This window comes from Mytilus edulis, chromosome 4 (assembly GCF_963676685.1).
Source record: "Mytilus edulis chromosome 4, xbMytEdul2.2, whole genome shotgun sequence".
In the NCBI taxonomy this organism is placed as follows: domain Eukaryota; kingdom Metazoa; phylum Mollusca; class Bivalvia; order Mytilida; family Mytilidae; genus Mytilus; species Mytilus edulis.
This window is the reverse complement of record NC_092347.1, coordinates 29064707-29136795: the sequence shown is the minus strand read 5'-3', so window position 1 is coordinate 29136795 and position 72089 is coordinate 29064707. Positions and strand designations below refer to the sequence as shown.

At 31.1% G+C, this 72089-nt stretch overlaps 2 protein-coding genes across 5 annotated transcripts in view; one reads left to right on the top strand and one right to left on the bottom strand.

The window, feature by feature from the left end:
* LOC139519361 (treslin-like) overlaps nt 1-22528 on the bottom strand; it is a 32994-nt gene extending 10466 nt beyond the window's left edge. Inside the window, exons 1-13 of the mRNA XM_071311370.1 lie at nt 21725-22528; nt 20643-20937; nt 17995-18046; nt 17066-17345; nt 15576-15825; nt 14535-14646; nt 13931-14073; nt 10974-11165; nt 10280-10431; nt 9711-9811; nt 7953-8046; nt 6855-6937; nt 5145-5366 (exon numbers count right to left, since the gene is read on the bottom strand). Of these exons, the coding sequence (XP_071167471.1) occupies nt 5145-5366; nt 6855-6937; nt 7953-8046; nt 9711-9811; nt 10280-10431; nt 10974-11165; nt 13931-14073; nt 14535-14646; nt 15576-15825; nt 17066-17345; nt 17995-18046; nt 20643-20937; nt 21725-22417 (2669 nt within the window). The 5' untranslated portion in view covers nt 22418-22528. The remainder of the gene's footprint in view (nt 1-5144; nt 5367-6854; nt 6938-7952; nt 8047-9710; nt 9812-10279; nt 10432-10973; nt 11166-13930; nt 14074-14534; nt 14647-15575; nt 15826-17065; nt 17346-17994; nt 18047-20642; nt 20938-21724) is intronic.
* An 8299-nt stretch (nt 22529-30827) lies between these two features.
* LOC139519360 (ceramide glucosyltransferase-B-like) lies at nt 30828-67568 on the top strand. Of its 4 annotated transcripts, none has more exons than XM_071311366.1 (12): nt 30828-30954; nt 49891-50118; nt 53503-53702; nt 54998-55110; nt 56718-56859; nt 57375-57477; nt 58385-58486; nt 59109-59224; nt 60056-60243; nt 60978-61064; nt 61684-61876; nt 62744-67568. In XM_071311366.1, exons 2-12 carry the CDS (start codon nt 50055-50057, stop codon nt 62930-62932), a joined length of 1497 nt encoding a protein of 498 aa, XP_071167467.1. In that variant the 5' UTR covers nt 30828-30954; nt 49891-50054; the 3' UTR covers nt 62933-67568. The 4 variants fall into 4 exon arrangements, with proteins under 4 accessions (XP_071167467.1, XP_071167469.1, XP_071167470.1 ...); XM_071311368.1 differs by lacking the exon at nt 30828-30954 and adding an exon at nt 45424-45538; XM_071311369.1 differs by lacking the exon at nt 30828-30954 and adding an exon at nt 47209-47377.
* The last annotated feature ends 4521 nt before the right edge of the window (nt 67569-72089 follow it).

Below are 72089 nucleotides of genomic sequence, written 5' to 3'. Positions count from 1 at the left end.
ACCTAACTTACACCAAAACATTAACCTGATCAGTGAACCCTGAAATTTGGGTCAAACCCTTATTTGGCAAATATTTCTTATAAGTAGTGTTGTCAACGGTTAACCGGTTAATCGGTCGAACGACCAAATACCGAATACCAAAAACGCTAACCGGTTAACCAGACTTTTTTCTATTTCGATAGATCCTGTTGAAAATCAAATCATTTAAAAATAGTTATGTTTTATTTAACAATTGTCGTCGTGGTAATTAGTTTGACAGATCAATTGTCCAGTATATTGATTGCTATTGTTAATCCTAAAAACATAAAATTAATTAGAGTTCGAGGCAGGATCTCGAAGAAACATAATTAGTAAACATGTTTTTTTAACAGTAACTTAAAATCAGTAATGAGATTTAATTTTACTAATTACTTCATTATTTCGTTTTCGATCTAATATTGCGTAAACTGAATTTAAAGTAAGACTAACCGTTGCACTACGGAGGTTGCACATTTAAATTTAAAGTAAGACTAATCCTTGCACTACGGAGGTTGCACATTTAAATGTGCAACCTCCGTAGTGCAAGGGTTACTCTTACTTTAAATTCAAAAATTGTGAAATGCAAACCAATGTGAATGTACTCAATGTTTACGTGAAAGTACGAGTAACATGCTTAAAGAAAAAAGCAAACACAGTGAAGAAACAGGTCGTACAGCATGTACAATGACCTATAGTTGTTAATTTCTGTGTCATTTTGGTCTCTTGTGAAGAATTGTCTCATTGGCAATCATACCACATCTTTTTTTTTTATAATTAATCATTTCAAATTGAAACACACCCCATAATTTTCGGAGACAACAAGAGAAATTCTACGAGATTAAGATTTTTTTTTGGGATTTTTTTTAATCTGAAGTTGGTACAAACGCTACAGTTGATACGGTGTATTTGATTATTAAAAGTCAAACTTCGTCAGGAATCCTCACAGACAAGCCTTATAATGCTAAAGGAAAAACTTCAATTCTAAAAGCGTTTTTATGACTTTGATGAAAGGTTGTCAAATTGACACTCATACCACATCTTATATCTATGTGACTGTAGGGTTCTATTGATAATGCTTTAAAATTCCAACTTAAATTACCGGTTAACCGGTTAATCGGTCGAACGATTATCCGAATAACCGGTTAGGCAAAAGTGTACGATTTGACAACACTACTTATAAGGTCTATAAAATTCCTGACCACAATGGCCATGAGTTTGTAGTTCAGTGGTTGTTATTGGTTCATGTCTTTCATATTTGTTTTTCGTAAACTGTTTTGTCTTAATTACGTCTTTAGTTTTCTCAATTGAATTGTTTCCTAATTTTTTTTTTATATTATCTTGCAGAAATAAGTTTCACACGCAATAAACTACATGCTAAGTCATATACCCTTTAACTCAAAGTACTTATATGATGACAATGATATGTCAAAATGAAAAAAATAAACACTTTTTAGTTATTGTAATTCCTCCAGGCAAAACTTAACCTGTAAATTTAGTTCAATAAATGTTCCCCTACATGTTCATTGTAAACATTGCAAGAATGCATGGTTCAAACATTTTATAAAAACAATAAACTTTATGACCAAATGTCATGTATCTTGTTATCGAAATGGACAACCAGGAAGCAGAAAAAATTTATAGCTATCATCAATGTCAGTTGACTCAGCAATGGCAGTTATAAGATGTTGTAAATAAAGATTTCAAGGACCATCTTATTAGAGACCCTAATAAAATAAATTATCATCGTTTAGTGAGAAAACCTTATTATCAAATTATTGTCACTTGTATTATCAAAATCATATAAGTGTGATATAACAACTACCTTTTTGTTGAAAAATTTCAAAATTTTAATAAACATCTTTTATGTTTAGATTTAACAAATTTAAGCAAAGGTAAAATATGCTATTTCAAATATTTAAGCAAAGGTAAAATATGCTATTTCAAATTGATACTTGATGTCAAAAAGGGGTAAAAAGTAAGTTTTTGTGAGAGAAAAAAAATCACAATTTTGAGAGATAGAAAAATGATTGAAGACCTAACTTTTTAAAAAAATTGTGATTTAACATCTGATCAGCTTCTATTTCGAATAGCCAGAAGTAAAACAACCATGTCAAAAATAGACATTTAAGGAGACCCTTTACACATATAAGGAAACTACATTGAGGTCACTGCTACTGCATTACACACAGTAAATTTGTCATGTCAAAATCACACTTTAACTGTCATTAAGATAATAAACTTTTTAGAATTTATTTGCATAGTTTTCCTAACAAGAGGTAGGATATTTTTTTTCTCTTATTCTTTAAATACACAATTTATCCCTTTCCTGACCTGTTGATTAGTTTATTTAATCAATGTGTGGTTCATTTGATCTCAGTTCTTCACTGATCAAAATTCGATTATGACCTCAAATTTTCTTCCTTTCCTCTGAACTTCATATTGTGACTTTTAAAAAAAAGTGACCATGTCTGGTGACATCACAAAGAAAGAATACATCTTTTTGCAGATCATTTCAAAAGAAGGATTATAATTGTCTAAATATTGTCTAAAAATCCTAAAAGAAACAGATTCCACCACCAAATCTCGTGTAATACGATATTCATCCACTTTCAACGGTTAAATTTTAAATATTTACAATGCTCAGCAATCATTGTGTATTAAATTTGATAATTTAACTGTCTCGAGGGGATATTTTTATATACACAACAAGGTAAGCAAATTTTGTTGATAATCTTTATTGAAAATATAATGCTTCATCAATATAATTCAATAATGTACAGTACATGTGAATCACTCTTTGAGGATTTCCCTTACATCCAGAATAGCATGACTCAAATGACATACAACAGAAAGCCACAGTACTTTTCTAAGCATGTGAAAACTTAACATTGATCAATGTCAGTTAAACCCTTTCACATGGATTTGTCCATCTCACAATCATTATATATGCCAAATCTAGTTAAACTTTTATTTGTAGTATAGTCCAATGGACATACTGTGAAAGTACTTTAATTCGTGGATATTAATTTTCGTGGTTTAAGCAAGTTTTATATGTTCGTGGGTTTTTAAATTCGTGGATTTCAGTTTTCTAAAAAAAAATTAATTAAAGCCTTATGAACGAAGGTTACAAATAGTCTGGATTGAAGGAAATTGCAAAGAAAACATTGACCCGTGTTAATCGTAGTGAAAACACTAATTAACCCAAGATAAAGTGATCATCAGATTAAGGACCATCAAAGGTGTTAATTAGGCCATAAACATGTCACCTAAATAAATCAGTATCATAAACAAATGCTATAAACGTATCTTGAATTGTCAAATAATTCTTATCAAAATCAAGCCCAGCATTAAACTACTATTTCTCATATGTACGAGAATTATGAGGATATAAAATGAACACTTTATCATACTAACATATCAATATCGGAAATCTGACTTTCATCGGAAAAAAATAATTTTATGAGAATTAAAAGATCAAAAGTTATGTTCTGTGACTGCTATTAAAGTATTCTCTGATTCGAGGTTATGCAATATATTCTCTAGACCATATCAGTAGTCAAACCTTCATGGGGATCTTTCCATGTCTTCATTGTGACAATGGTTGTTTTATTTCGTTGGACACTTAAATTCGTGGATAAAGTCATCCACAAAAACCACGAAAATTGGTACCCCACGAATAAAAGTACTTTCACAGTAATCATGAAAACTTAATATTGACCATACACAAAAGAGATCTTCATCTCAATAGAAATATATTGGATATTCTATTTTTTTTCAATGGTTCCAGTTTTCATGGATGGATGAAAAAAATAATTTTAGAGGCTATCTTATTATGTGGTTTTGACCAATTGTGCATGCTTAAGAGTCAATAGTTATCAAAGGTACCAGGCTTATTATTTGATAGTTTCAAATGGTCCAGTTGTAATGAATGCTTTAAACTGAACATTATTATTAAATACTTGAAGAAACAGCTGTGCTATGAGCGCATGATACGTCCGTCGTCTTGTGTGGAAGTTTTATGCAATAATCATAAATAGTTTCTGAGAAAGTTTTAAGCAATAACTATATATTGTTTTTGAGATACAGCGACACATGTGAAACCCCCCTCTTTTTTTTTACAAAAAAATAAATATCACTAGAATAAAATTTTGAACCAAAACCAAAAAGTATACAGATCTTCAGATTAATATAACAAAGCAGTGTGTAAATTTGAAGCAAAAATCATAAATTGTTATTGAGATATGGCGCAACATGTAAAAAAAACTCCCCCTTTTTTACAAAATACTCAATAACTCAAAAATAAAATTTTGAATCATCACCAAAAAGTATACAGATCTTAAGATTAATGTAACAAAGAAGTGTGTAAAGTTTTAAGCAATAATCATAAATTCGTTTTTTGGAATACGGCGCGACATGTTAAAAAAAAACTCCCCCTTTTTTACAAAATACTCAATAACTCAAAAATGAAATTTTGAATCATCACCAAAAAAGTATACAGATCTTAAGCTTAATATAACTAAGAAGTGTGTAAAGTTTTAAGCAATAATCAAAAATCGTTTTTGAGATACGGTGCGACATGTGAAAAAAACAGACCCCTGTTTTAGTTGCAAGTGCCATAACTCAACAGTTTTAATCTTATTTTCACCAAAAAGTATAAAGATCATTTGACCATCATAAGAAACTATATTAAGTTTCATGAAATTTGGATAAGTCGTTCTCAAGTTACTGTGCGACATGTTTACGCCGGACAGATAGACAGACGGACTCTGGACATTTGTATACCATAATACATCCGTCAAAATTTTGATGGGCGTATAAAAATGACTAAGTTCCTAAGTTTGAAAAATGAGAAACAATTCCTCAAACAGTTCAATAGCATTTGCACCAGCAGATGCTAAATTAATCTTCTGTTTTAATATGTAATTAGCTTCTTAAGTTTAGTTATCCTGAAGATAAGGAATGTATCTATTATGGAATGCTGTCTGAAAAAGGTTGTTTAATTAGGCAATTACTGAATTATTTCATTACTCAATTTGTAAATTATAACTGCAACCTTTGTAAAAGTTGATTGTCAAAGACCTTTTATCATAATGTCCATCCAAAATAAAAAAAATAAAAATTCCTACCTGCTACTTTTTCTTTCAGCTCTATCAATGAGTACATCTGATACATTTGACGGTGGTTGTGACAGGCTCACATCTCCTCCACAGCTCTGTAATGATTGGTTGAATACTGATGAGTCTCCAGCACTCTGATCAGGTGACAGTATGGACTCCAGCTCAGCAGGATAAGGCTGCATCAACTCATCATAAATACTACCCAACATCTGGGGTAAGTTGTGAATAAAACTAAAAAAATTGAAACTGTATATTTATCTATTCCTATGAAATGCCAGTTTAGCAAATTACTGTGGATACATTCATTTTTTCCTGGATTGCGGAAAACTTGCATTTTCATGGCTTTTTGAAATTCATAGTTTTGTCAATAGTCTTTGTACATGGCAACTAAACTTGTATATTAATTTGTCGAAATTGCCTTTAAATTTATTGTTCCAATGAAACGCACTAAAATTGTTATCAAACAAATAATAATGATCCACAGTATCTTATCACTTTAAACCATCATTTAATTACAAACAGTGATTTTTAGCAGTATAATCTTACTGTTGATTGATGTTAAGACTATTGCCATATTGGTCAAAATAGTTGAATGCAATTTAAACCCAATCATCATACATTTGTAAATACAAGGTTACTATGTTTTCTTATACTCTTTTTTATTTAATCAAGTATTTTTTAAAACACATCTTATATTTCAAACTTGTTTTATAAGAATGTCAAAAACAGAATTCTAATGGTTAATGAAATATTTTCCTTCTTTAGGTTCTTCACACAAAAGTACAACAATTAATAAGCAGTAGTTTTTAAAAAGCAAGATTTCAAACTGAAAACAAGAGGCCGTCACAACGACAGCAAACCGGATTTATTAATATTTATTTGTGTCTTGGAAATATCACAAGAACCATTACTGATGAATGGTGAAAGTGAAAATCGTCAATATCAAATTTGACCTCCAATTTGTCATCAGTATCAACATATTAAAATTTGAAAAGCTTAGATTGAATGGTTCATGAGTAAATGCAACAACGTGAGGGAAACGCCATTTTACAATCTTTCAAGAACCATAACTCCTGAACGGTAAAAGTCAAAATCGTCATTATTGATCTTGACCTCTATTTTGCCATCAGTAACAACATATAAAAATTTCAAAAGCTTTGGTTGAATGGTTCATGAGAAAATGCACGGACACGACTGGAAACACCATTTTTCAATCTTTCAAGAACCATAACTCCTGAACGGTAAAAGTCAAAATCGTCATTATTAAACTTGACCTCCATTTTGTCATCAGTAACAACATATTAAAATTTGGGAAGCTTTGGTAGAACAGTTCATGCAAAAATGCACGGACACGACTGGAAACTTCATTTTTCAATCTTTCAAGAACCCTAACTCCTGAACGGTAAAAGTCAAAATCACCATTATTGAACTAGACCTTCATTTAGTTGTCAGTAACAACATATTAAAATTTTAAAAGCTTTGGTTGAAAGGTTCATGAGTTAATGCACAGACTACATTTGATTGCCGCCCGCCCGCCCGACTGCCCGCCGTACATCCCCAAATCAATAACCGACACTTTTGTCACAAAAATCCGGTTAAAAAGGAGAACATTTTTATAAACCTTGTTATTGAGTTTCTGAGCCATTAATGATAACCTGCATTCAATATCTTGAGTTCAGAGTGCTGAACATAAAATTTACCTGAATATATATGACTTACTTTTCCACCAAACTATTTTTCATAAACTCTGACAGCAACTTTGGTTCTGTTATAAAACTAATGGTTCTTAGCAATGTTACTATCTACAAAATAAACAGACAAATGGTTCTTAGCAATGTTACTATCTAAAAAATAAACAAACTAATGGTTCTTAGCAATGTTACTATCTACAAAATAAACAGACAAATGGACCTGAATACTTTAATAGACTCGCTTATGTGAAAAAGAAAAATCCTTATAAAAAAATGAAAAAAAATGATACACCAAACAATTTCAGATGACAACAAAAACAATTTAACTTTTTGTTTTCTATTCAATATTCATAGTATGTGTATAATAAAATCTTTAAATAAGACATGTATAAGATGTTTCTCATACAAATAATAGATAGCCAAAGGAAACACATGGTGCTCTTGTTAAAGTAATTTGAACTCAAAGGATCAAGGTTCTTACTGGAATATTTTTAGGCAAGTCTTGAAACTAATTGATTTTTTAAGTGCACATGTATACTATACAAATCCTTGATAATATACAAACCAATCCACAAACCACACATTGTTGACTATCATGCTGTGAATGAATCAGGAATTACAAAATTTGGTATGGTGAAACTATAATTGTGCCATACAAGACAACACGCAAGTGTGGAGCACAACTACACTCGATATCATCCAATTTCTGTGTTAACTATAGGACATTTCACATTGACAAAATTTTGTAATAGTTGGACATACAGACAAAAAAGGTAGACCAAAATTAATGAACTAATACTCAAAAGTGACACATAATTAAAACTTACTTTCAGTTTGTAATAAAATGCCTATTAAATTTGAATGTCTGGTTATTTTGTATATTAAAAATTCTTGCAAAAATATACATGTAGATAATATACTGTAAATTCAGAAATTATTGCAATGTTTTGATTATTGAATTAAACAGGATTTTTCTCAATATCGCAAAAATTAAAATTGAGAATTTTAGTTTAACATGAAAAAATAGCAATAATAAATGCATGGAATAATTTCTGAGTTTACAGTACTGGAAAGCTTTGATAAAAAAGACATATTTTTCTAATTTCGATTGTTAGCACCAACATACCTCATCCACTTTATCTTCTAAGACAGATGCATTCTGATCACCTCCATGTATCATCGACTGAACCTCTAATCTTAGCACTATCTGTAGTTGATATCTATATAGAAACAGATATATAATGTTTACTATTTCATGGTCAGCATAAAAGTGTTTTCAATGTTGAGTGTGAATTTAATTTAAATAGTTGTGTATAATTTATCTTAGCAAGTGTTACTGTTAAGGTTCAAGATATCCTCACTAAATATTGTTGCAGATCCTGTAATACCAATTCTTGATAGCAATATAATACTGCTAATTGTCCTTACCTATGCATATGACACCCTGCTCAGTCGCTCTGTAATTCTCAAATCTGGACTTTGAGATGAGAGCAGGCATTTTCAGCAACCTCAAAATGTTAGAGAAGTTATCAAGTATCACAATGTTGGAGGAGATATTATCAAGCTTGCTTTCTTTAGCTTCAAGCATAAAACTATTTTAGGGATGGGAAAACAACCAGTAAAAGAACGATAAACAGATAATCAGGTTTCCTTCGTATAGATATGGTAAAATATCAGCCACTCGACACAATGAGAAGCTTTTGTTATCGTTTGCTGAGCTAACTCGCAAAAAAAAAACGATAATCACTACACATTCACTTTCTTATGTTCTGCGGGAAATATTACGTTGCTTTACAATAAATTCTGTTATTTGCTAATGTTGAATAGTAATATAATACTATACATTCTATTTTGTACTACAATAAACTCAATGTTCGGCCAGCAAAGTCTTGATTTTATCAAGTTTCTTCTTGTACTGCATCCTCTGTTATTTTTCTTGTCCTAGATATGCATGAATAATCAAGCATTGATGCCAAGCTAACAAAATTAAGCCTAGTGATACTTTATAGATCATGTAGTTTATAATAGTAGAGATACTTAACTTCTCCTGTCTTGAGCAATATTTAAATAAAATTAAGAGTTCTACAAGAGTACACAATACATATAACAAGATGTAAATACTTTGAATTTTTCTATGTATTGAAAACATCTTTTTTGATAGTTGTCTCATTGGCACTCATACCACATCCATTTTTTTAATATTATGAAATGTGCAAACCATTGGAGGTTTTACAAGTTCTAAGACTAGTGAGAAACATGTTGTATGTTTGCTTTTTTTCTCTTAATATTATTTTTTTTAACTTGTATTGTAAATGAGGGCCTCAGGGAAGATTAGTAAGGCCAAAAAAAAATTATGTCTGTTTAAGGTAACCTGACCGACCCTATTTTGAGCACCGACCCGAAGCCATTTTATTTCCTTTGTAAAGTGAAAAATAAACTGAACTTGTGTTAAAAGTGATATAGTGTTGCCTGATATATCCCAATGTTCATAATCATGAATATGATAGCTGTTTTAAGGAAACTTATGACTCGTGTGATGAAATAAACATTTTGCCGCGATTTTTTTCCAATCAATAACAAAGGGAAATAATCAAATCTTTAAAATTAGGGGTAAACTCATCCAATGATAAACTCGGACCATGACAAGACTAAACCGCACACTCAAAATTATGTCACAAAAAATAAAATGAAAAAATAAAATAAAATGAAAATACCGACCTACCTACCCTATTTTTTTAAAGTATGTAACCTTAAACAGACATATACTTTTTTTTGGTCTAATTGTAACTAACTGTGTTTATCCTTTTTAAATAAATATTTATTATTATTATAATCCAACGAACACCACTAAACATTTCAGAAATATTCCTCAATAAATTCTTACTCCCTGATCTTCATCTGTATGTCATCTTCATTTAGATGTTTCTCTCGTAAACTTTCCGGGGATAAAATTATTCCTGATTTTAACAACTGCTCACAAGCCTCCTAAAAATAATAAATTCCTGTATCTATGGATCATAACATAGAAATGTTAACATCGAACCATCGTCACTATTTTGCATGAGGTCTATCTTTCAAATAATAAAGTCAGGTATGAAAGCTATTCCAGCATAAATTTTATGACAAGGGCAAGAGCTCTTGTTGGAATCAATTCTTGTATTGCTTGTAGTATATTTGAAACAGACTTTAATTTAAAATTGTCCAACAAACTATAAAATTGAGGTCAAGCCTGACATACATGTTCACCTATTAAACAATCATTTCATAAACCAATTATAGTTCAACTATTGTTGATAGCATCTGAGCTATATAAAACAAGAAAACTTTACATTGACAGATGTATTATTTAAATGAAGAAGTGATGGATTGCAATGAAGCTGTTTATGCAATAAATTCCCATAAAAATAATGTAATACCCTTAAAAAAACGCTTTTATAAAAGAATGTGAACTACCTGCGGGTTGTCTTTTCCTGATTCTCTCATATAATATAAAGTTATTGTAACTAATGGTTGTACTGCTGCGTATAATGAACTGCTATCTTCATTCACATTTCTATCATACATTGTGCACAAGTATTGTTTTAGCTCATTTTCATCTTTAAAATCTACAAGTAGAAATGTTTCTATTGTGTTATTGTGCTATGATACATTTTGTATGAATTCTTGTCTTTAATTTTTGCTAATGTGCTTTGTTTATATGCTGTTATGTGCTTCTTTGTGACATATTTGTTTGTTTTAAAGTGATTAATATTATGACACAATGTTTACTGCTGTAACCCTATTTTTTGACACAGACTTTTCTATAGAGCATGATTTAAGTACATATCAGTTAAATGATAAAAATTCATTTAAAATTCTGATAAGATGAAAAAATATAGCTTAGAAATTAAAGTGGTTGTTGTTGGTTGCTGTTTTGTCACATAATTTTGTTTATTTGTTTCGTTTCAGCTTATTTTGGTCATCCCAGGACCTTTTAAGCCAAATTAAGGTATAAGTTTTGCTCATTGCTGAAAGTAGAACTGTGACTGGTAAGGGTTCACATGTTTGTCCTTTGGTTGATAGTTGTCTCATAGGCAATCAAACCATATCTACTATTTTCTATATTTGTGTCAGGTTACATAGCCTATTGTTTACATATAATGCTTACCAACATTGGTCGGTGTATCAATAACTGGTTTACTTTTAACTGTTAGCCCTTCTGTTTGTTTAATGGGTTCTTCTTCTTTTTCTTTAACAGCCTGTTTACTACGTGTAAGAATCATTTGTCCTCGTGATGGTACAGAATCCTTCCTTTTATCATCTTTCAATAGATTATCATCTGAGTGGATATTAAATTTATCTACAAAAATTATTGATTTCAAATGTTGTAATGTCTAAGATAAATGTAATCAATTGAATTTCACTTGAATTAAAACAATCATGTCCGTCAACAAAATAAATTAAATATGCTTCATTATTCTTCCCTTCAAATTCTCAACTGGTTGACATCAACATGCAGCTTTCAGAGCTCCAGATAAGCTGCGTATTTGCTCGATCATGCAATAAAAATAACAAGAGTGCACACGCTGAAATGTCTCGCCTTCTATACTAATCATTGATATTATGTTGATAGTCCTAAGTATAAAGCTAACCTTTATTACAACTGTCACATAAACTTAACATTAACCAAGATAACTAAACAAAGACCAATGAACCTTGAAAAAGAGGTCCAGGTCAGATGAACCATGCCAGGCAGACAGGTACAGCTAACAATGCTTCTATACAACATATATAGTTGACACATTACTTATAGTTTAAGAAAAATAGACCAAAACACAAAAACTTAACACTGTCCAATGAACCGTGAAAATGAGGTCCCGGTTAAATTAAACCTGCTCAACTGACATAAAGATCATAAAATATTTCCATACACCAAATATAGTTGACCTATGGCATATAGCATTAGATAAAAAGACCAAAACTCAAAAACTTAACTTTGACCACTCAACCATGAAAATGAGGTCAAGGTCACATGGCATCTGCCCGATAGACATGTACACTTAAAAAATCATTCCATACACCAAATATAGTAGACCTATTGCATATGGTATGAGAAAAACAGACCAAAACACAAAAATTTAACTATAACCACTGAACCATGAAAATGAGGTCAAGGTCAGATGACACCTGCCAGTTGAACATGTACACCGTACAGTCCTTCCATACACCAAATATACTAGCCCTATTGCTTATAGTATCTGAGATATGGACTTGACCACCAAAACTTAACCTTGTTCACTGATCCATGAAATGAGGTCGAGGTCAAGTGAAAACTGTCTGACAGACACAAGGACCTTGCAAGGTACGCACATATCAAATATAGTTATCCTATTACTTATAATAAGAGAGAATTCAACATTACAAAAAATTTGAACTTTTTTTTCAAGTGGTCACTGAACCATGAAAATGAGGTCAAGCTTTAAGGACATTGGACATGTGACTGACAGAAACTTCGTAACATGAAGCATCTATATACAAAGTATGAAACATCCAGGTCTTCCACCTTCTAAAATATTAAGCTTTTAAGAAGTGAGCTAACGCCGCCTCCGCCGCATCACTATCCCTATGTCGAGCTTTCTGCAACAAAAGTTGCAGGCTCGACAATAAAAAACCCAATGCAATTGCCCATTGCCATGATTGCAGGGTTCAATAACCCAATTATTTCAAAGGAAAACCCAATTATATGCCCAAACCATGAGTTCTCAACCCTTTAATTGGCTACTGTATGCGTTATTTACCCTTATCTGTTTACAGTTGTCGCGTAAATCTATGTTTATAATATTTATAATTGGAAATTTCCTTTCGTTCTAATAATAGATCCCTGCATCAAGTAGCTGAAATTAGTCCCTGTTGGAGTTTTCCGTTGCTCAATAGGTACACATGTTTTTGAAAACATTTCGGTCTTCTCTGCGTTTATTCAATTAGCGTGTGTCATTTAGTCATATTTTTTTTGCATTGCTCGAGATTTATCATAACATACATTGAATTAAAACGAAAGTGAATGTCCGGTAAAAATATTAAACAGAAGCATGTTTTCTGCTTCTTTTGAAAAGCTGAGGGAAAGTTATGATAACAAGACTCAGCCAGTGTTTTAGGAAGCATCCATCGAAAGCATGGGCGTGTGTGCGTACCTTCTAACGAGAACATTGCTAATAAACACGGGGTTTCGTCAAAAACGAAATCAGTTGGAAAAAGTGAAAAGCCAAATCAATTATGACATGATAAAGCATGAGAAACCAAAAGTTCTAATTAAAGACAACTAAACCCAGATTTATATAAATTGAATAAACCAAAATCATTCAAGTATAATTAGAGTATTTTTTTATTATTTTTTTTATTTTACGGTTAATTAATGGATACACACACAGGCACTGGTCTCAGAATTTATTATATAAAGGTGTAAGACGAGTGCCTGTGAATACACATATCCGTTTTTGTGAGAAAATACAAAACTGGCAGAAGGTTTAGAACGGGACACAAATTAAACCTACAATTGCTCCTCAGTGAATAAACCAAATAAAGCAGCTAGCAAATAACCCTAACCCTAACACTAAACCAAATAAAACAGCTAAACAAAGAAAGAAACATATTTAAGATGGAAAAAAATCTGGGGTTGATATTGCCTAGATATTCAATATTGTGTTGATGAAAAAAACCAATACATTCAGGAGCTTGGTGGTGAAAAACCCAATTTGATATTAACATGAGGGGTGAATTGGAATTGATAGTGCAATGAAAAAACTTTATCACCCAATTATATAAGAAAATGGTGGGGAAAAAAAACAATTTGTGAATTCTTATCTGGAGCTCTGAGCTTTGTTTTAAAAATCACATTTTCAATTATTTTACAACAGTTGGCACAACATTATACTGTGGATTTATTATCATTTGTTGGATACCAATTTTCATGGATTTCGTGGGAAGAGATGAACCGCGAAATTAAATGTTCAACGAATACCAAATTTTCTATAGGCTCGTATGCATATTTCTCCAAAACTTCGAAATTTGGTACTCACAATAATAAATCAATCCACAGTATAAGAGTGTCTAATAGATTTTAATTACCATTGTCTTGTGTGATATCAAGTCCTGTACGTTGTGGTGTATGGTCAATAAGTTTTGGTGGACGACTCTCTATATGGTAGTTTTTCTGTAACTGTCTCAAAGTTTTAACTTCACTGTCAGATAGAAACTCTAACTGGGAAATTCTGAAATGTGTAATAAATTCAATTAATGCTCTTTTTTCAGAGACCAAACATTTTAATATAGTATTGATGATTGCACAAAATTACCTCATTCATTTCAATTAACAAATGGTAAACTATCTGATATTATACATACAAATGAACATGTTTTTTGATTGATTGATTGTTGGAGTTTTTATGTTACTTTAAAAGGGCCACTTTTGGGCTATTTCATGGCATTCAGTTTTTATGTGTGGAGAAAGCTAGAGTGCCTGGAGAAAACCATAAACCTTCAATAGGAAAACTGACAATCCTAGTCAATTAAGATAGCAGTCAAGTGCATCCACACAAGCGAATTGACCTCACAACATCACTGTTACAGGTTTATGAATAGTTAATGGTACAAATACTGAAAAGTAAAACTCCTTTCTTTCCTCCTACGACAGCCGCAGATTTTTAATTCCCACAAAAGAAGAAAAAATTACCTTTCATTCAGTTTATCAATTAAGGTGATGAACGGTGCCTGACAACCTGGAAGATGAGTCTTATCTACACATTTTGGATTAAATACTTCTCCAATGGAATTTTTCTTCTCATCTGTAAAAGAGGAAAACTATTGTGAATACCATATATCTTAGAGTATCTACACATCTTGGATTAAATACTCCTACTGTGTAACTTTTCATTTCAACTGTAACAGAGGAAAACTATAGTGAATAACATATATCTTAAGAGTATCTAAACATTTTCTAAACTTAAATTATCTTGTTATCTATTTCATGTGTACATTTGAAAAAAAATAATCTTATACAAGTTTAAGATTTTCAAACAGATATTGAGTATGGGATGACTATAATATGTCATTAATTTTAATCTCTAAGGGGAAAGAGAGACAAGGAGAACAAACAAGTGAAACTGTGAGCTACTGCTCACTGATTATACCCCCGTCCAAATACTTGATGTTAAACAGGAAGTTGTTGAGTGATGAATTTGAAAACACATAACAAAGTATAGCTGACTCATATAAAGCCTGATACCAAATTTCAGAAATCCTTGTATTGTAGTTTCTGAGAAATATGAGACGATAATATTCATGGTACGGACGGACAGACAGACAGACAGATGGATGGATGGATAGAAGGACAGACGGAGAGAGAGAGGTAAAACAGTATACCCCAACTATTTTCAAGCAGGGGTATAATAAAAAGACAAAGTTGAAGAAAACAGAACTTGATTATCAATTTGTAAGCTTGGATGGCTTTTCTGTCTCATTCATAAGATAATTAAGATGTTTAAGAAATAGTCATAGAACTTTTAATATTAATTCTGCCACCCCAGTTCATGTGGGTGATATATGTATATGTTTGAAAAACTTGTTTTTAATTAATACATTAGCAGATCAATTCATATTATTGATTGTTGAATGCCATGAAAATTGTTGATATCATGAAGAACAGGGAAATATAATATGAACTCAGGCTTTCAAATCTTTCGAGTCTTCAATGTTCTACATACAATGTATTTACCTGTGTTTTTTTCTTGTATGAAATTTGGTACTTTACTGCTACATAATTTTGACATTAATCCCTGCCAGTCTTTAACATTGGTTTTGACTGGTATCTCAATATCTTCGGCTGCAAAGGTCTCATCTTTCTTTTTGACCAGCTGTTTTTCAACCTCTAAAATAATCTCTGTTGACATGGGGGTCAAGGTTGCTGATACAGATGTTAATGGTTTCAAGAGGAAAAACTTTGATAAATCTTTTGCCAGCAACACCTATTTATAGAATATTATTATATATACATTGCACTCTGGGTTGGCAAAGTATTACCCGCCCGGGAATTCCCAGGTGGGAAAACCCGGGTTTTCCCGGGCTGGGCAATACTCCCAGAAATGGTAATAGTGGGCATTACTGGGCAATATGATTTTTTAAGCTTTTTTTTAACACAAAATAGTAAAGACTTGTTGTAGTTTCATAGTATTACAGCTAAATACATTCTTTTTATACAGATAACCATTGAGAGTCATTTCTAGAAGAATGAATATTCAATTTCACTTGTTTTTCATTAATTTTATATGCAGGCAGAATATAAGATTAGCACATTTAAGGATACCTTGTTAATTACCAAGCATTATTTCAATAATCCAAACTTTGATAAAATTGCTTTTTTTTAAGTGAATTGTCATTTTAACATTCATATTGAAATTGATAATATTGCTAAATAAACACCTGAAGGGGTCAAGCCATTAACCTTTAAAGAATTGAAAGGGCTGATTATTGTTACATAAACAAATCTGTGTTCTAAATTTCTAATCTGAATAATTACTTATTAATTAGTGACAGTACATATACATTATTTAAATGTATTTTTTTTACATGTTATTGTTTATTCTTAATCATGTGAATAGGAGTTTTACTTATTTAAAAAAAAGACTGTTTTGCTTTATATTTATAGTTTGACCAATATAGACACACAAAACCAGTTATAAATATCTTAACTGTATTACATCTGTGTTTATTCACTGAATCCTCTATAAAATTTAGACCAGTATTTTATATTACCCAGTATTGCCCAGTATTACCCACTAAAACCCAGTAAAACCCGGGTTTTCCCAGTATTTCCCACTGGGCTGGGCAATACTCATAAAACCCGGGTTTTTGCCAACCCTGATTGCACTTAATTATATACAGAGTTATTTAAGAAATCTCCTCTCTGGTTTCAATAAAGTTCAAAATAAATAAATTATTTTTCACCCAAATACATTCCTTGTTGAGCCCCTTTTTAGTTACTTCAAGAGGATTGATATTTGTGATGTTCTCCATTGTGTGATATATATTAGCATTTTGATGATGTATTCCATAAAAGAAGAGTTTGACATTCACAATGATTTATATTTGTGTTAATTAATTACTCCCAAAAGAAAGTTGGCTAAAAGTAATGGAAGTACTGGAAAGAAATAGTGTAAAATCTCGCAAATAGGTAAACATGTGACAACCATATAATAGTGCACTTACAAGGTCAAACTTTCCATTTAAAAGTTGAGATATTATATTCTGAAACATGGAAGATCTTTGAGATTTACAGGAATCAGTACTGGTTCCGACACAGATAAATAATTCCTCGTTGTGAGAAGAAATTGATGAAGAATGGTGTAAAGTACTATATACTTCTAGTACTGTCAAATTCTGTAGTAAATCTAGTTTGTTATACTGTATTGTAATCTCTCCATCAACACTTGATAGATTTAATGATACACAACTCTCAGGCCCGTCACTAGAACTTTTTATAGTATCTCTACAATGAAATTAAAAAAAAAATAATAAATATCTTCCTTGGATTCGTTGGAAACATTTCTTCTAGTCAATCACTAAAGGAGAAGTGGCAATCAAAAATAAATTAGTTTTGGTTGCTGTCTACATATGTAATTCTATTCTATGTGATGTTAGAACAGTTAGATCTGTGGTAGTTTTTCCTGTACTTATTTATACTGATCACAGGTAAGAAAATTAACAGATTACCTCCCTTTGACAGAAGTCCGTGTAATTGTAAGTTAGTGCAATGAATTATTTATGAGGTTTAGTAAAGGGAAGCAATTTAGAAAAATATAACAATCCACTATATCAAAAAATATCTACTGTACTGAAAACTGTAAATATTTAAAGAAATTGCACAGTTCGATATTTATTTCGACCTTTCATGATTTTCCATCTCTTTACTTTACATAAATGATCACTGTACTTTCATTATATAAATTAAAAGAAGTGATGATGTAGGATTGCCAATGAGATAACTATCCATTCGAGACTAACCAACCACGTTGTGACAAAGATATCTTTTTCATTGCAATTTTTCTTTACTCAAAAATTTATTCCAAAACAAATTTTGTTGATTGTTAATTAATACTGTCAAATTAATTACAAGACTAAAATATAAAATTACAAACCGTTTATTTGTTTTCTGTAAATTCTGTATATCAAGCTGGCACAATTGTAAACCTTTAAATAAAATGTATGTATACTTCTTTAATTAAGAATAAAACTAAACCTGCTTATAGCTGCAGTGGCAAGTTTAGGCTTTAAAACTACAGGCTCTAAAAGTCTGTGTCACTCACCTAGGTCTTTTGCACATATTCATTAATGGGCTATTTCCAACATTGTTGACTACAATTCATCATGTTCATGGCTAAAATCTCATTTTGTTAAATTATATTGCTGATTTTTTTCTGTGTACTGTTTCTCTCTTTAATCTATAGGGATTTGTCCAAAAACACAACCAAGGTAAAAAAAAAAAATAGTCATGACAAGGCAATAATATATTCCAATATGAACATAACTGACAAATTTGTTTGAACATGTGCATGTATGGTGACCTATTAACAGATCTTGTACAGTGATCTGGAAGGATTTTTTCTCAATGGGCCCAGGGCCCCCCAAAAATAAATTCAATGGGCCATTTAAAAAAATGATGGGCCATGTTGTCAAATGAGTGGGCCATTTGAATTGACTACAGTAAAAAAAGTGTATATTTCAGCTAAGAGGTGGTGGTACTTACCTTTATGATTCTAATTAATATCTTGAATATTGTTCCTGTGATTTTATTAATTTCAATTTTAATGAACAAACAATAACTTCTTCCAAACCGGACAATATTTAAGATAACCTTGGTTTACAATGCTAAAACAAGGATTTGTATAGTTAGACTAACTATACAAATCCTTTGTTAAAACTGGTACTGTTGACAAAATGACAAGGACAGTTATAAGCGCCTTTTATTGAGACAAAAAAAAAATCATAAAAAGGCTTTGGGGTTTTTCAATCGAAATAATAGTAAGCTAATAAGCTAACTTACAAGATTATGATTAGAGAAAAAATCTTGTCTGTACTAGCCAAATTTCAAATTCTAAGTTGTTTATAAAAAATTATATCATGAATGATGGTTAATGACGTCTTTTGGGGTAATCAGTTATACCGCATGGTTCTATTATTACCATAGGAAATCACCTGAGACGTCCAAAAAATATATAGGTGCTCCTATCATTGGAGGAACATTACATAGTTGTAAACACACACATGGCGGCACGGAATACAATGATGCTCGGAAATCATTTTGACATTATCTAAACGTTTCGAAATGAAGTGAAAAACATTGTGCGCCACGTGGGCGCTTACATTGGTCACTCTATGCACCATATCTGTTCGATATGAGCTAGAGGCGCAGGGCGCACGTCCTTCCCAATCACTGCTTGTAATACTGATTAATTTGCCTTTTAAAAGTTTATAACTATGTATTATCATAATTATAACTTTCAATATATTTAGGCAAATACCACAAAATAATCGATAAAAATTGTTATTTACATGATTTTGTAAGGGCATTTATTCATATCGTGAAGAGTCAGGGCTTCCTGTTTCCAATGGAAAGTAATACAATTGTTGGATAAATGAAAATCACAGATACCAGTTTCCTGTCAGGTAAGTCAATCTTCTCTATGTGGTACTTACCAGTGTGTCATATTATTGTTTGACAAAGTTGGTTATTGGACAAGTTTAGAAAATGGTTCACTGAAGTAATCACTTGTTTCCTTGCTTTAATTGGTCGCCTTGATTTTTTATATTTAAGCATTTAGTATATATATATATAAATATACTGACCATTACAATCATTGACCACAACTCTGCTTGGTCTAGGGAGGATAAACTTACTCAGGAAAGATTTTGGATAAGAAAATTAACAACTTTGGCACCAAATGGGATAAATGAAAAGATGTAGTTCGACACCATGCAGTGCTTCACATCTTGGTTATATTACTTATATTACAGTCTGTTTTTATTTCTTTACCTTACTCATCTCTAAAATAAATCTGTTGAATATAACAATTTAAATTGCTTAAATTTTTTGAGGGATGTATAAGTACCAAGCCACGTTCAACTAGTTTACTTAAGTCAAAATTTATTATTATATTCTAACGGCTGTTTGTTCTAAACATTGCAGACTCTAATGTAACTACACTACCGTTGTCAAATCTGAAATATTTACAAATTTAACCGTTCAGTGCTGTTTATTTGGAATTTTTATTGACTCAATCTTTCTTGTAACATCATAATTGTCGACACTGTTAAAGCTTTACAATTGTGCTAGTTCATATCGCACATTATTATTTTTATTTAAAGCATATATTTGAACTCTCGGATGTAATTAGTCATATAACCTATGTCGTGTTTAACAAATTTTTAGAATTGTGCAAGCGTCTTACCTGATGTTCGGTTTGACTTTTTTATTGTATAAATTTCAAGATTGTAACAGCTTAATCTAAGTAGACTGATAATTGATTCATTCAACATCACAATCATATAAACCGATGAAGGATATCTGTTATCCGAAATATTTATAAATAATTACATTTATAGTTCCTTTTTATGTTATTGGTGTTGTTATGTACACTTTTTAGGCGTTTATATAATTTATTTTATTGTGTACATGTATCGTTACTTGTAACCATCCAGCGCCCACGTGGGAAAAATTGTTGACTATTATTCAGACGTTTTATAAAACACATACTACTTTACAACTGCAATTCCATTCCAAACTCACCATTATACATCAATATACCCTGATGACTAGAGCCCTTACAACTGGCAAGGTGTTGTTTACTGTTCCTTGAGAAATAGAATTCAAAAACTGAGGTAAATGGTAAAATAGCATTAGTGAATTCTTTTTTTTTTCCTCTCTCTTCATTTTCATCCTTTTCCATACCAATATTCTGGACACTAAGGCAGGATAATGGTTGTTTCCCATATTGTATTACTGCATCAATAGGAATAACTTTGCCATTAATTTTTTCTATAGCATCTTCTACAAGTTTGAGGCTCTGAATATCAAAACTATTCTAAAAAAAAAATAACTAGAATATTAGTAAACTAAAATGTATAACCTGTATTAATTTATGAGTACTGTACATGCGATTCCAAGGTTTACATGAAATGAATTATGATGAAATGATGAGATTTAAGATATTTTTGGTAAATATACGTAATATAATTGACAACTTTCGAGTTCGATGCATTTCTGTCAAAAACTTTGGTTTTATAATTAGTGAACATCATTCGTGTATTTAGGGGCTTCGTAACTTTGGACTATGTTGAGTGAGTGGATGGAAAACTATAATGCTATTTTGCACAGAATATTCGGCAAATTGAATTCTCATAATTAACAATCTGACAGCACTGCTCTCATTAGGGAATTGTGATTAAGTACCTAGATTATTTCTAGTTTATCATGCACTATGACGATTACTAAGAGTAGACGCTTGATGAAGGTTAATAGTGCAGGGATACAGGCGATCCCCTCTACATGTATCTGGTAAATGATGTCAAAAAGGCGTGCATAATTGACGAGTTTTTCCTCGTGACGGACAAACTCGAAAGTGGTCTATTATGAAGTTGAAATTTAACTACAGTATGATACATTCTGTGTTACATAATTTTAAGTTACAGCTACCAGGACAGCTATAATATGTACACGTAGCTGTAGAAATTATTTTGTTTGAAATAGTTATTTCTTTCTTATATATGTTTTCTTCCTAACCAGGCATGAATTTGTGGCTAACTAAACTGCAATAAAATATTTCTATAAGTGAAATTTTGTTATATCTACAAATGTAAACATGAGCTTACATCGTGTACTTTAAAGTCTGTATCAATCCAAACTAACTTTAACTTCAGTCCATCACAAAATTTAGCACACAATGATGTTGGCATTAATGAATCCAAGAAGACATCAGAATCCAAAACTTTTTTCTTGGCAAATTGGCGCAAACTTGCTGCTGACTTTGGACATTTTGTAAACATGAAAACATAATTTCCAGAGGCCTGTTCTGTATCAAGATTAAGTGATCCCTTCTTTTGATGAATTTTGCGTCTTTTGACTGGTGAAAAGAGATCAGGTGTTTCCCATTCAAAGTCTTGTGTCAGATCAGTTAAGGATCTAGTTAAACAATCAGACGGAGACATCTTACTGGATTTTCTGTTGGAAGATTTTGCATCAACATTTTTCTGCACAAGTTTAATTCTCTTCAGCAACTCTCTTTCAAATTCCTCGAAATATTTTAACTTAAATTCTTTAAAGCTATATTTTTCAACCTTAATACAATGTAAACGTGAATCGAAAAATTTATAACCCCATTTCAGTAAACTGTGTTTTGTTTTTTTCTGTTTTGTATTCTGAGGAAAATCAGCAGAGAGATGACCTAAGATTCGGAAAATAGACAAAGTAAGCGTTCTTGAATAGTGTAAAGAAATCTCAAGATCATCTTCCGAAAAGGTGTCTATTAGGAAGACTGCTTGACAGTTTTGACTTGCTGATGACATTTTTCATTCCGGTACATTCAGCTGTTGTTGAAATTCTTGTCATCTTGCTTTTTTGTTTTTGGAAATCAAATTTGGCGCCGCCATTTTCCCCTCGAAATTTGTTTCCGGTTTCAACAAAATATTTTAGTCCCGGATAAGGAACCAGAAATTGAGGATATAAAATAAAATACAAAAAAGAATATAGTCACTCACTAACTCACTCATTAAACTTGGATATTCGTAATGCCAGAAAGCAATGGTAATTCTCATTTAGATTTATTTTTGCAGCTGGTATAGAACACTCTTCCAGAGATTTTCAGGATTGAAAATAGTTTGTTTTTCTGTCACCGTAAAAAGAGTCTTTCCAGACATAGAATGGCATCATTTGTCACTGTTATGCATGTAAACTCTGCTTATTTCACCGTCTCTATTGCAGCATGGCATTATATAAGTACACGTATCTCATGTACATTTTTGTTTTATTTGATTTAGTTTTCATTTTATCAATAAAATATCATGTGACGGGATAATATTATAATCATCTGTAATATTTATATCCTAAAAACCTTGATATTAAAATAAAAGACAAAAAACCAAGTCGAGCTATATGATTCATATAAATTGCAATACAAAATTATACTGGGCATTCGGTGGATACCGTGAATATAGTTTATTTGAATTTATACTGAGTAGTCTGGATATCCCAAAGCTAGAATACCAAAAATAAAGTTAACGTCAACATACAAACTGATAGCTAGTATCTATTTGATGATGACTGCCATATTCCTAACTTGGAACATGACATTGTTAGAACCTAGTTTTCTGGCTAGCCGAACCTCCCGCTAATATAGCTTGTATCTTGTATATCAGCCTGGATGTCCCCGAGTATGCTGTATTAGTTTATATGTTCTGATAGCCTGGTGGATGTCCCGGGGTATACCGTATGATTATTTTGTATGTCATAACAGTCTGGATGTCCCCAAGTATGTTGTATTAGTTCAAGTTTATGTTATAGCAGTCGGGATGTTCCCAAGTATGCTGTATAAGTTTGTATGTTTTAGCAGTCTGGATGTACGCGAGTATGCTGTAATAGTTATGACGTTAAGGATGTACTTAGGTGAGGTTTTGGAATTTGTGTCAAATGTTCGGACTCCTTGGTGTTTTTCCATACAATACAATGTAAAATATTTTGCCCCATAACACCCATTTATTTTTTCAAATATGACTAAATAGCTCATGAAAGGTCATTTACCAAAATTTTAGAAGATTCTTAATTTTCTTTCTTTTGTTTTGAGACCGAATAATACCAATGCAAATATAGGGTAAAAGTCCGAGTCAGCCTTTTCCCGCCATATTTTAATTCTCAAATATCTCGAAAAGGAGGTCTATGACCTATCAATATTGTTAGCTTATTTTTATCCTTAATTGATACTCTACCAGCTTATAGTATCAATTTTAACTTCTTAATTTATTAATTTTCACCTAACCTCACCTAAGTACACCCTTAAGCACGTTATTGCGTCAATGCCGTGAAATACGACAGAGCAATTTGATAAATAGCTCTTCTATGAAATCTAAATAGTTCAGCTTTATGAAATTTATATCTATTGATCATGTTGATTAGGCAGGTATTACTGTTTCCAAAAATATAAAAAAAATATTCTTTAACTTTTCATAATAGTTTCAAATAATGATACAAATATTGCCAAAACGTCAAAAATATGCGTGTCAGACGTAACAAATTATTCGCAAAATAACTATGCTGGAATTTTTGTGGTCTAAAAAAGAGTTTAAAATCTGCGAAAATTCGCATGAATGATAAACATCATATATAATTTATGAAGTCATTGCTGTTTTTTGTGTTGATGGAACGGTCAAAGCTGATTTTTTCAAAAATGAATAATCCTCGCCATGGTCAGGTCTTGGAAAATGGTAAGTAATCAAAAGTTACCGCTTTTTAAAATATCAGAAGATATAAAATTTTGTTTTCATAAATTATTCCTACAAAAGTGCTTAGATAGACCAATTAAAATCCGGAATTGTACAGCACTCGCACCACAAATAAAAACGCATTGGCTTCGGGAAAATGTCTTGCAAGATTGTCCAATGTCGAATTTCGACGCTTTTTACCAAAACACTGTCAGTTTCAACGTCATTATATTAAATATTAAATTTGTAGCATAAAAAATAGTGCTTTTGTGTAATTGTGCTTTCACCCCACAATACGATAACATACATTTTGATAAGCTGTGAAGTTGAAATGACTTCGTTTTTTAACAAATCAAATGTCTTGCAAGTTTGTCCACTGAACAATTTTCTTACGTTTCGATTCGGGACGCTAATACATATATGTGTTTTCAAATTATTTTTAAAAGTTTGCTCTTTGTTTTGGTGTTAAACACCGCTACACGTATAAGCGACATTTGTTGTATTTTATTGACCTGTCATCATAGGTAGGAGAAGGCGGACATCGGGCGAGCTTTAGTTAAAATATTTGCAATAACTGTCGATTAGGATCGGAGTCGAACAAATATCGCCACGAGCGTATCTTAAAATCACCGCAGGCTTTTTATCACTTTATATGAACTCATTATGCCAATCACCCTCCTTGGCTATCGAAATTGAAAGCAGTTCGTAATATCATATGATATATGAACGATATTTCATTGTTTTTAAATAACAAGTACTGTTCGATTTCATGTTTTCAGATCAGAGGACAAAACAAAATAACAAAATTACAAATTTTGAAAATAGATAGAATCATAGAAACCACGATAAGAACTGTAATATATAATAGTAGTTATAATCAAATAGAAAATGAATAATTATCTTAAATGAAAAGGAAAAAAAACATATGGTAATTTGTCAATAAATAGGTAAAATATTTCAGATGACTGGGATTGTTCATTTAACCAAGATTCTAAAGTTGAGAAAGGGCTATATTACTAGAGGATAAAAGATCAACCGTTTATTTTCAAACTTGTAAAGCGTAGAACTGCGATTTGCTATTCATCTGCAATACGGTTTATTTGTGCTGAAATTGAAGGGGTCAGTAAAATGGTTGTACCTGAGGAGTTACACCTCGATATTATACAAAGCTTGTAAACATATCAGATGAATATAATTATTTTTGACGCAATCAATCTCTTTCTTGATTTAATTACTCCGTTGTTAACAATAAACTTTTTCATTAAAATCTTTTAACTTATTATCACACACGCCCCTCCCCCCTCTCCCCCCCCCCCCCCCCCCCCAAAAAAAACAACAAAAAAAAAACAACATTTAAAAAAAAAATTAAAGATAAAAGCACAACACATAAAAACTATGTTATTTAAGCAACATGAATTGCTTCCTCCCTTCCCTCCTTTCTTAAATTTAAAAGGGTGACCAACGCATTATATAATATACTATTAATAGGCACTATTTTCTCAACCAAATACATATTCTGTATTGTTTATTTTTGCTTGCGTAACTACCAGTAGGACATATTTCATACATATTCAAGACTTTGAAGTATCCATATCGATCAAAAATGATTACAAACAAAACGAATAAAGTATACTCGATTACCGACGTAAAACGTCAAATTTTGACGTTACCAATTGGGACGCAATATCATGCGTAACGTCTATATGTTATAACAGTCTGGAAGTCCCGAGTATGCTGTATTAGTTCAAGTTTATGTTATAGCAGTCTGGAAGATCCAAGTATGCTGTATAAGTTTGTATGTTTTAAAGCAGTCTGGATGTACGCGAGTATGCTGTAATAGTTATATGTTATAACAGTCTGGAAGTCCCGAGTATGCTGTATTAGTTCAAGTTTATGTTATAGCAGTCTGGATATTCCCAAGTATGCTGTATAAGTTTGTATGTTTTAAAGCAGTCTGGATGTACGCGAGTATGCTGTAATAGCAATATGTTATAACAGTCTGAAAGTCCCGAGTATGCTGTATTAGTTCAAGTTTATATTATAGCAGTCGGGATGTTCCCAAGTATGCTGTATAAGTTTGTATGTTTTAAAGCAGTCTGGATGTACGCGAGTATGCTGTAATAGTTATATGTTATAACAGTCTGGAAGTCCCGAGTATGCTGTATTAGTTTGTATTTTATAGCAGTCTGGGTGTACGCGAGTATTATGTAATAGTTTGTATGTTATAACAGTCTGGAAGATCCGAGTATGCTGTATTTGTTTCACGGTATGATATAACAGTCTGAAGTCTGAATGTCCCAAGTATGTTGTATTAATTGTATTAGTTTGTTTCCTATTAGCAGTCTGGATGTTCCCGAGTATGCTTTATTGGTTTGTATGTTATATCACTATGGATGTTTCTCTCTTTCTTTTTTTTCTAAAGCCATCAGAACCATGGATGAATCCAAGTAAACAGCACAATAGAACTTTGCGTTCTTAAAAGATAAACTATACAGGCAAAGGTGTGTCTATTGTTTAAAGTCATTTTACTCATTTTTAGCACGTATTATCAAATACAAGTCAGTTTAGATATAAACCATAAAAACTGCATTTTATCACATGTAGTTTGGCACAATTTTTGCATTTAGTTAAGAAGCAAGCTGATTTCGTATATTTTCCTGCTATCATAAAAAGGAAAATTAATAAATCACGGTAAGGTATCTCGCATTTTTAAAGTGTTTTTTCTTTTTCTTGAATGCCATATTGGTAGACCCCATGATAAGACGCAAAAAAATCGGAAAATGAATTTTGATACAAAGATCCATCGAAAGTGGATTGATCGTGAAATATTTGGCTGTCTATTGAAAAATTAAATAGGAGAGAAATGCTGATACATAACATTTTCTTTATTGTTCTTGTACGAATCAGATGCGTATATGAGGAATTTTTAAAAGGTGGGGCGGAGGCCCCAACTTTACAACACTCAATTGGAGTGTAACAGATCAAAAGTCATAATACAAACATGTACCTCGATAAATATTTTATTTTTTTCAAGTCGATAATTGAAATGATGTTCGTCCTGAGAGAAAAAAAAACATCCAAAACTATACACATGCAAAAAAATAAGGAAAGGTTTTCTTCCCGAAAAACTTATATAAATTAGATTTTTAACTCCTGTTGGCTATATAATAAATGATAAACCTGAAGTGATTCAGGAATGACAGAAAACAATGAGAAAACAATGGTACATTATAAAAATAAAACATGTGGTATGATTGGCAGTTTGCCAATGAGACAACTCTCTACAAGAGACCAAATGACACCGAAATTGAAACAGCTATAGGTCATCGTACTGCCTTCAACAATGAGCAAATCCCATGCCACATAGAACAGGTACTTGTTTCTATCCATACGAAGGTCGACTATCCATATTCTATTTATATGGATAGTCGACCTTCGTATGGATAGAAACAAGTGCCTGTGCCACATAGTCAGCTATAAAGGCCACGAAATCGCAATTGTAAACCAATTCAAACGAGAAAACCAATGGCCTTATTTATATACAAAAAAATGAACGAAAAACAAATATGTTGGGACAGGAACATACATTATGATACACAAAATGGCGGGTTTAAAAATGTTAGGGAGCTACCATTTGATTTTTAGGGGGGGGGGGGGTTGTAGCTGGGATAATGATTAATTTTGTCCGGCATTTTTATACGCCCGTCAAAATTTTGACGGGACATATATTGGTATACAAATGTCCGGCTTCCGTCTCTCTCCCGTCTGTCTGTCCAGCGTAAACATGTCGGACCGTAACTTGAGAACAACTAATCCAAATTTCATGAAAGTTAGCATAGTTGTTTCTTATGATGGTCAAACGATCTGTATACTTTTTGGTGAAAATTTTGGAGTTTTTTTCACATGTTGCGCCATATCTCAAAAACGATTTATGACTATTGCTTAAAACTTTACACACTTCTTAGTTATATTAATCTACTATTGAAAGATCTGTATACTTTTTGGTGATGATTCAAAATTTTATTTTAGAGTTAATAAGATTTTGTACAAAACAAAGGGGGGGGGGGGGGGGTGTCAGGGGGAGGTTTCACATGTCGCGTCGTATTTCAGAAACTATTTATGATTATTGCATTAAACTTCACACACAAGACGATGGGCGTGTCATGCGCTCGTGGCGCAGCTGTTTATTTGTAGTTGTAATATCTGTCCTTCCTTGTTATTTTTCACTCTATTCGGTCCTGCCTTTTTATTAGTGTATCCTGACTTTTTTTTCAGAAATTGTCATCCCGTCAATTTTTTTGCAAAGTGACTCATCCTGCCTTTTTTACTCAAAACTCCTGTCCTGCCTTTTTTTTTTATTATTAATTTATCCTAGCTCCCCGCCCCATAAAAATCAAATGGTAGCTCCCTTAAAAAAACCTTATTTGCGCCATTTCACAGGTAATACAGGTAAGAGTAAAATTTTGATTGCTCTATCGTGAATTAGAATTGTTTCTACAGTATTTCCCCTGGATAAATGGGCAGCAGTCCTTTTGCGCCAATATTGTTTTTCAGGGGTATCATTTGCGCCAAATTTTGTTTTCCAAATGTATTAATTGCGTCAAAATTCGGAACTCATTTGCGCCAATTTACCTGTACACATAGCTATCATAAATAGTATTTATTCTTATTTTTGTCTTAAAAAGTTTCATATGTTCGGAGATATTTCACCATGAGCATCTGGAGAGAAATGACTTAAACTGCAGTAGACAGTCAATGTACGCAGAGAGAATAAAACTTATTGCTTTGCTGAATATTTAAAAATAGAAGCTTTTGCTGATTATGTTTTAGCCACATTATGTTTCCCATGAAGACACAGTGCTTTAATTGTTCCCACCATGCGTATGGGATTTTTTATAATTAGGAATTATTATGAACTGTTATATGCATTTCATTCTTCAACGTTTGAGTTTTTGGACAATAAAGTGAAGTTACAAGCTACTACATACATCAAATTGATAAGAAAACGAAACATTTGCCGTGTAAACTGCCGGCTCCAAGTCCGAATAAAGGAGTAGGGAAGTCATTTTTCTTCTAATTGGCGCAATCGTAAGTTTTATTTTTGGCGCAAATGATACCATGTAATTTTCAAAACATGTGGCGCAAACGTACTTGGAGAAAAAAAGTTGTGGCTCAAACGGATTTCTCCCGATAGATGAGTGAGTTTCTAATACAAATGACAAGATACAGCAGGGGCGTTTCCAGTTTATTTAAAAGAGGGGACGAAGAAAACACTGTTGGCCGAGCGGAGCGATGCGAAAAAAAATTGGACCTTTTTTGGGCTAAAACATAAAAAAAAATTTTAAACAAAAAAAGGTCCATTTTTTTTTCGCATAAAACATAAAATAATTTAGAAATGCACTTATATAACGGTTCCTGATTTGGAACATGTATATTTTATAGTTAAAGTGTCAGGGTTTGATATTTATTATACCGGATTCTCTCCATTAATTATCTATGGTATATTAAAATGATTGGATGGATCTCTTACCAGCAGTAGACCATTAACGAGAAATTCCAACTATTCTAGGGTGTAAGGCGTTACTTTACTTACCGTTTTGGTTGTTTACAAAAGGTGTCCAAATCACCCAGTGGACGGGGGAATCAGTATAAAAATAAATCAGTGTATGTGTTTAATTAATGAATATGATAAATTGCCATATTCAATACAGTATTAGCAAATAACGATACGGGTGTTTTTTTTAAAGAAGGGGGGGGGGGGGGGGGCATTACGCCCTTACCTGGACCCGCCCTCGACAGGAGTCGACAGATGTTAGATCCATGAAAGTGCATATATGTATATAACACTAATATTTAGTTTGCTTTTAATTTACTGATAACAAAACCAATATTAATAAAATTGAGAATGGAAATGGGGAATGTGTCAAAGAGACAACAACCCGACCAAATAAAAAAACAACAGCAGAGGGTCACCAACAGGTCTTCAATGTAGCGAGAAATTCCCGCACCCGGAGGCGTCCTTCAGCTGGCCCCTAAACAAATATATACTAGTCCAGTGATAATGAACGCCATACTGATTTCCAAATTGTACACAAGAAACTAAAATTAAAATAATACAAGACTAACAAAGGCCAGAGGCTCCTGACTTGGGACAGGCGCAAAAATGCGGCGGGGTTAAACATGTTTGTGAGATCTCAACCCTCCCCCTATACCTCTAACCAATGTAGAAAAGTAAACGCATAACAATACATACATTAAAATTCAGTTCAAGAGAAGTCCGAGTCTGATGTCAGAAGATGTAACCAAAGAAAATAAACAAAATGACAATAATACATGAATATCAACAGACTACTAGCAGTTAACTGACATGCCAGCTCTTAATATTCGAAAAAAGATTAAAATTCAATGGTTGTGTATAACTGGTAACCTTAAAGGTCTTAAAGCATAAGTTTATTTTAAGGATCATTTTAGGGAACTAGATCGGTACTCCTATACCTTTTTTAAATAGTCTAGAAAGGTCTAGATAAAGTCCGGAGTGAAAGTGTGGGAAATTTTGACACATAATGACACGTTTCAGCATTTTAAACACATTATGCAATGATGTAGGGAGAAATTGAGGAATTTTAAAGGTATATAAATTACTCATACAATCATGCATAAACATGTCAATGCAATATTTTTTAAAAAGGAAAGCAAACATTCAAATACATATTGCCCATTTTTACCAAAGTTTAGAATATATAAATGAAACGGACAAAACATGAAATTTGTTTATGACATTTGAGGGACAATTAAAAGTAATTTGTGACAACTTCAAAGCGTTTTTTTTTCTGAAAATGAACATCCTGGGTCATTAAAAACCAGGACACAGATATTTGCAGCCAATTTAAGAAAGTTGATGTGCCATCGTAATCCTTTCAACGATCCAGAATCACTAGTTAATAAAGAAATTATTCATACTTGGGAGGATGATGACACATCAGAACAAAGTTGTTGGAATGGTCTTCTGCAATCCTACCAAAATCAAGAATTTGAAGTTAATACTATTGAAAGTTCATATCCCAGAGGAACCAGTAATGACGCACCTAAGGTTGTGTTTGTCTCTGCATTTAATCAACCATTTAAAAGAAGTAGAAAAACGGAATGGAATAATAGATTGATTACTTGTTAATATATTTCAATCATTAAACAGTAGATATTTGAAATATTAAAAGCAATACAAATCATGTTTGCTAAGATTACAAACGGACTGTCAAAAAATGTTGGGTACCAGTAATGACGCACTGTAAACAAACCAGTAAAAAACACTTGTTCGTGCCTGATAATCGAAAAATTGCTTCAATCTGGATTCTTTAAAGTTAACACTGTTCAACAAATTCTATTTTATTTACAACTTTTTAAATTTTCATACACTTTAATGATCATGGGGCAAATAGAACAAAATTTTATAATTATTTTTTTTCTTTCAATTTTATCATAAAATTGTATAAAATTTATGAAATTGATATATATATTCCATATATTTGAAAATAAAAAGTAATTGCATTCATAAAACAACAATGACAATAATACATATATCGATGTTTACCTCATACATTGAATGAAAAAAAAAATGATAAACCATATAAAATTATATAAGCGACAACCATTTGTTCTACTGTGATTCCCGCTTAAATGTAAAACCATGTCACATGACAGTCATGTGATTTCAAAAACACAAAATGGGGAAGCATGTGGTTACATATTTTTATTGGCCAAAGTGGATGTAGGACTGATAATCATCCAGGGAAGGGTAGAATGTTTTTGGCCTTAATAAAATGGCGGAATTTGCATCATCTTTAATATTTTAAGTAATAATAACATTTCTGGGCAGAGTTTAAGGCATCTTTGTTGTAGTCAGATGACCTTCACCAACATGTTATGTACGGTAAATGTTGATGACGTCACGGCTTTTGTTTAGAAATATAAAACCGAAAAATAAATCGGTGCGTCATTTGTGGTCCGCGTCAAAACAGGTACCAAGACGATATTTTAAAGCTAATTTTCACACATTAAACTCCTTCCCAGTACTCTTATTCACATTTAAATTTGTACATATTGTTCTGTTGACTTCTAGCGCTATACTCTTTGACTTATATTGGTTCTTATTTTTATTGTATAGCAACATCATATCTTCAAAATATAGTAACCAATATTTAGTTTTCAATAATTCTTTAATGTTGCACCAGTGCAATAAACCTTAATATTTTTTGTTTTCATCAAGAGCCAATCATTGAAGCAAGTTTTTTATCATCTGCTATACAATAAATAGGTTATAACATGGGTATTGTGGAATATTGTGCCTTGTAAAACATACAAGCTCACACAATATGAAATTCTACGGAGGGCTTCTATCTGTCACCAAGGTCCACTCGAGAGCACTGTTAGATAAGGGGGAGCTAACTCGTTTGTGCTGGAACCAAGGGACAGGGGGTCAGTCTATCGCTAGACTTAATGTTCTGATAGGCATAGCTAAAACGCAAGGAAGGTTTTCATAATTTAATTAACGATAACGATTTAAATGAATGATAAAAAATCAATCAATAAACAATGCCAAATAATAATAATCTAATTAAAGTACAAAGTATCAAATCTAAATATCAAATCCAAAGTAAAACTATTTCTCCTTAAAATGTAAAATATAAAATAAATGCCAAAACTACTAAAACATAAAATGTACTTAATCTCAATTCAAAATGTAAAAGTCTCAAAATAAAAGTTTCTCAAAAGTATAATTTTCTAAAGTTAAATTATGAGTCAGAGATAAATTTTGTCTCACACTACACAGTCAACTGGTAGACTGGTAGACAGTCTTATAGGTCCAGTATAATGACATGAGTAGTGTGAGGTTACGCTTCCGAAACACTGACTCCTATCTTAAAAATTCTCAAAAATAAAAAGTGAGTCAAAAATACATTTTTGTCTAAACACTACAAAGTCAACTAGTAGACTGATCGACAGTCTTACAGATCCAGTATAATAGACTTTAGTAGTGAAAGGTTAGGTTTCCGAAAGGTGACTGATTTTCCTAAATTTCGATATTTATACTAAAACACAAAATTACTCAACATGACATGAGATGTTAATATTACTCTCATTAGTAAAAATAGACTTTAATTAACAAAGCCTAATCCTAGTGACATATGCTAATTACAATTAATATTCCAAAATAAAGTGCTTTGAGCAAACTGTGACATTTCGAGTATTAATGCCACAGCATAGGTAAAATCAATTAAACAAATTAATAACAATTTTTACAAAATACAAACATAAAATTTTCTTTCTTAAAATAAAACATAATTTTTATCCAAAATAACACTAACACAAATTTAAGCCAAATAACACACCATGACATATTCCTTAATACTAATAGTGATGAAAAAAGCCTATGTATTTGATAATCATTTTTTCACTGTCCAATCTCTTTTCTTTATTGTAAGTCTTTATCACATTCTAATACTCAGAATCAGGTATATCTGTTAGCCTACAACTCATAAACCCTGTATCTACAAACAATCAAACCATTTAATATGTATATATGTCCATAATTTCCAATTCAATAGGAACAGGGATATGTCTACATATATGTGTTATTACTGTGCATACATTGAAATTTGGAATATATTTAATCTTGTTACATATTTAACATTTTTAAAAGTATCAAAATATTATACTAGGTTGTTTCCCAAAAATGCACCAGTAGTGATAATAGATATATCCCTGAAAACTACAGTTTACTTGCATGAATAACTATCTAACTGTTTGATTATTGGTTGAGGTTGTGGTGTAAATTTTGTTGTAATACTTTGAACAATATAAGATAGATATATCTACAAGAGAACAAACTGTTTAAAATGTATAAAGTATCATTAACTCAAATTATAGTAATCCATATAGAATTAGAACTTAGAAGCAATTTAACACTAAAACTGGATTTGTTGTTTGTTTCAGTAAACATAGATACAATAAAAAGACATCAATATTTCTAAGTTGAAATGTTTTATGCACTTTATTTCACTAGGACAATATATAATAAAAGAAATCATTTTCATATTAGTGTGTAATAAAAACATACTTTTTAATCCTATGTCTTGAGGATTTAAGTACACAGATTTGTACTTTATTATTCTAATTGTAGGTCAAGTATTGGAAAGAGAATGAAGAATTAGAGGATGGAGATTTGTATAATTTGAGTCTTACAGAATTGAAAGAAGATTATCAAGGAAAGCTTTTAAAATTTAAAGGTATTGGCTATTATTTGAATTGTATTGTAGAATAAACTCAATCAAATACATGAAAAAGAAGGTATATGAGAAGATGTAAAACATCTCTTACATACTCTTAGGCATACATGATTATGGCTTAAGTAATGGTTATAAAGTTATCATTCATTATATTGACAATGACTTAATGATTGACTTAGTTTTTGCCATATATTACTAGATTTCATTAAACTTATATAATCTTTTAAGTTTGAGTTTTGCAAGTGTCGTAATTAATGATTTTTGTTTACATTTCAGATTGAACCAAGCTATAATTAAGAAAAAGACTTTAACAAGGGAGATAACAGTGAGAACATTTTATTATTATCTGCCCTTTATTTATTTTCCAATTAAAAAATATGAGTTATCCTTCTTTGAAATTTTTTCTGGCTATGTACATTGATTTAAATAAGATATTTTTAGCCTTCATCCAACAAACCAATCAAATTTGGTGTTATATTTCTTTAGCAATAAGGTTGCACTTCCTGTTTTTTCAAGGAACAACATTTTTTTTGGAATTTTAATTTTTAGTTAATATAGCTAATTTGCAGAAATCCAAATTATGATTTTTACTATTTTCAAAGAGATATATCATATAAACATGATAAAAGATATAAGGCTATCATGGCTATGGAGCTTTTTTTTTTTTTAAAGATAAGCAATGTGCAAAAAAGTTGGATTGAATATCAATTTTGTGTTAAATAAAATAAAACTGAACACTGCAATACAAAGCTACATGTAAAATGGTTTCATGTCATCATCAGCTTTGTCCAAAGACAGATGGTTTCTGGATAATAACTTTAGTATAAGTCAATAGAAATCAATAACATTTTAATACAAGGTTTACCAATAACCAATAAAGGAATTTTGGGATTGATTTTGAGGGTTATGGTCCCAACAGTTAAGGAATTATGGGCCAAAAAGGGGCCCAAAAAGGCATTTTTTAGTTTTCAGACAATAACTTTTGTTTAAATGTATGGATCTCCACAAGTTTCCATACCACAGAGGGATTGTTAGGAATGTCGTTGAGGGCTTATGGCTCAAACTGTTTAGGTATTAGTGGCAAAAAGGGGGGAAACAAGGGTTTCTTGGTTAACGGGCAATTAAGACAATTTAAATGCAGTGTAAGGGAGGTAATCCAAAAGTAATCCAAACATAATATGTTAGATTAACTCCCTTACACTACTTTAAAATTATGTATAAAGAAATATTGTATTTTCTGGAGGTGGTTAGCTGTCAATTTACTTTAAGTAGTTACTATTAAAGTTATGCTGATGTATTAATTTTCTATTATGAGACTTTTAAATTAAAACATGTATTTGAATGGGTAATTATGGTTGCATCTCCAATGGAAGTTTGAATTGAAATTATGACCATAACTTCAAGGAAAGAAATATTTTTTTTGGAAAAAAAGTAGGGGAGGTGAAACAAAATTTGGAGGGTGGAGGGTGGAAAAAAGAACTTGGGGAGGGATACAATTTTTTATCAGGGTTGAGGTAAATATGCAACAGCATAGTGTTTTGCATAAAATTAAAAAAGGGGGTACATTTTTTTCATTTTTGGGAGAGGGGCAATTCTCAAAAGCATATTGTATTAGACAAAAGTAAAAAATTGAGCATATTACCAATTCTATGTTCTTTGACTACAGTTGTTCTGTGTCTGAAACCTATTATGTGTCAAATATTTAATTACAATCCAAATTCAAACCTGTATCAAGCTTGAAAATTGTGTCCATTTTTGCCCCAACAGTTCAGGGGTGCACCTCTGCTGTCGTATCCAGATGTGCTTGGTGAAGCACTTTATTAACCTTGTTTTTGGCATTCTCTAAAAAGCAGTGATGGATAGCTTAAGATAATTGTCAACAGAAAGTTGATAAAGAAGCAAAATTAGGTCTGAAAACCATTTTATTGTAGAGAGGCTGGAAAATTTTTTGAATTTTTTTTGTAATCCTGATTTGTTGAAAGTTATCAATATGGCATATTTACCAGATGAGGGATTCAGGCTCTATGGAGTCTTTATTTGAAACACCTGATAGGCAGTCACAATAAACAATTTACACTGTGGTTTGGAAATTTCTAAGTAAACGGTAAATCATAAATACCACTCTGGCCAAAAAAAAAATGAATCTGTTTATGATTACCTGACCGACCCTAATTTGAGCGCCGACCCTAAGCCATTTTATTTCCGTCGTTGTGTCAAAAGTGAAGTAAGGGTTGCCAATAAATTAAATCAATTGCCTGATACATCCTAATGTTCACAATCGTCAATATGTCAGCTGGTGTAATGAAATATAAACTTAGCCACCATTTTTTTCCAACCAATAACCAAGGGAAATAATCCAATCATTAAAAATACGGGTAAACTCTGCCCATGGACAACCCGGACCACGGCAAGACAGACCACACAACTCAAAATCATGGCGCAAAAATAAAATGGATAAAAATAATAAAATGGAAATACCGACCTATCTGCCCTATTTATTTTGATGATGTAACCTTTAAACAGACATATATATTTGTTTTGCCTCTCAGAGTAATTATTGTTATGTATTTATTTTCAAAATCAAAATTCAAATTTTACTTCCAAAAGGTCATGGTGTTTATTTAGACTTATATACTGAGTGCCAATGAAAACGCAACACTTTTGTTTTTCAAAAATATCTTATAATTTTTATTTTATTTATATTAGAACTTTGTATAGTTTGTTGAAAATGATTTTTAAGACAATTGTCGACAACTTTAAGGTTGAGTGATTTTTGGAACAAATGCGAAGTAAGGGTTATTTTGAACGGACATAAACCGAGTTCACCGCTTTTCAACATACTCACCAGTTTCACGATTTTGTCATTTAAAGCTTGGCTAATGTCATGAATTTTCCCGCCCTTATTTTTAAGAAACTGCAATAAACATCTGAGTAAATGCCAGCACTTTCTGACAACCAGCGACATGCAGTTTTGCACATGATCCAATGAAGCCTTTCACAGCATACAATTACGAGAAGACTGAAGTTGTAGCCTCTACAATAACCCAAATCATCCACAAATTCTACCAAAATGGATCGTTTAATGATAAGCCACATCCCGGGGTACAAGAAGCAAGAAACGCTCAGCAAGACCGATACATTTGGTCTTTAACATATCCGATATCGACTCTGATGGCTGTCCAAAGGTCACGAAAGTTTAATGGTGGTCACGGTAGAACCTTATGAGCAATTTCATGAAAGCAACATTTGCGCAGAAATTGTTAAAGAGCACCACAGTCTTTCCTTAGTGACATCTAAACGGATGTCTGGCGTAAGCATTGAATTCTGTTTACCAAAAATCATTCATTATGTACCAAAAACCGTCAGTGGTGGTTACATAGACACTTGCTTCGTCTTGGCCAAAAGTCATGCTTTTCGCCGGATTTTGGTCCGATCGAGCAAATTTTGCATCAGATTTGACATGGTTTAGACGATGAAAACCGCCACCAATATCATAAAGTCGGTTTGAGTTTGCTTTGCGTGACAAGTGTCATAACATTCCTCGGGATCACATTAAACGTCCGGGATGATCAATTCCACAGCGCTGTCGAGACTGCGCTGCACCACAGGGTTGTAACATTTTTTGTTATGACTGTGAGTTGATGATTCGACATTTGATGTTTCGTTTACCTATATTGCGCCCGAAAGATGACAATGAAACATTTTTGTTTGATATCGATCTATTGTTAAAATTGTTAATTTTCAAGAACAATTTATTTTGAAAGATTATCATTTCTAATATAAATTTTATTTTTGAAAAACCAAGTGTTGCGTTTTCATTGGCACTCAGTATATTTGCATGACTTGTCTTAATTTATTTTTGAGAGAAGTACATGTATATATAAAATTTACTTTGTTTAAAAGACTTCCTGGAAAATTGTTATCAAATAACGTGTTTGTTAAAATAAGCTTCCCACATTATCAAAAACCTCTTCAAGGGGTCCATATGTATACTTATACAGCAACTTTATAAAGTGTTAAGTAGTAGGATGATATTATGGAAAACAGCAGAGCATTGGTGTAACATCATAGAAAGATGTGGTATGAATGCCAATGAGACAACTCTCCGTCCAAGCCACAGGTCTCCATCAGCATACATGTATATATATATATTCATGTATCAATACCAAATATTTAACATGTTGAATGAGAATTTACAGATTTATACAGACACTGGTCTCTTTAATTTATTTGGGCATGTCAATGGTTATATAGCCAGGTTTGAGAAACAGTTGTAGAAATGAGATGACATATGAATGACAACTCTTAATGTTATTTATTAGAGACTACTTTAACCTATAATGGTTTACTTTTACAAATTATGACTTGGATGGAGAGTTGTCTCATTGGCACTCATACCACATCTTCTTATATCTATAATCTATTATATTTATATTATTTTCTACTTCCATGACTTTGGTTTAAGTCTAAAATTTATATAAACAAATTCAAATTAAAATATTTATTATTTAACTAAAAGTCCCACAGGGGCCATTTACAATCAACAATTATGATGAAATACATACTAACAGGCTATTATTTGAACTTGGACTTATTTTTAATTGTGGAATTTGCTCGATTTCCTGTCATTGAAATTTTTAATAAATTCCATGTTTATTCTGTACTGAAATGTTCTGTGCTGCGCACAACACTTTCTATTACAAAGAAAATAGAATATTTTGATTTTTCAATAGAATGTAAAGTGCCGCGCACAACACTATCTAACCAAAATACATTGTATGGAAAGTGTTATTAACCGCTCAAAAGATTATAATACCAAATAAACATGGAATTAAAAAAAAAATTTAAACAAGAAATTATGCAAATTCCATAATTGAAAATAATTCCAAGTTCAAATAATAGCCTGTTAACTGTAAATTCAGAAATTATTGTGTGCATTATTTATTGCGATTTTGTAATTTTAGACTATAATGCGATTTGATTTTTTGCGATAAATCCTGTTTGATTCATATAAAAAATTTCAAAATGCGAGTTTAAATTATTACAATTATAACCCTGTCGCATTTTTTTCAATAATAAAAACCTTGCAATAATTTCTTAATTTACAGTACACAATATAAACAACAAACATGATACATCATGATCAATCCAATTGATATCAATAAATATTTTATCAGTAATAATTTCCTGCAGTTAAGTGTCCTGAAGAACCTTTGGTGATACAACCTATCAGTTTAAGTGTTGTCAATTTGGTATCTCCATTGACCAGGCTCAATATAGATTTTTATCTTGTTAATAGTCACAAATACTTTATTTTTAGTATGTGATTTTAACAATGTACTGAAAAAATGACTAGCACTGTAGGTTTAACTCAAAAGATATTTGGGATAAGGAAAAACCAGATGAAGGTGCAATTTAGAAAGTTAGGGGTTGAAAGGATATCCATACCCAGAAATAGTGAAATTGTACATGTATATTAAAATTTGGTTTTGATCTCATCATTTTTTTTTTTAAATCTTTATGGAAAGAGATGTTCTCACATTCAAATCATTAAAGGTGACATACCCAGCAATTTTTAAAAGGGGGGTTCCCAACCCAGGAGAAAGGGTGTGTGTGTTCCAACCATATGTCCCCATTGTTTGTAAAAAAAAAAGGAGTGGTGTTTCAACCCCCAACCCTCCCGATGCTATTCCATTTATGCTGCTATTTTTATGCCCCATCTACGATAGTAGAGGGGCATTATGTTTTCTGGTCTGTGGCTCCGTTCGTCCGTCCGTCCGTCCAGGTTAAAGTTTTTGGTCAAGGTAGTTTTCAATGAAGCTGAAGTCCAATCAACTTGAAACTTAGTACACTTGTTGCTTATGATATGATCTTTTTAATTTAAAAGCCAAATTAGACTTTTGACCCCAATTTCACGGTCCACTGAACATAGAAAATGAAAGTGGGAGTTTCAGGTTAAAGTTTTTGGTCAAGGTAGTTTTGGATGAAGCTGAAGTCCAATTAACTTGAAACTTAGTACACTTGTTGCTTATGATATGATCTTTCTAATTTTAAAGCCAAATTAGACCTTTGACCCCAATTTCACGGTCCACTGAACATAGAAAATGAAAGTGGGAGTTTCAGGTTAAAGTTTTTGGTCAAGGTAGTTTTGGATGAAGCTGAAGTCCAATCAACTTGAAACTTAGTAAACTTGTTGCTTATGATATGATCTTTTTAATTTTAAAGCCAAATTAGACTTTTGACCCGAATTTCACGGTCCACTAAACATAGAAAATGAAAGTGGGAGTTTCAGGTTAAAGTTTTTGGTCAAGGTAGTTTTTGATTAAATTGAAGTCCAATCAACTTGAAACTTAGTTAGTACATATGCTCCCTATAGTAAAATCTTTCTAATTTTAGTGCCAAATTAGATTATTACCCAATTTCACGGTCCATGGAACATGGTAAAACATAGTGCGAGTGGGGCATCCGTGTACTTTGGACACATTCTTGTTGAAAAATCTAATTGTTACATGATTGTTCTGTCTCCAAAACTCAGATATTAAGATTTTTCACAAAGTAAAACTGATCCAAACATTTTCAACACAAAAGACCTTGTTCACACTTAGACAATTAGATCAATTTTGACTAGATATCATTGGTTCACTTTAGATCTATTAAACATGTTGAAGTTCAAATGTGAATGCTTTGAATAGGGCTAAACTGAAACAAGCTACACTGCTGTGTGTTGTCTTAGTCTGTCTTTCAGGTAACAGTTACATAATTCTGCATTTTTTAAATTGATTTCACAAGTCTAAAAAGATTGTCTTTGAAGTTCAATTGATTAAATGTATTTTATATCCATTGAAACTAAGCTACTATGTAAAATGGGCCAAAAATTGTTTACTTAGTTGACAAAGAAAAATCTGTTTATAGTATGTATGTTATAAAGATCACAGGTGTATCATATATACAGTAGAGCAGAGCTAGAATGATATGAAAGTAAGGAGTTGTGGTATGATTGCCAACAAGACAAGAATCCATCACAGACTGAGACAACCATCCACCGAGACCAATTGCAAATGAACAAAATTTAAATGAATAGAAATCTCCGTGCAGCATTGAACAAAGAGCAGAACTCAAACTTTATACTATATCATATTAATGCTATAAAAGACCCCTGCATGAACAAATTTGTAAGGGTTCCATGGAACCCATTGTCTCCCCTTGTTTTGCTGGTATTGCCGTTGAATAGGTCAGGTCACCATGTTAGAGCTAAAATGATTAGGTTACTATATTAGAGTTAACAGATACCAACAAAAGTTGTGAAGTCACCATGTTAGAGTTGAACAGGTAAGGTTACCATGTAAGAGTTGAAACAGTAAGGCCACCCTATTAGAGATCTCAGATACCATATGAAATTCTTAGGGTTGAAATTAGGGTTGAAATGGTAAGGTCAAAGTCACCGTATTAGAGTAAACATATACCTCATGAAATAAAAAAATTATACTAGCTGTATCTTTTGCGTTAAGGTCACCATATTAGAGTTTACTGTAATCAAATTTAAGGTTTGCCTCCAAATCATCTGCAAAATTCAATGGGGTCATAAGGTATTTTAAGTATTAATTTAAATGTTGACAAGAGCAATGATATCATCCCTTTCCAAAACATGTTACTGTTTTTTTTATTATTCAGAAAAATGCCACAGGCTATGAGTCAGAATTAACATTAATTCCCTGGATCATTCTACATGTTTGAATTAAGTATAAATTTATTTTATCAGAAATGATCAGATATATAGCTATTGTAAAGATTTTGTTTTCTTTGGAAATAGGATGGGTATTCAACTATAAAGTTTGAAATTGGAATGTTTCAATATATTGTTAGCTGAAATGAAATGATATTTTTCTTATTTTAAAACTTAAATATTTTGAGATTAAATGCTTTTTTTTTTTTACTTGTTTTGAATATTCTATTTCAATGCAATTATTGTATCTGATCTTCAACGTTAAGTTGGAGTGAAATTCATTAGTCTACCTCTCTGTATTGAATGATAAACAGAATTTATTTCAGGTGAATTTCCACAGATAACATCTGATATGTACTGAAACTTGTTGTTATAAGTAGTCTCAGGATATGTATAAGCTGAATATTGACTTTTAGACTGCAAATTAATTCTTCTCTAATTAATGATTCAAGATTCACATAAAAACACCTGTAAACATGCTAATCAATAAGAAAAAATATATTCCTGTCAGAAGTGATAGTTTACAATACTGTATATATATCTATACCCAGATATTTTCTTAAGATTTTTTTATCCCTTCCCTAATCCCTTAATTTTCTTTTAAATATTCATGGCTGTTCATTAATTTTCAACAAAGATCACAGAACTTAAAGATGATTTTAGCTTAATATATGTACATGAAGTTATCATTAGCATTGATAATATGGTCCGAGAACACAATTAATTTGTAGTGCATTTCTTTTAGAACATAAATGAAAATAAAAAAAATCCCACCTGCGCTTTCTCAAAGAAACTTTTACAGTGTGTTGTACTACTTTTGGGACAAATTATATCAAAATTATAGAAAACTTCATCGCCTCTAACTCAAAATATGGACAATTTTATGTTTAGGGCGTCTTGAAATCTTTTGACAGCTTCCGAAGTGCTCATTTTCAACCTTTTTCAGCTGGACCAAATCACTACTTTCCTTTAAAATTCTGGACCCAAATTTTTTTACAGTGTAATTTTATCCCCCTACTTGCAATTTGAGGCATTAAACATGGAGAAATAAATTTGGAAGAGGTAAAAAAATTAATGGCAAGTAACCTACTGTCAACACTAGGGACTATATTTGTGAACAACGAAAATCAAGGGACGACAATGGTGGTCTCGGACCTAATAGGGTATAAAGAGTTGACAAATCTTAAAAAGACTTGGTATGACCAAAGCTTAATTAATTATAACACTGCTTACAAAGTTTCATGACAATAGGATGTATATTATAGACATTAGGAAAAATTCTATACTCCTCTTTGCGTGTAAAATTTTGACGTTAAAATTGAAAAATTTCAACTATCAACATTTGGGGCTTTAAAAATTCAAATATTGCAAAAAAATACTTTTTAAATGACTTAATATATAACTTATCATGTACTTAAAGCAATAGAGTACTCATTTGATTTATAAGACTTGGCATAATTATTCAAAAGTCAAATTTATATGAGCCTGCGCCTAAAAATTGAGGTTTTTCAATGAAGGGGGACCTTACATGAAGATGTAATATTTTCCACCAATTTTAAATTTGTGAAGCTTTTTGGTTATAAATAATCCTTACATATGTATTGAAAGTACTTTAAATGGAAAGAAAAGTTACAAATAACATATCATATTAGTCTAAAAGGGTCATGGGCCAACTAACAGTGGAAAAAATTTAGGGTCAATTTAGGCCGTGCCACATATTTACATTAAAAAATGCATATTGAGACTATAAGAAATAAAAATTTGTGTCTTTTTTATCATTTCTATACTCATGTGACATGATACAACAAATCTGAGCACAAAAAGACTCTTGCAATTAACTTTTCTTACAAGCAGTATGGGCTGATACAAAGATTTTTGCTTTTTTTGGGAAAAACTTGCATGCAATTTATTCTCAACAGGCTTGTATTTAAACCACTTACTATCCTACAGAAGAAAAGAAAGATATCATGTGAAATGGAACAGGTACAATAGACATTGTAAAGTGCATTTGATACAAATTTAGTGAGGTCTTCAATATGGACATCAAATTTTATGTACCAAGCTCCCCACTATTGACTTCATCCAAACAAGGCGTTAGACAAGGGTCATTTATATAACACATTTTGCACATTTTGTCTGAGATAAACTTCTTTTCTGTAGATTCAGAGTTCATAAATAAGTAAAAGAAGTAGATAAAGGCATAGAAACACAAATATTGACACATGAAAACCTGCCAGATAGAAAGTCAGGATGCCATTTATGCATCAATATTGAAAAAGTTATAAAATGCCTATTTTGACCATAAAATGCCAAAATTGGTCATTTTTGCAGAAATTCTATAAAATAAAAGTTTAAATCCTTTAGTTTCATGCTATTAGACAAGTTGACACCATCAAATAATTTAGGGAAGTTGCCAGAGTACAAATTCTATATTTACAGATTTCACCTCTTAGGTCCGAGAACACAATTAATTCGTAGTGCATTTCTTTTAGAACATAAATGAAAATAAAAAAAATCCCACCTGCGCTTTCTCAAAGAAACTTTTACAGTGTGTTGTACTACTTTTGGGACAAATTATATCAAAATTATAGAAAACTTCATCGCCTCTAACTCAAAATATGGACAATTTTATGTTTAGGGCGTCTTGAAATCTTTTGACAGCTTCCGAAGTGCTCATTTTCAACCTTTTTCAGCTGGACCAAATCACTACTTTCCTTTAAAATTCTGGACCCAAATTTTTTTACAGTGTAATTTTATCCCCCTACTTGCAATTTGAGGCATTAAACATGGAGAAATAAATTTGGAAGAGGTAAAAAAATTAATGGCAAGTAACCTACTGTCAACACTAGGGACTATATTTGTGAACAACGAAAATCAAGGGACGACAATGGTGGTCTCGGACCATATATATATAATGGTATTTTTTTGTACAGGTGTAAACGTGAGTTGTAACCTTTCATATATAAATTACTATTACTCGTAAATTTTAAACATATTAATCATATTTCATTGAAAAGGTAGTATAGTGTGATCACAAGACACTATGAAATTCTCACTATAGAATTAAACCTAATACCAACTAAGGTATGTCCATTCAAAATAATACTCAGGTAAATTCTAGGTCAGAAAGAAGGATAAGCCATAAGTGTTATAAAATATATATATTATAATTCCTTATTTTTGTGGATGTATATAAACTGTGATACAGTAAGTTGTTAATTTGTGTACGCTATGTTTACAACACCATTTTAAATGCTATAGTTAATTGGTAGATAATTGAAATAGACCAGGGTGGGAATTTGTTGCTTTTGAAGTAACTAGTTTTTAGATTAGTTGATTCTTGAACAAATTTGAATATAGTAACTTCATCAGTATAATTCTAAATAATAGTTCAGATTGATGAAAAGGACAGTTGGAATGGTGGAAAATGAATTATAATGAAAGATAAATTTGTTTCACAACCTGTTGAGTATGTAGCTGGGTCTTAGAAATCCTCTTTTCAACATTTTTTTTAAAACGTGTACTGTTTTTAAAATACTTATAAAATTTGGACACCTAAGCAATTGTGTTCAAAAGCTTGGTTTGGTGACAATTAACATACCATGTAAACATAAATGTACAACTGAAATTTGAAGCAGCAATTGAAAATTTGGTGCTATTTTTTAAATCTAAATTGTGACATCTTTTTTTTTTTATATTTATCAAGAGAAAGAATACTTTTGTTTAAACAGCCACAAAAAAAATTTATTTTTGTTTTTATAAATGGAAATACTTTTTGCCTTAAAGTCCTAAAACAAGGATTGTGTGTGAAAACCTATAGTTGTTAATTTCTGTGTTATTTTGGTCTCTTGTGGACAGTTGTCTCATTGGCAATCATACCACATCTTCTTTTTTATACTCACGTTGGATATCATTCCCATCTTTGTTAGTGCTATTTTTAGTGTCTGATAATAAATAACTAAAAATAAACTATTTATTTTTTTATATCTACTATATTTATAGAAAGTTATTAATCAAAATCAATTTTTAATTTCACCTTACAGGTGTGTTATTTTACATCGTAATTGAATTCATGCCCTACGTCACATACTTTCTGTTTATTTATTTATTGATAACTATTATATTTATAGGATAATCAAAAATCAATTTTAAATGTCACCTTCATGTACCTGTGATTTTTTAAAATAGTAAATGAATTAATGCGTCACATACTTTCAGTTTTATATGACACATTTAACTATACATAATAACGATAATATTTACAGTAGTAGCTGACTGTTTACCTGTGGTAATTAACCTTTATGTATATTTTACAATCTCTATTGTTTATATTCATTGGCCACATTATAAATGATTGGCTATAGATAAACGGAGCAATTATAGTCATAAGAACATTTACTCATAAATTCTTTTGTTTGGAAAATCAATTGAAACATTATTATATCAAAAATTTTGAAATGTCATGTTCTGATCAGCCTAGAATATCTCAAGCTCTGGATAATTTGGATTGAGTTGTTATTTTTGTTTAACCTCTTTGACACCTTAATCTTGTCATTCCAAGGTTGGTAGAAAATTGATGAAATTAGTTTGTTACCTAGGATAAGCCATATTGTGGGAATAAACAATATCATTTATTTTTAGACAACTCTCAAAGATTTGAAATACCTAGAAGTTATGATAAAATAGAACTCTGGGTGCTGGAATTTCCTCGCTGCGTTGATTAGACCCAATTGTGGCCTTCGGCTGTTTTCTGTATTTGAACAGAAAGTATGTTTTTGGTCTTGTGGAGAGTTGTCTCATTGGCAATCATACCACATCTTCCTTTTATATTTATTTTAAATTCTGGTCACCTTACTAATAGGATCACCCAATCTTATTTAACCACAGGGTATGATTCATATTTGTATAATACTGATTAAAGAATTGTATAAACAAATGTATACTCTCTCTTGGATTTTAAATCATATATAGAAGAGTGTTTTAAAAAAAGGAGTTTGTCCGATTTGAAGGTTAAGAATTTTCTCATTTTTCTACACTAAGATCACAGTAAGTACACAAATTGAAGTATGTTAGAAAACAAAAGTGTTAATTATGTGACAGACATGTTCTTGCTTGTAATTACATAATTTAAAAGAAAACACAGAAATTACCTTAATTTAATTAAAATGTTAGCAGAAAGCTGTTAGCTAGTAAGTAAGTTTGTTTACTGGTGAGATTTAATTGGCTCAATGAGATAACGAGATAAGTTCAATCTACCTGGGAATGTCACACATCAATTGTTTACCAATAATACAGGTATCAATAAGCATTGGAATACAATTTAAATATCAAATATGTTGATCAGAAACATATTGTGTATATACACAATATTGATTGATTTAGTCTGATAGATTGGAAGTTGACTTTGAGTCAGCACTAAGTTAAGAATTGTTTTGAAATTTCATGCGGATATTAGTCAATTCCCGTTCAGGTAAGTGTGACAAATATCTCTGTCGATAACAGTGCCATAGTTCTGTTTGTAATCTTATGTATATGCAGACTTGATATGTAAAATGAAAAGCAGGTATGAATTTTAAAAAGAATTAGAAGGAAGTAAAAATTTGTTTCATCTAATATACATTACAAAATATGTTCCATTTAATATACATCGCCAAATTTGCTTTGGCAACCAAATTGACTTAAATGAAGAATTTGACAATAGGAATTTTATGTCTCGCTTGACTTACTGTCCTGTCATGGTCACATATGTGTTTTGACAGGAGTATTAGGGGCACATTTCTGGCCTTAAACAGACAACCAATTTGAAACCTAAATTGATATATCTGTAATTATAAAATAGTTTTCCCAACTGGTGGGTGATGTAACCATGTGTGTTAAACTTTTGAGAATAATACCATAATATCCTTTAATACTTATATACCGGTATATAATTTATCTAGTCTTACTTGTATTTAGTAAAGGTAATCCTTCAATGTTGACCTTGAGATGTGTTTTTTTATTTGTAATATTGGTTGCTGTGACTTATTGACATATACATGTACCTTACACCATTTATTCATATTTATAAAAAACCAGGTTTAGGCATTCTGTATTCAGCCAATATTAGATTCTTTAAAGATAAACCGCCTTGAGATTATATACATTTTTATTAAAAAAAAAGATTCCATTTAAAGCATCCATTCATAAAATGTTTGCTTCTCCATAATACCTTTGACAATGAATATTAGCTGTGTCATTATATAAATATATAATTAATCTTAGGCATATTACTGATACCAAGCTAGCTTCTCTTTGTTTCATGTTTTCAGTGGTGCTTCATTCATATAAACAGTTGTATTTTATTTGATAGCTTTATAAGAATATACCTTTATGTTAAATCTATAAAGAAATGCACATTTGCTAGAATATTTTGTAGTTTGCATTTGCCAAAAGAGTCAAATGAACACAAATATCTCACTCATAAATAATCCAGACTCATGGAATAATTGCTTGCACTGTAAATATATATACAAAAGAAAATGTGGTATGAATGATACAACTCTTCATAAGAGACCTAATGACACAGAAATTAACTATTTAGGTCACCATAAGGCCTTCAACTATGAGCAAAGCCTATTCTGCATAGTATGCTCTATAAGGACCCAAAATGACAAATGGAAAACAAATCAAACGAGAAAACTAGCAGCCTACAATGTAGACATGTATTCTCGTCAGTCTATTACATATTCTATGTATTGGCTGGTTTTTGTTTTGCTTAAAGCAGATGAGACAGCTTTTCGTCATTAATAAACCAATATGCATCTTTCATTTTTGTCCTTCTGGCTATAGAAGACTACCATGCTGGTATAATATTACAATTAGTCAATATAAATAACAGATGTTTCAGCAATGAATATACTTGTGATAATGATTATAACTGGTTAATTGATATGTTAATCTAGGTATTCAAAATTATCATAAAAAATGAAAAGAAGTTGATACTGACTAATTTCTGTACAAGGATGTCAAACTAGACTGTAGCAAGTGAAAAAAAAATAAGGAAATACTTTTACACATTTGGTATTCTTGAATTAAAGGTCTTAGATATATTTTCAAAGTGAGAATGGCAAAGATAATAGTTGAGAATACATGAATTAAGGAAGAAAACGTTGCATGTTATAATTTATAATCAAACTATAGAAAGCCTAAGTATACAAGTGACATCGTCACATGTCACAAAGTCTTTACATTAGAATATAAGAAATGAGTATTGTCTGCTGTTGTATTCACACTGTATTTACAACAATAATGACTGCAAAGAATATTTCTTTTGATTTACAAAAATGGTTATTTTAGACTTATTACATTTTCGGTGGACTGTGAATGTACTTCTCCCCTTATTGATAAGAAGTTTTATTATACAGAAGGTAGTATAACAAAACTTAAATCTCTGTATGATATACTAGAGACTTCAAAGCCAGGCCTTAACTGGCAGAACCCAACACTTATAAGAAGAATAGGATTACTTTGCATATGTTCATCCTTTTATGAGCTAATTCGATGTACTTTTTATATTTCAGATATAACTGAACTATAAAGAGAGTGTTGAGATCACAACCATAGTACAAGGTGATATATTATGTGATACTTCACCTAGGACTAGAACACAGTAGAACTACAATCAAATTCAAATTATTTCTCATTGTATTAGCTACCCTGAAGTCATTACAAAGTGTGTCATGGAATGATTGCTTATAAGGACAACAGTGAAAAGGTTTCAGGAGGTGCCAAGTCGTTTAGTAGTAAAGGTAAAGTATAACCTTATTTACTGTATAACCTGGATGACACAACCACTTAAAATATTCCATATACAATGTTTTAAGATTTTGCAATGATTAAAATCCCAGAAGCTTTTCCTAATCAAACTAAACATGGCCTTGCTTAAAAATGCTAGTTATCATAATCTATTCATTCTTTAGCTCACCCATTGAATATGGAGGACTTTTTACTTCCCATTTCTTCTTTCATATTCTTTTGACATTGAATGTTTGCTACTAATTATGAACAACAATCAAGCAGTTGCCAAATGGTTTTATTGAAACCCTTTTTGTCACAATCATATAGCTAGCACAATTAAGTATAGCTTTTGCTTCTGCAGACATTTATCATCAGTACTAGATAAAGTGGTAGAATCTGACTCTCTGATGAATGTTTAACAATATGTAGGCAAACTTTGCTGTTAGTCTCTTCAAGTCTTGTGGAGAGTTGTCTCATTGGCAATCATACCACATCTTCTTTTTTTATATTTGACATTCTTTTCTCATAATCTACAAAAAAAGATTGAAATATTCCTGTGCAATATGATAAGCATGACCCCACTCACTTTGTTAAGAGGATAGTAGAAATGACAAATTGATAAATGAAAGAATTTTCTTTTCTTTCTATGAAATATGAACATCCCAAAATTATCCTGACCAGATATTTACGTGCAGACAATCTGACCTAAATATAAATGTGGAAATAGAGTACAAGTATAACCAGTGTTTCCTTTGTTCACTTCATTAAATCCATCATTAAATCCGTCATTAAATCCGTCATTAAATCATACATATCTGATATCAAGCATCCCACATATAAGTCTGTATATACCAACCATGTGTACCTTCTAAACTGGCGTTTTAACTGATACAGTAAATAAATCTATTGTTCGCGACTATAAGGGAGTGAAATGTGAAAATTATATCCTAGTGATACCATCATGCACTTCAAAGTGGGGACGTCATGTAGTTAAAATACAAAAAGATTCTAACTAATATGGCTTTCCATCATGCATAGTGAATTTGATAGGAATTTAGATACAGCACATAAATATCTAAATAAAATTTATTATTTATGCAATTACTTTTAGTAGCTAATATAAAAGAAATAAATTGAAAATTTATGAACTGTACTAAAAAAAGGTTGGAAAAATGTACACTTAAACTTGTCAGTATCAAGGGTTGTAATTTGAATGTTAAAATTGAAAACGTCAGCAGTAGATATTTCATTGATTTTAGTCATGCAATTTGTTTAATATTCATCTTTTCAGTAGCAATTTCTATACAAATAAATATACCATACTGTGCAATACAATTTAACAGTTGAAGTTGTGAAATTTTTATTTTAAATGATCAATTTAATCATGTTTATAGTACACCTAAACTCATAAGCGACAAGGGATGAATTAGTTTTAGTGCAAATATTGAAAAATGTCAGCATAAATATTTCATTGATTTACATCATGTAAATTTGGTTAATATTTATCCTTTTTCCAGCAGTTCCTTTACAAATAGATAAAACATACTGTATATATATACAATTTTTCAAAAGTTGTGAATGTTTTATTTTGAAATTTATTTTTCAGATTTTCATAAAATTTGTTTTTAATGTTTCTAAAATCATTCTTTAAGCAAACATTTAGAAATAAATCAATTACGTTTGAATCAATATTTCATATGTATACTGCATGATATGTTGTGGTATAAATTAGCAGAATTTCAAACAATAAAGTAAACTTTCCCTTATATAAATATATATGTGTTTGCGCTTATAATACTGAGTAAGACTCAAACATGCTTATGCTGTAATGGTGGTATTTACACAAGTTTATAAATTTAAAATATGTATATCAGATCATTAAGGAATGCCTGTACCTGTTTATTGATTTTGGAATTTTATGTCTTTGTTATATGACATAAATATCCATGGAAATCATGTATGTAGCATATAATGCAATGAAACTATGAGAGAGGATCAAATATATATAGATTAATTTCAATGTGTTAATAATCTTTTAATCGCTTTAAGTTATATGAAATCTTCTGGATTGCGTCGACAAATCTGTATCCATTCCATAGGTTTTTTTATATTCTACTAAATTGATGCTTTTTTATATCCTGCAGAATAGGGAATATATGATGGTATATCAATGTCAGTCTGTCTGTCCGTCTGTCTGTCAGTACATACTAACTAAAATTTTCTTTTACCATATGTCATTTTACTTTAACACAACATTAGAATTGACCACAGAAAGCTACAACTTTTGATTTTTTATACCCCACTTAGGGGTATTATGTTTTTTAGTCTGTGTGTCTGTTAGTCTGTTTGTCAGTTAGTCTGTTTGTCCTGCTTTTACATGTAATTGATGGAGATTTCATATTAGGGAAAAAAGAATAACTGCAAATTGCTCAGCTTACATGCTACAACTTTACATGCATGCTCATTTATCCTATTACACCTATTAATGGTTAACTTTTTAATTGGTTTACATGCATGTAAAAAAAATGACAGAAGAATAAGTCTGAAAAGAGATGCAGCTCTGTTAACAAATGTTTAATGAAATTGAGAAAGGAAATGGGGAATGTGTCAAAGCGACAGCAACCCGACCATAGAGCAGACAACAGTCGAAGGCCACCAATGGGTCTTCAATGTAGCGAGAATTCCCGCACCCGTAGGTGTCCTTCAGCTGGCCCCAAAAAATATGTATACTAGTACAGTGATAATGGACGTCATACTAAACTCCGAATTATACACAAGAAACTAGAATTAAAAATCATACAAGACTAACAAAGGCCAGAGGCTCCTGACTTGGGACAGGCCAAAAATTGCGGCAGGGTTAAACATGTTTATGAGATCTCAACCCTCCCCCTATACCTCTAGTCAATGTAGAAAAGTAAACGCATAACAATACGCACATTAAAATTCAGTTCAAGAGAAGTCCGATTCTGATGTCAGAAGATGTAACCAAAGAAAATAAATAAAATGACAATAATACATAAATATTATAACAACAGACTACTAGCAGTTAACTGACATGCCAGCTCCAGACCTCAATTAAACTGATTGAAAGATTATGTCTTCATCATATAAATATCAGGCACAATCCCTCCCGTTAGGGGTTTAGTATGTTTTTGATTAAAATTTCAAATCAGAATTACCTGCAGATCTTTAGATTGCTTGCATGCTACAACTTTTAAACATGCATGCTCATTTTCCTAAAATTACCTAATTCATTCTAAGCAGGTTCTACATGTGTAAACCATATTGTATGTATTTTAAAAAATGGCAGAAGAATAAGTCTGAAAAGAGATTTAGCTCTGTTTTGTCTAAGCATTTATTAAGTAGAGTCTATAATTGTTGATTTTTATTTTCAGTGATGTCCGTTTTGTTATTCCAGTGTATAGGAGTACCTGCTGTTACTCTGATATTTGCCTGGTTGTGTATGTACTTTGGACTTTCTGATACCTATAGTTACTTCCCTGAGGTAGCTACAAAGAAATTGTATGATATAGACAGCAACATTGGTATACAGTCACAGTTCTGGAGTATAGCTAATGTTTCTCGTATCTCTGCTGTAAGTGTATTTACCATAAACCAATTTATTTTCATGGATACTTTTTATGCCCCATTTATGGGTATTATGTTTTTTGGTCTGTGCGTCTGTCCATCCATCTGTCCCACTCCAGGTTAAAGCTTTTTGTCAAGGTAGTTTTTCATGAAGTTGAAGTCCAATCAACTTGACACTTCATACACATGTTCCCTATGATATGATCTTTCTAATTTTAATGCCAAATTAGGGAATCACTGAAGCATTGACATAATTATCAATTATTAATCGAGGTTTTTTTAAAATGGTCTGATATTAATTTTCCTAAAAAGGCTTTACTTGTCATTCTTTTAGTTTAAATAAGCTAACATCACGTCAATATAGATCAAAATGTAATGGGAAACAGTTTTTTTTAAAGTATTTCCTATCAGAAAAATTCTCGCATAGGGTTCCACTTGTGCCTTGTTTGAATTTTCACCAAAAAATAAAAGATTTTTTTTTATTCTGCCTGCTGACCCTTTAAAATAATCTTGTGTTAAGGAAAACCACCATATAATTTTCAATGGTGTTATGAAATTAAATCCTCATTTTACAACTTTTAAATGACTATTGCAGTAAAAAGACGTCATTTACACTGATTGACCTGAGGTCATTTAGTGTAACTCATTCATAAAAAAAACAACTGAACTAGTCAAGATTGGTTTATAAACCTACAGTAACTGCTACCAGTGATAATATTGTATTATAGTGTATGGTTGGATGTATAATGAATACAATGTATTTCGTAGAATGGGTTCTAATAGAGGATAAGCTCCATGAAGAAAAACTTTTGAAAAAAATAGTTATCTAATGAGAAAAAAGCCTTTGAAATTGGTAGTTAATAAAAATTAACACTTTATCACATTATTTCCATATGAAATTACTGTTAGTAAATGTAGAAACTTGAGATTGTATCAGATTCCATATTGAAGAACTCACTTATTTTTTACCCTTGTCTGAAAAGATAGGTCACATCTTAAGTCTGACATTATATTCTGTTCCAAGGATCATAGTTGTTTCATTATATATATTGATTAAAAATCTCATCATTAAGGTATGTACAGGAGATGACTTCATTCACTTTGTATGTTACCTTGACCTCTGACCAAGGGTAATTTGTTTTTTGCTGACATACTTAGTCATATGATCAGTTTAACCTACAGGCATGGTCAAGTTTTAGCTAATCATACATATTAATGATGTCTTATTTATTTTTCAATTAAAGAATACAAAGTGGACAAGTTTTGTGTAATCATTTTAACCTTTGACCTTTATGTTTCCAGATGTATTGGTTTGACGAACAGACATGGTCCTATATAACCTTTATTTTGGCCATCTTGCCATTGATAGTGTATGCAGTTGCCATTGTAGTTATATCAATATGTCATATAGGAGGGTAAGACTCTTAGTATTACTGTTTATCCTGCAATTGGGTGTCCTACTATACAGATACAGCCCTACAGATATCGCTATACTGTATCTGTATACTATACATACATGTATGCTGTATATGTGTACTATACAGATATCGATTTAAAGCTCTGCCTACTGCCGGACTGAGTATTGTATGAACCTGCATGACCTCAGAATGTGTATTGCAGTCTCATTCCAATGACGTATTGTTTGACCTTATGCGAATTAACGATTACTATTATACGTTCGGTTTGTTTTCAAACATTTCTTTAGAGCAATAAGAATTACACCAATAAATAACATACACAAATGAACAGCAATCTTTTCTATGATGACCATTGCTGATTTCAAAACTTGAATGTGTATGATTGTGTAATAAAATCAACCATGTCAATTTCAGCATGCATGTTTAGTGAATGTCAAGTCTGAAGCGTAGGACAACTCGTACACTTCTGTTTCAAATTGGACAATGTTTTGCTACTTGTTTTTACTGTTGACATTAGTTGTTATGTTCAAATAGATAATTATTCACCTTGAGCGATGTATTATTATTGACCATTCAAGTTTCTTTTTTTGCGAACCCGTCTTCAGCTAAATGTGTGATTTTGATATTACTACGTGGGTGTCAAAGAATTTCATATCAAAAATATATGCAAAAAATGTGAGTTTTTGTGTCTTTCAAAACACAAACAATATACAGAATTAATTGCAGGATAAAGACAATAACTGTTTAGTGTCTTCAAATATCAGCTATATTTGCACTCTGCTCTAAACAGGAGTAATAGCTCACTAAAGCTCGCATTACACCTGTTTCTTAGCCTCGTACAAATACAGCTGTTATTTAAAGACACTAAACAGTTATTGTCTATATATTTAACTTTTCCTTTAATGGTGCATTAAAGTTTATGCTCCTGTCATAGCATAGGGGTAATTAAGTGTTACTCTTGTCTGTCCCGTACATCCGGTCCTCAAAATGGGTTTTTGTTCTCTAACTTTAGTTTGTCTCTACTAAATGTAATAAAACTTATAAACACAATGCTTTTTACCTCAAAACATAGATCAAGTTCAAGGGGCCTTGGTGGCCGAGTGGTCTAATTAGATACTACTGTAATCACTAGCAAGTCAACACTGAGATTGTAATTTTGATCCTCACTCATGCCGGTGCACTTGACTCCAATCTTAATTGACTAGGATTTTCAGTTTTCCTATCAAAGGTCTGTGGGTTTCTCCTGGCACTCTGGCTACCTCCACCAACAAAAACTGGCTGCAACGAAATAGCCCAAAAGCGGTGCTTAAAAAGGATGTTAAAAACACATAAAATCAAATCAGATCAAGTTTGAAATTATGTGGAGTCACACTTTATGAATCCTGCATCTTTATGAGGAAGTTAACTCCTGCATATTTACAAGCTTAGCTCAGACACATTCTCCATTTATTTATAACCAAACTGTGATTCCATGATCTCATTTCTTCATTGGTCTGAATTCAATTATGGCATTCTATTTTCTTGCTTTCTTGTATTAAAAAAGAAAGATAAAGATTGTAAATTTATATTATGACTTGTTTATTATTATATACATGTATTTGCAGGCATTTCCATTTCCATAAGAAGGAGGAGCCATTATTGTCACATGATTCTTTACCAGGGGTATCAATAGTTAAACCATTAATGGGAGTTGATGATTTACTGGTAGAAAACTTAGAAAGTCATTTCAGTCTTAATTATCCAAAGGTAAAACCAAAATATGCTCAAAGTTTTATTGTGTCCTTATTTAAAATTGTGTAAATATTCTTTTCATATTTTTTCACTTTAAAAATGTTTTTTTTTTTTTTATACCAAAGCTCAAATGGGTGATAAATAAACTTGACTAAGATGTGGATATTATACTTGATTGAAACTTTTGAGAATTTTAACCATACTATGCAATTGTACACCTCATAATTTATTTTTGAAGATTCTTGAGGTATCCCTCAAAAAATCATGGAAGAAATTACATTGATTTGGAATTGAAATGGCAGCTCCTATTAGTAACAAACACATAGATTGAGAATACAACTTTGTTGTTGAACTTACATGCATGTCACACTTGTTTTTGACATAAGTTCTATAAGGTGTAGATTGTTCTAGCTAAAGTTGGTCTAGAAAGTCAGATCAAAGTAACAATTATTTATTACTATTTTTGGATATTTTTTAATTGATACCAGAAATCAGAAGTACTAGTATAACATGTATAATTTCTGTTGTAGTTTGAGTTGTTACTGTGTACACAGACAGATGATGATGAAGCTATACCTGTTGTAAATAAACTAAGGAAGAAATATCCACAGGTCGATTGTACATTGTTCACAGGTAATTTATGACAAGTTTTTATCAAAATGTTTCTTTTTGTAGCAAGAAAAAGTATTTATGGCAAAGATATATAGGCTTAGAGCTGTTATAATCAAATTTTTATGGCGGTTATAGGAATAAACATGTCTGTTTTGGGGTCTTTCCAATGATGTAAGTGCATAATGAAATTTACTTACTGCAGTATTACAATAGGTGGCAATTTTTTCTTCTAAGTACAACTTGTTATAAACAAACAGATGTTTATGAAACTTTACACAGTTGTAAAACATTACCAGAGAATGTGCACACAGAAAATGAATCCTGAATCCACATGGTAAAGGGGAGATAATAGAATTAACTAGAGATGGTAATAGTCTCCTGTATGAAAGCGGTATCATTTTGTGAGTTCACTCACAGTTCTATTATCAACAGGGTTGGTTTTTTTAAAAGTGTAGTATGAAGGGGTGTGATAGCCATAATAGCCCCTGAATTGCAAAAAATGTCTCAAACTCTTTAATCAAATAGAAATATGTAAATGTTATTGAAAAATGATTTGGAAATTGTAGCCTGGTTTAATTCAGATCAAAAATTAAGTTTGCATATTTTTACTGATACCTTATTTGAAGTATGTTTATGAGTGAATTTATAATACTTTGCTACATTTGAATTCAGGTGGCTTTATGATGCATACCTCCTTTTTATTGAGAAATAATATTTCTTCCAGATGGATATCTAAAAAAAAAGCGTTAAATGAGGTCTACTGTATTGTAAAAGGTCTATATAATAATTTGTTATATGTTCTTACTTCATAGATAAAATTTGCAGGGTTTTCACAACAAATTGCATAAGTTGTAAACCTCTTGGTATGCAATGTAGGACTTGGTTAACTTAATACTATACATGATTTTTTTTTTGTTTACTCTTATAGGTGGAGGTCCAGGCTGTGTAAATCCCATGGTCAACAATATGGCACCTGGTTACTGGAATGCTAAATATGATTTTATCTGGGTCAGTACCAGTAGAATTAAAGGTATGCGTAATATATTTTGATACCTTTAGAAAAAAGATATAACTATGAATAAGCTATATTGTATGTCTGACAAATTTTTCAAACCTGAAGGTTTTTTTTCAGTAATTGAAACTCAATATCAAGCGTTTGATAAAAGAAGAAAAAAACTTGTTGATTTTACAGTTTTGAAATTTTTTCATTTTCCAATACAATACACCCTATGATGGCAAGTCTGTTGCAATACACCATTTTGTGATTTTTGACAAGAACATACACATGTGTTATCGCATACACATTTTAACCTTGATCTATATACAAAATTCTTTTTTATTATATTTTAGGAAATTATGTAGATGGAAAAATATTAAGTTTTTTTTACTATTGATGAATGCAGCTAATGATTATACCCAAAAATTATGTAAATTGTTAAAATGACATAGAGATTACAAAAATTTCCTCAATGATCTTTCTTAGATGTTATGATAATGCTAACAATATATTGGAAAAAACAAAACAAACACACATGAATTTTTGTGGTAAAAACATATTATTTTATCGTAGGAAGATCTTTGAAAAGCTAGCATATGAATCTTTTAAATGTGCAACTATCACATTGTATTGATAATATATTTTTTTTTCACAGCCTCGTCGGATATAATCATGGATATGTCCTGCAAACTTCAGAAACCAGATGTAGCCTTAGTCCATCAGATGCCATTTTATACAGACTTACCAGGATTTGCTGGAACTATTGACAAGGTACCATCTAAGGGAGATAACTAAAATCAATATGAGAGCACATATTATTTTTTTTTAACATTGAAGCAACTAATTACTTTGTAACTTAACCTCATATTTAGATTTCTGTTTTAATATTTGGAAGTTCAGTTTGAAAAAAAATCAGGAACAGTAAAGAAACATAATTGAATATTTCAATGTAAAATAATCCAACTTTTATCATAAATTTTTGAGTGATTATTTGAGGGCTGTAATGGGGATACTTTCATGACGAATAACGTTTTTCCAAATGACTGTAACAGTAATTTTTGGTGCAAGACATATAGAATAATAGGTAGTTTCGTTTTTGATACTGACTATATCATGTGGAATATCTAGACGAGCCCAATAGGGCGAGTTGAGATATTCCACATGATATAGTCAGTAACAAAAACGAAACTACCTATTATTCTGTTTATCAGTAATTATGACGTCACACAATGTATTGCCTAATATTTTCAGTGATACAGCCAGTACGCTGATACTCGAAAATATTAGGCAGTAAAATCAAAGGGAAAATATAGAAATTACCGATAAATTAAAATGTACACTTTCTTTTAGATGATAAAAAATTGGACAGATTTAACAAATAACTTTATATTTTTTCCACAATAATTATAACGATAATAATTTGAGACCTCTGAAGAATCACAGGGATTTGTTGATGAATCACACTAAAATAAAAACCAATTTGACGCTAATGGGAGCTGAAAATGACCGTTTAACGCCTGACAGTAAAAGATATTCATAATATCTTATTTGTTCCTAAGTTTTATACATTATCAAATGTTTGTTATCTTTCCTTCTTTACAGGTACATTTTGGTTGTATAATAGGTCGCTGTTATCCAGCGTTTAATTTCTTAGGCCTTTGCTGTTGTACAGGGATGTCATACTTGTTTAAGAAGCCTGTGCTGGAGGAATGTCAGCCTCAAGGGGGACTGATCTACTTTGGAAAATATTTAGCTGAAGATTTCTTTTTATGTACATTATTACATGAAAAGTAAGTACTCATTGATGTAACACAATATCAACTTTTCATTTTTATCTATATTTACCTTCAATTATTTCATGAACAAATCTTGAAAATAAAAATAAAAACACAGGAAAATCGTTTGATTGATTGTTGGTGTTTAATACCAGTACTATTGGCTATATTATGGCAGCCAGTTTTATTAAAGGAAAAAAAAAATAGTTTGGCAAAAGAGAACCAAGACCTTTGACAGGAAAACTGACAATCCTAGTTGATCAAGACTAGTTTCAAACGCACCTTCCACTCGCAGAGTTCAAACTTCTTTGAAATTATTGTTGTTACTTAAGATTTTATTTAGATTATTATCTTGTTTATATTCAAGGCTATCAAAATGTATGTTGGAGGGTAGGAAGGGAAGTTTTAATTATTGAATGTGGTTAATTGGACTTTTTTCAGTATGTGTCTTATTACCATTAATATTGTAAAATTTTCTAAATTATGGTTCTTGGTTGTAGGGATATTTTGAAAGTCCCTTTCTAACCTCCCACATACTTAATGGAATAGACCTCACCTTGTATTACTTCTTTTCCAAATTATCATTGTGACATAATATTTTAAAGATATGTTAAACTTGATTTTAAAGATAACCATTGATAATAAAGAATATAAGGAAGGTATTTTACTGACATGTCACAATTTCGTTTACTTTCTCTAATGAGATTTGTTGATTGATATTTGTTTATACTTTTCCAATTATTTTACAGAGGCTACAAGTTAGTAATGTCAGCTTACCCAGCTCAACAGAATATTCCCTCATCATCTGTTTGTTTCTACAAGGATAGAATGGTCAGGTTGGTATCTTTATTTATTTTGGTTTCTACATGCCATTGGTATAATTTCTCAAGAACTACAAGTCAAGGCTTTCTAAAAATTTGAAATCAAACTTTACGTGAGCATGTTATACTCTGTGATGTGTTTTTACATCCATCAGTCATCAGCTTATATTTATTTACTGCAGAATGCATGGAGTGTGTATTTAAAGGTAGAATCTTTGGTTAGCTTGCTTGTTAGCTGAACAGTGAACTCATTATAAGGTGAGGTATTCTATCCTCCTTTAGGAGTAGTCTAGTCCTACAGACAGATGGATTGGTTATCTGTCGGACTAGTCTACTCTTAATTGAGTGTAGTACATCTAACATAAAAAGACTTCATGGATCATCTAACAAGCAAGCTAACCAAAGATAATACCTTTACCTACACACTCAATGCATTCTGTTGTGATACTTATTTTAGGGATATCAGAGTGCAATAGCTGCAGTTCAGTTTATTCAAAAAATTACAGTGATAACAACACAAAGGATCCCATTGTTTAGAATTTAAGAGAGAATAATAACGAAAAAGTCTAAATATGCAGCCTTTACTAGGGGTCAAGATATTCTAATGAATCATTTGTTCATATTTTATTTGCAGATGGCTGAGGTTACGCCTTAACATGATGACATTTACAAGTGGTGTTCTAGAACCGTTAGGTGACATGATTCCTTTAGGAATTCTAGTTAGTCTAAGTGTCAATCATTTCTTCAGCATTAGTGTAACTTATTTCCTGCTGTTCCATTTCACTTTATGCCTCACATCAGATTATATACTACTTAAACGGTACCAGGTAAGTTGACTAACAAATATGTTATTGTGGATTAATTTTTATGCCCCATCTACGATAGTAGAGGCGCATTATGTTTTCTGGTCGGCAGGTCCGTTTGTTTGTCTGTCTGCTTCACTTCAGGTTAAAGTTTTTGGTCAAGGTAGTTTTTGATGAAGTTGAAGTCCAATCAACTTAAACTTGGTGTATATGTTCCCTATGACATGATCTTTCTAATTTTAATGCCAAATTAGATTTTTTACCCAAATTTCACTGTCCACTAAACATATAAAATGATAGTGCAAGTGGGGCATCTGTGTACTATGGACACATTCTTGATCTTTCTTGGGTACTATTTTTTGTGGATTGATGAAAAATTGTAATTTAGTTGATAAATGAATTTATGGTTTTGCCAAAGTTTGAAAGCAAGTCCTATAGAATATTGAAACATTACATCAGACATAAAAATTAGTATCCATGAATTATAATGAATCTCTGGTTGATATACATATACAAAGCTTGTTATTTGACAGAATGGATAGTTGAGGATCAAGAGTTTTCAACATTCATATTTGTTTTTTTTAAATTTGTTCTTGTCTATCCTGTTCTATAGATATACAAATAGAAGAAGAAACTGTATTAGCCCACCCAGTTTGAATAGTAACAAACGTCAATTCAAAGTTTTGATTGCCTTGATCTTCCATTTATAAGTTATGCAAATTAAATCATTGATCAATATTTTGAAAACATTAACTTTTCTCCCTTTCATAAATTGTATACAGAAATTTTTTAACACATTGAAAAATGTTGAAAAATGATGTGTGTTCATTCACATAAATATGCCATTGTTTGTTAAAACACAGATTATATATATATATATATTTTTTTCAGAATGGTCCACTTATATTTTCAAAATGGAAGTTTGTGTTCTGTTGGTTTGTTACTGAACTTATGAGAACTGTAACCTATTTTGAGGCTATTTGGCGGCCTCAGACAATATTTTGGGGTACAAAACAATTTAGGGTACGTCTAGGAGGAGTTACTGAAGTAGTGCGAGATACTGAGAAGACTAAATCATAGCAAACTAGTCATTACTTAGAAAGGGATATAATTTACCTAAAACAGGAAGTAGACAAAAGGAGATTACCCTGTCGGGAACAGAATCAAGTACAGAAAGACTTAGAGAAAGTGTATCATGTTGCATTTTAGTTTTGGGCTACGTTTGATTGGGAATTCAGTGCTTTAATGAAGGATTTGTTAGGGTTTTTTAACAACAACTGTCATCAATATGGGATACACATGCATATAATCATGATAGTAGCGTTTGATAAATTTATTCAATTATTTTTGCTAAATTCAGATCTTTAGTAGATGTGAGAAAATTCTAAGACTGTTCAAGATTAGCACATGTTTGTCTAAGCTTAGTGATTGAGACATCAATGATTTATAAATCTAAGCCATTATAGATTATAGTAATTTTTGGATGTAGTAGACTTGTGCATTTTAAACCTGTCTAGTAATTAATATTAATTCATTATTGATATTTTTCACATTTAGTGCAATATAATAAAAAATTTATCAAGCAAGTTAAAAATTATTACTCCACAATTATGATGAAATATTAACATTGACTATTGTTTTTTGAGAAGTAATAGTTCATTTTTTTTAATTGGTATTTATATTGATGATATAAATGCACCAATCTTGGGGCCAAAAACGGTGAATATTTTTTGTAAAACACAATAGTTTATAGATTCTTTTAATTTGTAGGCTCCACATTTTAAAATATTTTGTATTTGCAATCATCAGTTCACCTGTCTTTCATGATTTTCATATAAATAACCAGTATTTTGCATTTTATTAGAACTGGTGGATGAAATGTTTCATTTATAAAGAAGAATTTTTTCTATAAGAGCTACCATTTGGCTAGAATAGTGAGATTCTTCATTCTTTCACAAGTATTATTATTTCATTATAACATTATTGATAATTTCTGTTCACTTTTAGTGCAGAAATGTCATTTGAAATATAAATGTGATATCTCACAGCCTAATTTCCTAATATGAACATCTGAAGGGCATTATTATATATATATCATACTTTTTGAATTTTGTTTTTCCAGGGGGTAAATAAAATTTCATATTCCTTTTTCTGTTAATAAAAAAAAGTTGATCTGTAATAATGTATTATTCTTTTGTACAATTTAAGTAATCTCTTTTTTTTTCCATCTTTTATAAAATCTATATTTTTTTTATACTATATACAGTTCAGCCCAAGACTTTATGAAAAAATGAGTGATTTTTGGAAATTTTATTTTAGAGTTTTGTATATTTTTATTGGAAAAACAATGATTGAATTAAAAAAAACCAGGCATTTTTAAGAGATTAATTTTGGCCAGGTCGCCAAGATAGCAAATTTCAGCAATTATGCATGTATGTAAACAAATTTTTCTTCAGTTTCTTACCCAGTTTTATGAAACATAAAATGTTTGCAAACCAATTGAGGTTTTGTACATTTTATAATGGAGTTGACAAAAATAATTCCCTATTTTTTTAAATCTGTTTATCCTTTATAATTTGACTATGGTCCATTTTTCAATTATCTTTGGATGTGTCTATGTATTCATTTCTTATTTTCTGAAGGATTGTTTTGGTAAAGTTTTGAAGTTGTACATTATGGTCGAAGTTGATGATAGACCTAATTCTGTTAGATACATGACAATCAAAATAATCATAGAAAACAATCAAACATCAACAGTGAGGAACATCAGTGGTTAGTGAACAAGCCATAATCATTTTAAATGATGTGTGAAAATACAACTATTATCTTATTTAATATTTATGAACCAAAAGATTGCTAAGAAAGAGAAATTTTTATTTCGTACCATTCTTTTATAAATGGCAGAAAGAAATATTTTTATTTAGAATAATTTTGCCTGTTTCAATAATAGCGCACTGATTCATTCTAATTAAGGAAAATTGAAAACGTTAGAATATCCTGCAAACTGACTTTATAAAAAAAATATAATAAAAACGTTTTACAAACTTTGAAAATTGTGTTATATATATTTAAATCATAAAAGCGTATGGAATATGTTTACTACTTTTGCTATAGATGATAAAAATGTAGTGCAAAAGTAAAAGAATTGTATAGAATTCAAAATATTTCTCCCTTCTATGTCTCTATTATTTTATCTTTAAGGAAACCAAATCCGAACTTCTATGTATAAAAATAAGAAGATGTCTTAGATGACTTAGAACTATAGGTCACCATGCAGCCTTTATGTTGTTCTATGTTCTTATTTGAAATTGAATTAAAAACATCATCCAAATCTTTAAATGTAACAAGTATAATTATTGTTCTAAGATTTATTTTTAAACAACATGGACCAAAATATGACATATCAGGGAATTTAGATTTTTATTTTGTTATGCTGTTACATTTATTAATTTTGCTTTAATGAAAATTAATTATTTAGATTTTTCTTCACATATATTTTATGTCATGTTTTTGTTTTCATCTAGTGAATGACAATCATTAGAACATAATTTATTTTGAATGATAGCGTCATTTCAACTCATGTTCATACTAGTCTTAGTGTAGAAGATATGAATAAAGGGAGACAATGAGACAGCAACCCTTCATAAAAGACTCAGATACCATACAGTTTTTAACACAAAAAAGTGTGATTATGATATGTCAAGTTACAAACCATTTAAAAGAAAACAAAGGATATAGCTTATCTATCCATGACACAAAACCAGTACATACACAGGCAATAAAACACAAAAAGCAAAGGAACAGCGTAAAATGGTAAACAAATTTAACAAGGACTGTCAAAGATTAGCTATCAATACTGCATTCATTAAAGTACAACTAAATAAAAAATGACTCTTGCATGGAAAGTTTTCATAAACATATTGGGATTAGAGATGTTGTTATTGGTCTTGATTACGGGAATATCATATTAACATTTAATATTTTACTGCTGAAAAAATAAAACCAGTATTAACAAAGTTAATTTTTTAAACCAGATATTAAGAATCGAATAGTTTTCTAGTCTTAAGCTTTAAAAACATTCTTGGAGAAGACCTATTTATTGTAATGAAGTTCATTCATCCTTTGTTGTATCTTTAGACTGATCATATACCATTGTGAGTGTGTAATTTCTCATTAAACTGATGTTTTTATGTGTATCATTGTGTCTGATCCTATCACCATGACATTTCTCACTGCAAAAATTGTATTTATTGTATTGAATGAGTCTCATTGTTATGTATTGCTACTATTTTTTTATTCTCCTCAAATCAAAGCATAGTTCAAGTAATTCTATAAAATTATTTTGTCACTACCGTTTTGATCAGTTCTTCATTTTATTTTAATTAAATGAGCTCTTTCAACTTAGATGACACTTAAATAAGGAGATTCATAATAGTTTATTTTGATATTTTTTACAAACCAAAGTTATATTTGAATTTTCCTACACAGACTGAATGTCAAACTGTCTTAATTGCTTTTGTGGGTGCCATATAATAGGTTTGAATGGAAATCTTATTTCTAAAAATTTGAATTTGAAAAGAAAAACTTTTTTTTTTTTATACAAATAATGTTAATTGATTGAAATCATAAAATTAATTCTTTCAGCCTCTAGATTAATCAGAAGAACATGTTATAGATGATGATCCAAACATCAGGATATTTATCATAAACAGTTGTATCGCTTATTTGTTATGAAAGGCTGATATATTTACACATTTTCGGCATGTGGAAGAAATGATTATAAATTTCCTAACAAGAAAGAAGTTGGGGGGGGGGGGGGGGGCATATAAGTCTTATCATTATATACTTTCTGTTTTGGAAAGAAGGAATGCTTTAAATTTACAACAAATAAGTCCCATCTTTTTTTTCTACAGAAAAAAAAGTCAACATACTTGCATCAAAAAGGTTGTTGTTTATATTGATATACTTAATATAATTCCTTTTTTATCTGACAAATCCAGTGGAAAAAAGGTTTAGTGATTGACAACCTTTTTCTTTAATTTACAAACCAAATTATTCAATTCAGTATTTACTTCAAATTCCTCGTATTTTCCATTGAATTTCCTCAAAAAAGTCAAAAAGTAAATTAAAAAAAGTCATTTCATTTTAGAAACAACCTCTTTATTTTGCAGTATTGTACAAAACTGAGTGTTAATTAACATTTATTATTTTTTTATTTTATGAATAATTTGACTTCTGTTGATTTAATGGTTGATATAATTATACCTATACAGCTATTTATGACAAAACCACTGTAAAAATTAATATTCAGACAAGTGTATTTTTGTTGCTTTTTCTAGGTTGCAAAATTGTTCTAAAGCAGCCTTTATATCTAATTGTGTGAGGTTTTTGTTGTTCAGTATAATTTTTTATATCTGTTAATATATCTGAATTTGATTGTTAAGTAAATTTTTAAGATCAATTTATATTGTAGCTTCTTTACATGAGTAAATCTAAGATCTGTGAATGCATGGTTAGTTTTCATGGTCTGTGAATTCATAATAATTTTGTATAGATGGTCTGTAATTTTTGTCTGCGTATATGAAAATTGTGTATAAATGATTGTTAATTTTGTTGTAATTTTTTTACAATTAATATTTATATCATCTGTTAATCTGTCCATGTCTACATTCCCATTATATTTTATGCAAATATAGAATATTTTGTTATAATAGAATTGTTTATTTTATTTGCCAAGTACAGAGATAAAATAGTGTAGAATGAATAAACCACTCCAGTGGCGGATCCAGGGGGGATTACTTGGGTTGAAACCCCCCTTTTTTGAACAATCAGTGCATTTGAACATATGGTTGAACCCCCTTTACCCTGGTTGGGAACCCCTTCTGGAAATAAGGAAATTCAAAATCAAGTATTCTGATCTGATCATAGGAAACACGCAAAAATGTGCCTTTCTATTTTAAATTGATACAAACACATTTTACAAGAATTCAGATCTACAATAATAAAGCTTTCAGTTGCCAGGTGCTACCTTTTCTCATCAGTTTTTATCTAGGGTCGTAACACAGTACATGATATATAAGGCATGAAGATGGAATTGTTACATATCAGCTGAATTAGCTGTGGTAGAAGATCTTACAAATTAGTGAGGATGTAGTCACAGAAATTATTATATTATGATAACATCTGAACCAATGACAACTGTATGACAGATTTCATCCATCAGAACACCAGTGGTGGTGATACAAGGCTGAAAACGCATTCTGTATATATGTATTCTTCTGAATAACAAACCAACAAAGTTTGATATTTTGTTGAAGCAAATTTTTTTCTTCCATTTGCCAGGATTCGAACTCATGCTACTGAGATATTGTGGCGCTAAACTACTTGACCACCTAGGCCCTACATGATATATATATTTTGAATCTTAATGCTAAGGGCAGGAACTGTTTTATCTTCTGTCTTTTATTTTTCTTCTTTACTGGACCCAAATTAGTGGTTTTATCCTGAACCTTGACTTGGTTTTCCCTTGCTTGTCAGTCACTTACTTAAAAATATATGGTTTATGATGTGTTAATCTGATGCAAAATATCACTTAATCTTTGGTAAGTGTTGAGAAGTGACCAATTTGCTACTACTAAGACCTTTTTATACGACCGCAAAAATTGAAAATTATTTGGTCGTATATTGGTATCATGTTGGCATCAGCGTTGTCGTCGCCGTCCGAATACTTTTGGTTTTCGCACTATAACTTTAGTTTAAGTAAATAGAAATGTATGAAATTTAAATACAAGGTTTATGACCATAAAAGGAAGGTTAGGATTGATTTTGAAAGTTTTGGTCCCAACAGTTAGAATTAGGGGCCAAAAAGGGCCCAAATAAGCATTTTCTTGGTTTTCCCACTATAACTTTATTTAAGTAAATAGAAATCAATGAAATTTAAACACAAGGTTTATGACCACAAAAGGAAGATTGGGATTGATTTTGGGAGTTGAGAACCCAACAGTTTAGGAATTAGGGTCCAACAAGAATGTGTCCTCAGTACACGAATGCCCCACTCGCACTATCATTTTCCATGTTCAGTAGACAGTGAAATTGGGGTAAAAACTCTAATTTGGCATTAAAATTAGAAAGATCATATCATAGGGAACATGTGTACTAAGTTTGAAGTCGATTGGACTTCAACTTCATCAAAAACTACCTTGACCAAAAACTTTAACCTGGAGCGGGACAGACGGACGAACGGACGCACAGACCAGAAAACATAATGCCCCTCTACTATCGTAGGTGGGGCATAAAAACGGGCCCAAATAAGCATTTTTCTAGGTTTTAGCACCATGACTTTTGTATAAGTAAATAGAAATCTATGAAAGGTTTATGACCATAAAAGGAAGGTTGGGATTGATTTTGGGAGTTTTGGTCCCAAATGTTTAGGAATAAGGGTCCAAAGAGTCCAAAATTAAACTTTGTTTGATTTCATCAAAAATTGAATAATTGGGGTTCTTTGATATGCCGAATCTAACTGTGTATGTAGATTCTTAATTTTTGGTCCGGTTTTCAAATTGGTTATACATGAAGGTCCAAAGGGTCCAAAATAAAACTAAGTTTGATTTTAACAAAAAATGAATTCTTGGGCTTCTTTGATATGCTGAATCTAAACGTACTTTTTTTTGTAGATTTTTGATTATGGGCCCAGTTTTCAAGTTGGTCCAAATCAGGATCCAAAATTATTATATTAAGTATTGTGCAATAGCAAGAAGTTTTCAATTGCACAGTATTCAGCAATAGCAAGAAATCTTCAATTGCACAGTATTGTGCAATAGCAAGAAATTTTCAATTGCACAGTATTGCGCAATAGCAAGAAATCTTCAATTGCACAGTATTGTGCAATAGCAAGTATTTTCAATTGCACAGTATTGCGCAATAGCAAGAAATTTTCAATTAGAGTTATCTTTCTTTGTCCAGAATAGTAGTTGAATAAACTTAAATCATTGTTTTACACAATATACAATGTATATTCACTTTTACTACCAACTGATAAATTAAAACAATCTTTACCATTCAGTGATAACAAGCACTTTTTTACATTTTAATATTTTATGATGTATTTAAATGAGTAGTTATTGTTGCAAACTCACTTAAAAATTTGAATTGAGATCAGTTTTGGAATAAGGGAAAGGGGGATGTGAAAAAGAATTGGGGGGTCGGGTTCAATTTTTTTCATTTCAGATTTCATACATAAAGAGAAAATTTCTAAATTTTCAAACATTTTTTGAGAGGATTAATATTCAACAGCATAGTGAATTGCTCAAAGGCAAAAAAAAAATCAAAGTTCATTAGACCACATTCATTCTGTGTCAGAAACCTATGCTGTGTCAACTATTTAATCCCAATCCGAATTTAGAGCTGAATTCCATGTGAAAATTTCCATTGGATCATATCTGTTAAACTAAATGTACAAAACAGGCTCAAGAAAAGGCGAAATTTCTTTTTCAAACCCGAACTAGAAATCCAGTTTTTTCTAATAGAGCAACTTACAATATCGTCAATGAGTTCAGGCATGTGCAAAATTATATAATCATACACAAGAAAGAAACCCTGAACAGGCTTTCAGCAATAATTTTTCCTATTTAATATTAAGTAAATATAAACATGTACATGTATTTGTTAAAGTACAGATATAACAAAGAAACTGCCTGGTATCCGACGTAAGAGTACACTTTTTACTGCACGCGTAGTCGGGTGTGTTCACTACGAGGACACTTGTACCCAACTACGCGTGAAGTATGAATACAGAATCGTCCCATACAGGACATTTTCTATGTTATCCTAGTATATTATCCGAGAGTTAAGAATAGAATCTGGTCAAATTTTGAAGTTGAACATGTGGGAATTTTTGAAAAATCAGAAATACGGAATATTATATGTGAATGGTTAGGAAATCTGTTTCCCCTACATGTTTTAAAAGTCAAAGAAAAATGTTTCCCCTGATACAAACGTTTTAAGAACCAGCTTTGTGTAACCTCGACTGGATATAAGGAAGTTAATATGTTTACTCTGATTTGAAATTATCTTTTAGAACTTTTTAATGTGTTTGTATTATTTTTCATTTTTGCTGGTGTGTCTTGTAAGGCGACTTGTTTGTGTTTCTTTTGGTTCATATGACGCGACTCTGTACTTTTAAAGATCTCACCAATGTTATCATACCTTAGCCGTATTTGGCACGACTTTTTTTTAACTTTGGATCCTCAATTCTCTTCAACTTTATACTTGTTTGGCTTTATAAATATTTTGATCTGAGTGTCATTGATAAGTCTTATGTAGATGAAATGCGTGTCTGGCGTATTAAATTATAATCCTGGTACTTTTGATAACTTTTTTTCTGTTATATGTCATTATGTTATTGTTCTATTATAAAGTTGAAAATGTGAAATTATAATTTTTTGGAAAAGACATTGAACAGCAAACTATTTTATATTTAATTCTGTGTGACCTTTACATTTTGTTACGTCAAACATGCAAAGCAATGCATGTGGTTGTAAATCTGATAGATGCTTTTTTTGTGCTTTTTGTTACATATTTGTTTGTTATGAGATTGTGACACAGTGATGACTGCTGTACTCATATTTTGACTATTTTACCTTTAATGTCTGTTTTGTTCACGCATCGTTGTAAATATATAATGAAGTTTGATGCAACTGTCATACAAGCGCTATAAAACCAGGTTTACTCCACCATTTTCTGCATTTGAAAATGCCTGTACAAAGTCTGGAATATGACAGTTGTTGTCCATTCGTTTGGTATGTTTTGTCATTTGATTAGGGACTTTCCGTTTTGAATTTTTCCTCGGAGTTCAGTACTTTTGTGATTTTACTTTTTTTTTTTCTTATTTGTTTATATTCCTTCCAGAATTGTTGAACATCCATCTCACGGTCATAAAGATATATATCTGGCATTCGTTATCATATATAACATCACCTACATTATGTGAAATAATGAACAGTTTATCATCAGCCTCACATGAAGTTGCTTACCAGTATTTGCAATCACTGATGAAAGTATTTCAAGTAGATGTACTCCTTATAAGACAAATACAAAATTTTTTTTTTATCAGTGATGCAGCTTCAACAGGAAAGCTAAACTTATGATTGGATTAGAGCATATGCACCATGTCATTTTCGTTTCAAGACTATATGGATTAGGGTTTGATAACTGACTAAATTTCAAATATAGCTGATTC

Coding starts and splice junctions, on each gene's coding strand:
- LOC139519360 (XM_071311366.1), top strand. CDS start 50,055: ATGATTGCTTATAAGGACAACAGTGAAAAGGTTTCAGGAGGTGCCAAG. Junction 53,703..54,997: donor ATGTTTCTCGTATCTCTGCT/GTAAGTGTATTT, acceptor TTATGTTTCCAG/ATGTATTGGTTTGACGAACA. Junction 55,111..56,717: donor TCAATATGTCATATAGGAGG/GTAAGACTCTTA, acceptor ATGTATTTGCAG/GCATTTCCATTTCCATAAGA.